At 37.6% G+C, this 72,089-nt stretch overlaps 2 protein-coding genes across 4 annotated transcripts in view; both read left to right on the top strand.

Annotated features, from left to right (window-relative positions):
- LOC146000274 (RNA-binding protein lark-like) overlaps nt 1-21,949 on the top strand; it is a 30,380-nt gene extending 8,431 nt beyond the window's left edge. The window contains exons 3-9 of one of the 3 annotated variants that reach the window (XM_083137749.1): nt 246-449; nt 2,415-2,692; nt 4,035-4,229; nt 5,560-5,607; nt 13,340-13,379; nt 18,644-18,708; nt 21,853-21,949. In XM_083137749.1, the coding sequence (XP_082993875.1) occupies nt 246-449; nt 2,415-2,692; nt 4,035-4,229; nt 5,560-5,607; nt 13,340-13,355 (741 nt within the window). In that variant the 3' untranslated portion in view covers nt 13,356-13,379; nt 18,644-18,708; nt 21,853-21,949. The other 2 variants (XM_083137748.1, XM_083137750.1) reach the window with 2 other exon arrangements.
- A 21,567-nt stretch (nt 21,950-43,516) lies between these two features.
- LOC145999935 (adipocyte plasma membrane-associated protein Hemomucin-like) lies at nt 43,517-71,761 on the top strand. The gene is made up of 8 exons (XM_083137220.1): nt 43,517-43,629; nt 46,204-46,310; nt 47,968-48,173; nt 51,700-51,816; nt 60,821-60,995; nt 65,161-65,295; nt 68,449-68,719; nt 71,441-71,761. The coding sequence occupies exons 2-8, from the start codon at nt 46,213-46,215 to the stop codon at nt 71,651-71,653; spliced, it is 1,215 nt and encodes a 404-aa protein (XP_082993346.1). The 5' UTR covers nt 43,517-43,629; nt 46,204-46,212; the 3' UTR covers nt 71,654-71,761.
- The last annotated feature ends 328 nt before the right edge of the window (nt 71,762-72,089 follow it).

Here is a 72,089-nt window from a genome sequence, read left to right as displayed (position 1 = left end):
AGCATGCCCTCTTTCACTGTTTTCCAAGATAGAAAATTGAGTGTCATAATCAGTTTAAATGTCAACACTTGACCAATTTCGAAATTTGTTCCAATTTCTGCCCCATTATATATACACACACATATCTTTGAACTCTACTGTTAAGATTTAAAAGTAGTTTTACGTACCTGCAAATAACCAAAGAAGTAACCACAAAAAAAGTTGTGCTTGATGTTATAATGTGTTCACATTTATTTGCCCTTCAGAAAACCAAAATCTTCGTTGGGAGGCTTCCAGAAAATGCAAAAGCTGAAGAACTCAGGAAGTTGTTTGTACAGTATGGTACAGTGACAGAATGTGACATCCTCAATAGATATGGCTTTGTGCACATGAAGACTGAAGACCAAGCTGCACGAGCCATTGAGGAACTGAACAATGCTAATTTCATGGGGGCTCAGATTAGTGTTGAGGTATGTTATTAGCAGCTTTATTTACTTATTTTTGTCTGTATTTTCGTCAATCTTGTCATAGCAATCAGTATTTAAATTTCTTGTGTGTGTCAATTTTATCTATTCTAAAGTCCTAGCTAGTTCACTGTTCTGGAGTGTTTTATGAGAAATGTATTATGTTGAAAACAAATAATTGGCAAAATCTGTTATTCTTTGTAAAAGTTTCAAGAGCTCTTCTTCGTGAATAGTCTGTGAAGGGAAAATTCAGTGTTGCATCATTGTGCTAAACATAGCACCAAAAAACTAGGTTAGTCTTGGTTGAGTCTGCCTGTTTGCTAAGTTTGACATTCGTAGCATATGAAAGTGGAACCTCAATTGTACATTTTCTCACATTATACGATAGAGATAAATGCTATAAAATTTCCCCACATTGTGAGTGCTTTCACCTTGCTCCCGAGAAAAACTTAAAGTTGAGTCCACTGTGTTTCTTTAAAAAACAATTGCGCACATTTTGGGTTTGAAAGCAGTATGTAAAGTGGCAGGAGTTATGGTGGTAATTCAGTCTTAATTTGGTTCAAAACTTATTACTCTATATGTTCCCCATAAAGTAATCATGCATTTTTTTTTGTTTTTAGTACATATCAAAATAACACAGCATCTTTGGTGTAAGTGGGTTTCATAATGTGCAAAAGTGTGTGCCAGGGTTCTAAATCAACTGAAGAGGAAATTAGAATTGCATATAAACATTAGAAAAATCTAGAGGTCAGGGGATTTTAAATGAGATTTTCACATATTTGCAAATGCTAATTTGATACAATAGACATTGGTAATAAAAGCCACATCACTAGAGCTACATATATATGGTGAATAAAAGACTTGATTTGAAACATGTACTTATTGTTATTACACGAAATTAACATTTCACTTCTAATAGCACATTTATATAGTTATAAGAGTATTACGTGTATTCCTGTGTAAAGGAGTTCATTTTTGTTTCTCAAATATTTACAGCAGGATTAATCCATTTTCCGTGATTTGCATAACTCAGGATAAATCAGACTTCCGAAGGTGTGTCTTCAGTAAATAAACTCTGAATTTAGGTTTAAGAAGTTTATTTTGCAGTTCATTTTGTGACTCATGAATAGAGGCATTCATATTTTGTTTTTGACGAAAACACGAAATGTGAAATAACACATTCTAATGTTAATTTTTCATGTTTCTGAAAGGTGTATGGTGCATTTTCCTACCCTGTTTTATCGCAAAATGATGCGAAATGAACTGCAAAATGCGAAATAGACTCTTAAACACGAAATTTACCGTTTATATACCGACTCGACACTTTCTGAAGTGAAGTATCCTGTGAGTTAGGCAATCACGGAAAATTGATTAATTCTGCTGTAAATGTTTGAGAAGCAAAAATGGACCACTTTATACAGGAATAAACTTAATATTCTGGTAATGTTTTAATGTGCTATTAGAAGGGATATGCTTATTTTCTGTAATTTTTAAATCAAATTTGGGATTATATTCACATTTTTAAAACCAAAATGTCGTTTTATATGCCGCTTTTTCACTGCTATAACAGTGAAATTTCATTTTATTTACCGCTTTAGAACCCGAAATTGACTGTTTTTATACCGAAATTTTGCTTTTTTATTTACCAAAAATATGTGCCACTACTCATGAATAATTAACATTGATGTGTGTTATTTTGTGTTTTCATCAAAAATGAAATATACATTCCCCTACTTATCATGAACTTGCTTCTAGAAGCTTTACTTTTATATTTTTACTGGAAACCTTCACTAAAAATTGTTGAAGTAAGATAAAACTATACAAAAAGGTCTGCAAATTATTTGAATATACCTCCATGGGAACCCTGAGTACAGTTGTATGAATACTAGTTTGCAGACTAAATCTTATTTAATTCCTGGTTTCTTTGAATGCCAATTTCTGAAAGACATGTATCTAATTTTCCCTCTGCAGCAATCAACAGGAAAGAAGAGTGGACGTGGCAGAGGTGGCTTCGGACCAATGAGAGGTCGCACTGGTATGAGAGGAATGGGGAGATCTTCTCCATACTCGCGGGACAGAGACTTCGACAGGAGAGGACCCATGAACGGCAGAGGCCCGGGACCTGACAGAATGGGCCCACCCCCACCCTCCATGAGGAATGGCTTTTATGACAGTTACGACAGAGGCTATGACAGCTACTATGCATCCCGAGGTCCACCACCACCACCGATTATGGGGTCACGAGACAGGTACGTCACCTACATAATAAATTAACTGAATTGTAATTCATGTGTACTATAATTGATGCTATCCTTACTTCTTTAGACATAATATATGTTGCTTAAATATTCATTCTAGAAGGTGGAGGTATGGCTCCACACATTCTTGTGTAAAATGTAGGTTTTATTATCACCACCATCCAGTGTCCTTTCTCCTTGTATGCCTGCCCAATGAGCGTGAATTTTTTGACGTGGGCTCAGGTTCTGTTAGGCATTTATGCATTACGTTTGCGACATTTTACACATAAAATGTGCGATTGGATTAAAATATTCATAGTGAACTGATATCATAGAATTATGAACTACTTTGTGGTCTTGCTAACAAATGAAAAACTTGAGTATGACTACGTAGCCTGGATACTTGAAAAGCATTAATGGAAACTTGTTACATGTGCGACTAAAAATGTAGCACAATTTTACTTCATTTGTCTGTAAAGCATATAGGCTACAGACACTGCTAATTTTTCTTGGTGAAATATGCTTTCACAAACATTTCAACCTTAATGCTATTAGAAACACTAACAAATTTTCTGGTTAATTGATTTCCTACTTACATGGTGTAGGACCACTTTTCATGGAATGCCTCAAAGTGACGACAATAAGCTGTTTGTGTTACTTGCGATTCGCACACTATACAGGACATCCAAAATTAGATAGTAATGATAATCACTGTTTATAACACCATTAAGCCTTGTTTCCATGATATGAAAAACTAAATATGCTGACCAAGGCAGTAATTTATTTTATTAAAAACATAAACTAAACGTAACGTTTCAACCTTCTAGCAAATTCTACAAATTTGTACTTGATACAGAGTCTGAAGAAGACCTTGCTGGAAGGTTGAAACGTTAAGTTTAGTTTGTTTTTAATAAAATAGATTACTACCTTGGTCAGCATATTTAGTTTTTATCACTGTTTATATTAGGGATGGAGGATATTAAATTTTTCTGCTGATAAAGTACAAATATAAAATTGACTAATTAAACCTCAAACAAAAATGGTTCAGCAACTTCCTTAATTATGTAACAGGTGACTACAAGCCTTTTTACCTTTGGAAAAAGAAATTCCGTGTGTAGACTTGGTATACAAAAGCAGACCATATATTTTGTGTATATTCATAAAGATAAAATGATATAATTTCATGGTAAATTACATTTTATTTACAGATATATTGGATATTTACCATTGTGTACACATCACAGAATACAGATTGGTCTGTTCCATCCGTAATTTGTATTGTTAAATTTTTTTAATTGTCTCTGAGCATAATTTTGTTTTGCTTGCTTGTGCATGGTGTGTTAAAATCTTGCAGAGAACCTGAACGCAGACCATACGCAGAACTTATGAGAAGTCCATATGAGCGAAGATCATTCTCCGACATGGCAAGGAGCCCATATGATTCGCGGCCAATGCCTCCCTCTCCAGGATATGATAGACGCACAGACTATGGTGCTAGAGTGAGCTCAGACATGTACAGTAGGAGATCCCCACCTCCACCAGCAGCAAGGTAAGTTTAATATTTGTTTGAATGAAGTACTCTGTTTATGAGAGTTTCATTGTTGAGATTGGGCAAACTATTAGAGCCTGCCTGCATTGTGCCTGTTCCAGCTGTAACTCCTTAAATTCAAGTATTCTGAACTAGTTATGTGAAAGTCAGCCTGGAAATGATTTTGAGTGAAAATATCATTGAAAAGAATAAAATCTTCAGTTTTTTCTCAAGTGGTTGAAAATGAATTTTTGTCATTTATATTATCAACCGGGGGTAGACAAATGCTGGGTGGCCAGTCACCATGGTGCCTGACAATTTCCACCTGATATATACCGTATTTACGCATGTATAATGCACACCCTAGTTTTTGATGGGGATATCTCATGTGAAGGGCAAGGGGAAAGAACAAGGAATGTCACAAAACCAGTTTTTGGAGAAAACTACATTTTAAAACTAATCTTTCCATGTTCTTTCCCAGTACCCCAAATATTCAATCGTCTCTTACATGCACATTTCTCATTCCAGTGGTTTTTGTACAGTTTTTTAGTACCAGTTCCAACCAACAGAATGAGCTGTAAACCTCAAAATCGAAAAAAATTGATGTTTCTTGTTTGTTTCCCTTACCCTTCGTATATAATGTGTAGAGGCAAGCATGCATATTTAGTTTTTGACGAAATGTGAAATAACACTTTCTAATGTTAATTTTTCATGTTTCTGAAAGGTGCGAGGTGCATTTTCCTACCCTGTTTTGTGACGATATTATTCGAAATGAACTGCAAAATGCGAAATACTCTTAAACACGAATTTACCGTTTATATACCGACGTGACACTTTCTGAAGTATTCTGTGAGGTATGCAATTCACGGAAAATTGATTAATTCTGCTGTAAATATTAGAGAAGCAAAAAGTGATGAGGAACTGAAAGAAGGGGTGACTACTTTTTTCTCAATGGACTGTCGGCAAAGGAATATGAAACTGGGTTACAAAAACTCGTCACACGTTATTACAAATGCTTAAATGTACATGGAGACTATGTAGGGAAGTGGTTTGTTGTTAACAATAACAAAGTTTTTTAAAAAAATATTTGTTTTTTAAAGTTCAAAAATGGGTACTACTTTCTGAATGGCCCTCGTAGTATTGGAGTGCATGGTCACAAAAATAATGATATAGGTGTCTTATTTCCAGAATTTTTATTTGGATTTCTAACATTCCCTCCTTTCTTTTCAAATATTAAAAGGAACATTTGAATATAGAGTAAGACTTAATTTTCACTATTTAGGTATACAATACTAGATCATTGTGTTAATGTTTTTTCTCCGCAATTTCTAAAGCTAACTGGTTATTTCAGGTATGAGAGGGAATCCCTGGACCCATATGGTGCCATTGGCGCTAGACGGTGAGTTGACTTATTACTGCCTGTTAATATTTTTTGTGATGTGATTGTAGTTAGTAGTTGGACCTCTTCATCTGATCATACGGTAACTACTTTTGAAATCCCTTCGAGAGAGACAGATAAAAGATTTAGAGTGATTAAACTGACACATTCTAGGGCAGGACATTAAATACACCCTCCTCCTCTGTCCCCAGAAAGGTGGATGAATCTGTCCAGTTAAGTTGAACACAATCAATTTGCTACTGCTGAGGTTTATTTAATAAGTACTGATTTTTAACTGTCATATGAGTATTACCTTTGTTCATAATTTGTTACATTTCAAGCAGGCGATCACTGTGCCAAAGTGGTTAGCACAGTGTGCTATGATCCCAGGGGCCTGAGTTGAATCCTAGCTTGGGCATTGGTGTTGTGTGTCTCTTCGTAGAGTTTCATCATGTCACCAACCATTCTCATAGTTTTGATTAGCCAAGTGGCAGTAGAGCGATGCTGAATATCAAAATATTTCAGTGTTGTTAATTTAATTTAGTTAGTCTTACAATGCATTTTCATTTTTGTAATTATAATCGATGCAATACTCCATCGCACACGCCAGTATATATATATATTTCTCAGAAGCGCAGTGAACTTTCATTGATAAAAGTGGTATACATATTCTGTTTGCCATGAATTGGCTTCCTTTCCCCATCCCTGATCTCATCTCTCAGTAGCCAGCCTTCCTGTTGGTATGGTTGCCCAACCGTGTATTCCTCCAATTCTGGAAACAGGGCGTTTAAGAAGATCTAGGACTATAGTGAGCTTATTTTAAATTTTTCTATTTCACCAACCCATATGGCAAAGTTCCAGAATTAGATTCACATCTTCAACAGTTATTATTTTTCAAAAACCCTCTTTTGCTGCATTCAATCACATTCTGCAGACAATAAGTGACATATTTCTTAATTTTAAATTATCTTCTTATTTTGCAAAAAAAAAAAAAAACCTGGTAGCGGAATATTGAAGTAAGAGCCATATGGAAAACAAGTTGGTAGCTCAATGCCAGAGTATTGACACAGAATGATATTTTTACCCCTTGAATACTGGCGTGTGTATTGTGGGTTCGAATCCCAGCCTGGGCATGAGTGTGTCTTCATCAATTTCATCATATCATCACTCTCCGTCATCGTTAGGATTATCCAAAAGTTACAGAAAATTGATGGCGCATTTAAAAATCAAACCCAATACAAATTACAGGTGCCGTCATTAGGTGAAGAGGTTCAGTGTATATTATGTAAAGTTGAGGCTGGTAATAGATTAATTTTAGTTGTCCTCTTAGATTGGCTGTTTTTGGGCATGCCTGGAGGGCCCGTGTACTTTTTCTACTTGGTATTTTTAATAGGCTCCCTAACCACTTAGATGTAAACAATGTAATTTTGTAGTACCTTCTGTATAACACCAAGCTAGTGAACCCTGAGATAATTACCATAGATACAATACCATAAAGATGCTTTGCATGCCTTCTTATACTAAGTAAATACTAGTTGTACAAGTAAGACCTCGTTAACTTTCTAATTTTTACTTTGTTATATCAGAGGTGTGATTTATTTTTAGTTTATTCTGTAAGCTTCTCTGATCATTTCATACAATACGAGGTTTCTATAACAAGAGGATTGGTTTTCCCGTCCATGTGGAACTGTGCTCAGTAATGCAACTGATTAGGAAAGCTTATTGGTTGTATGGTTTGAAGATTGTAAGTTGTTATATTTGAAAGTTAAAAAGCTGATTTACGGCTGGGTGGATTTTTAAAGAGAAATATACCATTTGTGTATTAGATCAGGGATTTCAATATGTACATAATTTTGAAAATTATCTGACTTATTTGGGTTGAAGTTCCTCACATTGATGCACTAGTTGCCATTAATGGTTCTGAATCTAATTTTTCCAAGTTTTGTAGGGGCATTAGTATGTTATGTAGAATAATTATCGAAATAAGTTTGAAAGTTTGAGAACTGACTCAGTTTAGTTTTGACAAAGTACTACTATTTAGAGGAGAAAATGCTTTCCAGTGAACAGCAATTCTTTGGCTGTCTTGGAGTACTCCAGATTGTCATGCAAGGCTCTAAAGGATTTCATGTTTGAGACTAGATGCTGTTTGATCGGCAGTTGAAAACATTTGAAAGTCTGTATCTATTCCACATATCTTCGAAGTCTGCAAACATTTTGACAATTTTTTATGGAAATGCACAACATGATGTAACAGGTCAATGCAGATGGCAGCATCAGTCCATATCCAAGATGACAGTAAACCAATGTCTGCTCGCAGAAAAATTTATACTTTATTGAATATGGAAGTAAAAAGTAATTTTTCACAAAACAGGTAGTAAGTGATTACAATGATTAGGCATGTGTGTACACACATTATAGTGAGCCATGTTAAAACAATTTTTAGTTTTTTTAAAAAAAAAACATCATCTAAACTTGGACTATAGTGTTTTACTAGTGGTGAAAATAAAAATAATGTGCAAAACTCGTGGTTTTCATTGTAATGTACATTTCCAGGATATTGCTATGAAGAGAATGAAGTCATGTGTGTAACTTCTTCAAACTTTTATATGCCAGGATTTGTTACAATTATACTGTTTTCAGTGGAATCGCTGGATATTCTTGCCATATTTATGGTGAGTCAGTCAAATGGGGAGATTTAAAAATTTAACAAAAATTAGAGAGCAAATATTAGTTAATTTTTGAACATGAATGTACTGTACATGAGTTGAAATTACTACTGTACCTGAAAAATGTTAATATGGTGACAGTAAGATGGCATCCTAGGTGTTGCACACATTGTTGGTGTCTCAGAGTAAATCCGCCCATGACGTTTCATAGCATCTCCAACGGAATGTTGTGGTTCTCTTGCCAAATTCGCCCCTTCAAATTATCCCTGGTTCTTGGAGGGTTGTCCTTGAATACTTTGGATTTGAGGTAACCCCAAAGGAAAATGTCAGGAGCCAGCAAATCGGGTGACGGAATATCGCTGAATGTGGTGATGAGACGACCATGAAATGAGAGTCTAAGCACTGCCACACTGGCAGTATGGATAGTTGCACCATCTTGCTGGAAGAGTGCTTCTTCATCTGGGTCATAGTCATCGAGGACAGGCAGGAAAAAGGTTACAAATATGTCAGCATAATGTCATGGGCGGATTTACTCGGAGAGTCCGACAATGTGTGCAAAACCAAGGATGCCATCTTACTGACACCATATTAAAAAGAAAATTAACATTTTTCAGGTACACTAGCAATTTCAACTCATGTACAGTACATTCATGTTCAAAAATGAACTAATATTTGCTCTCTATTTTTTGTGAATTTTTTTAATCTTCTCGTTTGACTGCCTCACCCGATATAATTCATAACAATTTTGTAATGTCTGTTACTAACTTTGCACATGAAAAAGTAAAAAAAAAAAAAAGGCTTTTGTCAACAATTGCTTGCAACTTAGGGTAGAATGTTCTCATGGTAAATTGGTGCATTGTTCCATGTTCCTGCTTAACATATTATTTCTGAGGTTCTTGCTGTGATATTTTTGTTTCTAATGGAGCTCCCCCCAAGTTAATTGTTGCTGATTTGTCTACGTTGTTATCTTATATTGTCTCCTTAAATAACACTGGCTCAATTGCTTGGTGCAATAGTGGAATAATAGAAAGTGGCCAAAGCCTGGAGATTGAAAGAGTACACCATATGAGCTTTGTGGAACACTATTCTGATCCATCCTTTACCATGACCAAGATTTTGGCAGGTGTCCTAAGATAGGGAAATTTGTCTGACTATTCAATGAATGGTGTAGCTCTCTGGGATTCACTCAGCCTTCAATCAGTGGATTCTTGCGAGAAAAGTTTTTAGATCACATCTGATGATATCTCCCACCTCCTATGCCTTCATGGTGTGGTGCAATACAAATTTCATCCAAGATGAATATTCTTTCCTTGTTATTTAATAGTTTGTGATTAATATGATTAAGAAGCATTGTAAATAGTAATTAAAGATTAATATAGTTTACTGACTGAAGATAGGACGATCATTCACGGTTAAGAACACACACATTTAATTGGGTCTACTAGGGGCCCCTAATACATTTAATTGTGTAACTAGAGAATATTAAATTGATTACAATAAGAAGAACACTACAAAATTTGACATTTTGTTTGTAATTATGGATTTAACTTTGCCTAAGTGGGGCTTGAACTTAACATGTGGGGATTCTGCTTTAATTAAGTAATTTATGAAGTTTCATGTTTTATTTCTGATCAACGATTAGTACTACTATTCTACATTTATAGAGTAAAATATTATTTTGGTTATGTTCGAAATAGCTAATACTTTTTTAATAAACTGCTTGTTTTTAACGAGGTTTTACTAAGCTGGTGAATTACTTCATTTAACTCAGCTAACAGGGCATTGTTGCATGTATATAAATAGATATATTATTAAAGGTGTAGAAGGTTGCATGTCTGTACTTTTGGTCTCTTCCAGATAGTGTGACCGTTAACATTGCTGTCGACTAATGCGCATGTTCACCATGTATCTGTGCTGCTTGCAGAAGCACCTGAATTTTGTTGCGTTTCAAGATGTGAAGCTAAAAATTTTGCGTCAGTGAAAATAGGTCTTCAACATTTATTGTGGAATGTATCTTTTTTCAAAAGAAAACAAAAAAAAGAGAAACGCTCATTGTGATTTATTTCACACGTTCATGTATAATTTTTTGTGTGTACGTAAATTTTGCGTAAAAAAACTCCAGTAGCAGTCGAGTGAAGGTGCTTTTTCAATAGTTGCTGTATCAGCTGAGTTAAAAAGAATAACACGAATGCGTCTTTCTTATTATATCGTAGCTATCCCGCTCCGTCTCCTCTTGATCGTGACATGCCACCGCCTCGTCGATTCTAGATGGAATGCCCCTTTATGTGTCTTCTGTGGAAGTTCAATGCGGCTCGCATATGTGTAGTATGCGTTGTATTTACATTTACTGGAAGAGCGAGATCCTAAGGAGTCGTCGGAAGGTGACAGCGGTACAAAAGAATTCTTGTCAAGACATTTAATCTCTTGCTACACGTTCACTATGTAACCTAGAATAGCGTTTGTTTCATAGCGTTAATTTGAAAAGAAGAAATTGGACATTTTTTTATGTTCCGTACTTGCATAATAGCCAGCATGATGGATCTTTAACGTCTTTAATGTGTGTGGCAGTAAATGGATGTCAGACCAATTCGTGTTCATTGTCCTCAGTGTTTATGTACTATCGATGATTGTTGCAAAGAATTCTTTTCAGAACATGTTGAGAAAGCTTCTTGTTGTCTCATTTGATTGTAAGTGAAAACAAAAGCTTAATAGTTGGCTTTGATTCTGCTCAAATCATATTCACTTTTAGAGTAATTTTAAGTCTTTAATTTTATTTAGCTAACATTTTTCATTCTTAGCATTAGTCTTCCATTTGCTGTTGAAGCTTTTCTCACGTACCATTAATGTATCAGTCATTAAATAAATATATAGGTTCTTTCATATATATAAATGTGTAAATGTTACGTTCCCTACAACTTGCCACGTAACTAGCGATGGGAAATATAAAAATATGCATGTATATGTTTATCTGCTATTGGAGAAACAGGAGAGGGAGTTTTTTTTTTATTTTGAACTTGGATGTGTAGCTTTCATTATTTTGATCAGAATATTCTTATATTCAGATAATGCTTCAGATTAGTTAATATCTGATCATTTGCTTTCCCATCGCTAGCTTCATTGTTCTAGGAAGTAAGACAGTATTTATTACTATATAGTATAAGAAGGCATCTCGTTTAGTTATACTTTAACTGACATACGAATTATTGCGACCAGAATTGGTTAGCTGTATACATTTTTAACATGCAGTTTCAAATTTTACGCATCAGTATGGAGGCCCATCACAAAGCTGAATATTCAAGCAGTTCATTATGACAATTAAGAATAGTGCTAAAGAAACTTAACGACATTTGTCTTCTGTAGAGCAAAATGCTTATAGGATGATGCATTGCTGTATACATGGTTCTACTAAATTGGTACATAGTTCTCCATAGTTAACTCACTACTCAATGTGGAAACTACAAGATCTTTGTGCAATGGAAATTTAAGACATTCACATAATTGATTTTTAACTACAGAACTGTCTACGTCGTCCCTACTTTCTACATATTAAAAAAAAAAATTCTCAAAGGATCATTTCATGTGGTAAACATTGTGGGATGGGTGGGTTTGTATTCATATTTTGTAATTTGCCTCGCATAAAATGTTACTTGCATTGGTCTTGACTGTGGCACCTAATAGTACTGCTTACAGAACTGGAAATCAACTTGCTTTAACAAAAAATAAAGTTTTAAATATTGGGCATGTGGTACAGTCAGATGATTTGCGTTCTCATCCAATCAAGCTGAAACAGGTTACATATTGCAAAACATTGACATTGCATATTGCGTTGTGGTGCATTATTCACATGTAAAATTGATCAAACTTTTATTTTTTCTAAAACTATCCAATATTTTGTTCATATTTTTCATCGTGATACCAGTGTGAATATTACAATTTTTTTGTCCATGATGATTAAATTAATTTTGTGGCATACACATAAGATTTGATAAATGGCAAGATATGCTATTTATTACCCATTTCTAAACAAGCGATGAATAGGTAATCATTATAAACATTTCACCAGGTCAAGCGGAAAATAGCAATTCATATTTTCTGTGTAGTAAAATGCAAAATCTAGCAGTTAATAGTTTGAAATTTTACATGCGAAATAATTCTTCCGATATTCCATACGTTGTAAGTACATATGTTGGTGTAATGGTTGTTATGATGAGATTAACTGTAAGAGAAATTGACTCCTCGTCATACGATTTATAGATTCATTGGGGGGGAGGGGGGGATGATACACATGTCACGTTTGAACAGAGAAATAGAATCCTGTGCTGTGTACTGTTACCACACATTTAGTTCATGATTGCAAAAGTTTCAGGTAAGATGACATTCTACAGTCGTTCCGCAACACTTGGGGCCAAAATTAAATATGGGGGCTGCATCAGAAAGTGTTATATTTAGGTCGAAATATGCTTTGCTTTCCTGTGAAGTTCTTTGACAGATTGCGAACTGTTACTGAAGAGCAGAACATCTGGACACCGTCAAAGCTGTCGCCGAGTTCCTTGACAATAATAATTGCGGTTCAACAGGCATATTACCGTTGCGTTCACATCAAAAGGATTGCGTGCGCTGCCGTCTCATAAAACATGAAGTCATGAGTAAGGTTAGTATGCGTTAGTGTTGAAATATCCTTGTAGTACATCTCGTAGCGTTGCATGGTTTTTACCCGTTCCCTTGCGTGTGGCCAGTAGGCTCATATTTTTCAGAACTTGCGATATATCATTCTCTTCAACCATGTAACATAAATTGAAATTTCGACATTTGAATGCCCCGTAAGTACCGTGATGCTTATTACCTGGATTTCTCTCAAAAACTAAAAAAATGCGTTTCCTGATAAATTTCGATCTCCTTTTGTTCCATGCGAATGTTAAATATTTTTCTTTTTTGTTTGCTTCTATATAAAGATGTATCGTTATCCAATTGTAAAGGGGCTTATTTTTATCCTTTGTTTTTTACTTTGTCTGTACTTAAAATTCCAGCTGTCATCTTGGACTGTCTTTTACTAAACAAGATACTAATGCTTGTCTTTTGTTTTTCAGCATTCATGCAAGATAGGCTGGACAGACTCCTTGGTTACAGGTAGGCATATTTTTTTTTTTTTTAATATTTTTTTTTATAGCATGTGTATATACTGTGTAGTAACCTTCAAAGAAATGCCATATGAATACCTGCGCAACCTGACACAGGTCAGTTACAGCCAGTGGGGTATGCTAACTCCTCCCATTCAGTAGTGTGTGAATTTAAAAAATGAAGTTTTTGGCCTGGGAGAGAGGGGATGGAAGGGTGCTCACATTCACATTTTTTAATATTTTTATTAGGGATGGGACCGATTAATCGGTATTCTATCAGTATCGGCCGAAATAGGCATATCAGTTTGTCAGTAAAATTACAGATTTTTTACTGATCTGATATATCGATAAATATCTGATAATTTAGTAGAGTAATTTTTATGGGTAATCTCCATGCCCAAATTTCTAAAAACGTAAATGTCTAAATATGCAATTTCTTTTTCACTGCAGTCACCTTGAAACACACTTTTATTAAGGAGGTCAGTGAACCTTTCAGGTTCTTCAAGGACAATTTCTAATTTTATATTGGAGCGGTAGAATATCTGTTATCGGTATCGGTAAATTTTATATAGTTACTTTCGGTATTGGCCAAAATTTCATATCGGCCCATCCCTAATTTTTATTGCTTCAAAAACTCATTAAAACAAAAATAGTAAGTGATGGACATAAAGTATTTTCAGGTTTACTTATGTAAAAAGCAGCCTGTTACATTCAATCTCATGGTGCAGCACTCAAGGCGACAAGTGTTTTTCTCAATACAAGGATGTTTGACTTTAATGCTATGGAAGACAGGTTCACAGCGACATAAAGTAAGGGGGTTCCCCATGGTTGGTTAGTAATCAAAGGAATAACAGTGTCAACCCTAACCCTGAGGGTCTAACTTATTCCACACCATATTTAACACCTTCGTCTATTGACGTCAGTGCAGATTGCTTTTGCTGCTAGGTTCAGCAGGTTTGCGTTCCAATTATGGGCAACACAATGATGTTCTAGGTTTGCAGGAAAAGACTGCTCTGCCCAGTGGAATTGTGAACAAGCCGGCTCTGTGTATCGTGGATAATGTAAAGGAAAAACACTCGTAAACTATAGTTTTTCCCTGTGGACTTTATCAGTGTGTGAAGCAGCATTCACACTTGCTAATCAATTTATTTCCTGTGTTTTAGTGTGGGCTTCGGAGTTTAGCTAGCCTAAAATATATGCAGCAGGTATAAGCAATCTACCTGATTGATATCTCCCATCCACCTGTTTACGGTAGTAATTCTCACGGGCGAAGATGAAAGATTTTGGGGACATAAAATAATGTAATGAGCAATAATCAGGGTAGTTGAGCAGGAATGATGCACTAGGTAGAGGGAAGCAAAGGCAGGGTGGTGGAGGCATGCTTCAAGGTCCTAATTGAGGAGGTTGACTGTCGTCAGATTGGGCATGTACATCATATCATTGTACCTGCAATGGCACAAGGTATCTGCCAAGTTTGTAATTGTTCGACCTTTCATATTTAACTAGTGACAGGAAATAGTAATTTCTGAACATGGCATGCTTTCAACATATTTTTATGTAGAAACATGCTTTCTTAGCTCTGCTTTCATTCACACTTGACCAGAAATTGCTTCTGGTAGTCCTCCAATGCAGCATATACATACATAAACTTGCACATATATACAGATAGTATAAAAGTAGGTCCTACAGATGGCTTTTTATCGCATACAACCTAACCTGGCACAGAGGTCTGTTGCATCAGATGTAAATATTCCACCTCATTCTGTGTTCTGTGGACATTGCGTGGTTATTTGCTTAAGGTAGTAATGGTGTATCTTTGTTTTATTGGCAACTTCAGTATTTGCATACATTCAGCTCTCTTAATGGAGTCTTAATAAAAAAAAAAGGAAAGCGCATCACCAAGCCAGGTTTTCCAGTAACCTGGATATCTTGGAAAAATCAACCTCCAAGTGAAAGAAAATGAGAATTTTGATAATGTGTAAAAATAACAAGTGTAAAAGTCAAGTATTTTTGTACTTGGCAAGTTTTGGGAACACAATTTCTACTATTTCCTGAACCAGCTTCCGATGGGAAGTATTCTATATGCATGGTTTTTTAGTGCATTTTTGTTAATTTGTTTTGAATAGTGTAGAATAAACTTTATTATTTGAATAAGTTTAACACAAAAAATATATATATATATTTTGTTACAGCACCAAGGTTGGTTTGTAATATTTCAAACTTGCCTGGGAAGGTCAGGTAATTGTTTTGTGAAAATGAGTAAAAACTCTGTACACATTCTGTTATTAGGTAGTGGGTGGTGTCTGGGGGAATAACCATGCACATGCAATGACCGATAACTTTTTTTTATTTTTTATTGGAGATATGCGACTACACTTTACTGCTAAGGAAATGAGATGAAGGTACGTCAGTCTGACTCAAAAAAGAGATCTTCAAAGTGAGTAGATATGTTAAAAACAACTGAACTTTTCATTTTTTTGAGTTATGTTACTTTGGTTCTCACACGGTAATTGGTGTTTGCTGTAAAGGAAGTCAGTCTGTAACATTTTCAACTCTTGAAGATATTTTTTTATTAGATGACATGTGATCTGCTGTCTTGCAACAGACATTGTTAAAGCAAGTTAGAACCTGCTACTTTTTCTTTGAAGTGGCTCCCTCCCAATCATCCGAGTATTGAACCTGGGAATACAATTTTTCTCCCACCACCATCTTTTTCTTTTAACAAACTGAAATTTATCTGTTGAAGACAGTCTAAAGACCACATGTAGCAGGGTGGTCATCACATCATGCTACGATGCGAGGTCCTGGGTTCAAATCCTGGCCTGATCGTGGATGTTCTTCACGAGTTTCCCTTCCACCAGTTTTATCATATCACTCATTCCCATATTCACGATTAGCCAAAAGTGATAAAGTAAACCCAATCAAAAGATATCCAGCAAAATAATGACTTTAAAATAGTGTGAATTGTGCATCTCTTTCAGATGAATATGTATTTGATTTTATATCCAATAGTTATAGCTGTTGCAAGGAATTTTCGTTGAGGTCAGGCCTAGTTTATCATTATAAACTAAATGTCATCTTCGGGGAAGATTATTTTACTTGAAACATTTTTTGCCCAAACTGTTTTTAATGTACTGGAATATAGGCATTCTATATTTAGCTCATGAAGGGATACCTTTGAATGTAAGGCAGCATTTAGACCAAAGTGACATGTGACTGGGCGAGGTTCACCAACAGATGGAGGTGACTATGCTACTGGGAAAACAGCCTGGTTCAACTGACACATGTGCAGCTTGTCATGTCATTTTTGTATGAAAGTGTGCATTTATTTCTGAAGGTTCACTCCCAAGTGACATCGTTTCTTTAATCTAAAAGCTGCCTTCAGGGGAATTTTAGTCCTGAAGGTTGTGGTGTCTCTCATAAAAATATTAGAATTTACAATATTCGCTTCCCATGGAACAATTTACTTTCTTGGTATTCAGTTGCTTGATACAAAAGTTCCGACTTCCAACTTTTTAAATTAGTAGCATGAATGTTGGTACTACCAATTAATACATGTTTATGATATTGCATTTTTCATTGAATTTTTTGGAAATTTCACTTTAAAATCCAGGAATTTTACTTGAATTTTGTTATGGAATAGCTATCCCGATGCATTTGTTTGTGAATATGTATTTCATAACATCTTGTTATGTTACCACTACAGTGCTGGTCCACAATCTGTTAAACCTTGGGTATGGCATGTGCCATAGGGGCCCTATACAAGGGATCCTTGATGTAATCCCATTGGAAGGAACCTTATGCTTCTTAAATTAGGTGACCTTGTTGGCAGGAAAGACTAGCACAATTAGATCAGGCACTTCAGAGAAAAGCACCTAATCCAACACTGGAAATTTGACATTTAGGTACACAAAGTGAGTGTCAAAATGTGATAGAGGCCTTCATCACATTGAAGTGATAAAGGGCCCCTTCGTGTTGAATCTAGTTGTAACTGTGCCATTAGTAGAGGCACATATTTTTGGTAAATAAAGAAGCAAAATTTCGGTACAAAAACAGTATTTCAGGTTCAAAAGCTGTAAATAAAATAAAGTTTCGGTGTTATAGCGGCGAATAATCACATCAAAAGTGCTATATAAAATGATATTTTGGTTTTAAAATTGTGAATATAATCCTAAAATTGATTTAAAAACTGCACTTACAGTAGAGCGTCGATTATCCGAAGTAATTGGGGGACATGGGTGTTCGGAAAACTGGTTTGTTCGGATAATCGAACTGTACATGTTTATTTGCCAAAAAGAAGTACTGTACAGTAAATTTATTCATAAAAACAGGCATCTCTTTAAGTATTACAAAGTAACGTACAAAGGCAACTTTAGTAGGAATATATAGTATGTGGTACAGTTTATTAAACAAAAATATGTACATATTACATACGCATTTTGCATGAACAATACATACACCGACAGAAGTGGGCTGATTGTTGAAACACAGCGACTGGCGGCTTGGCCGGTCAGCAGCACCTTATGAAGGCCCCATTAGAAGCAATGTTCCGCCAGCGGTGGCTCAGTGCGGCGACTACTGTGGGAAACTTGGTTTGGGAGTGAGGGGGATGATGGACGGTAGGGTGGGAGAGTAACAGGTGCCGAGCGAGTACACAGTTCGGTTAAGCGGTCGTTCGGTTGACCGACGTTCGGATAATCGACGCTCTACTGTATTACACAAAATAAACTTATCCCTTCTAATAGTACATTTATGTAGTTACCAGAGTATTAAGTTTATTCCTGTGTATTTGCTTCTCAAATATTTACCTCAGAATTAATCAATGTTCCATGAATTGCATAAGTCCCAGGATACTTCAGACTTCAGAAAGTGTCGCGTCTGTATATAAATGGTAAATATCATGTTTAAGAGTATATTTCGCATTTTGCAGTTCATTTCGCATTATTTTGTGACAAGACAGGTAGGAAAATTCACCTCACCTTTCAGAAACATAAAAATGAACGTTACAGGATGTTGTTTCATTGTTGTAGCATGTCCAGATAAATTACACCAGTAAAAGTGAGCTTGTCAAAGAGAAATGATCCATAGACTTTACTACAAGAAATGCCACAAAAGACAATTGCGGGTGTGTGTCATAATTTGATAGGAATTTGCTCTCCCCGAAATATATGTATCGTGACTGCATACTCGGAACGTTGCTCCTTTATTGCTCCATTTTCTGGTAATAAAATTATGTTTAGTTTAAGTTGTCGAATGGTTTGCTTACTGTTGCAGGTTTCTGTCATGATGGCTATTTCGTCCTGCAGTAGACCGGGAAAGATCAAAAGTGTATGAAAGAGGTATGATTTATACTTTTATCAATTCCTTACAAACCTTTTCAGGATAATACTGCTTTTTCCCAGGATAATATCTATGCCTGTACCATTTTGTGTAATTGTGTTTTGTAACAGGCTGGGTACAAAATAATTTTATGGGTTAAATTAAAGTGTGCCTTATTTGAGACACATATAAGCTAACAGTATTGACAGCCAAGAAATTTAATTGCCTAGTTGCAAATATCGAGAGTACTACGCCATAAATTTTAGGCACCGTTTTGCCATGCTTGGAGACAACTGTGTGATGCTGCCATCTTTAGAGGAAAAATTGGTTATCAATGTTTTTATAAGTGATTATAAACAACTTATAATGGCATTTTTTTGCATCACTTTTATATTCCTTGAGAAATTAAGCATGTCGCAGTTGACATTCGAAAACTTAGTTCTCTGCTGTCTTGCGTGAAATGGTCAATTTTACCAATCTACTAGAGTTGAGAACACCCAAGGAGCCTTGTTTTGTGCTGGTTCTTGTATCCCAAATTTGTTGCTTAGTATCATTCAGATAACTTGAAATTAAATTTAGGGAAATGCACCCACACTTGATTTGAAAATACAGAAGTGTCTAGCAAATTGTACACATCAGTATGACAAAGTAAGATACAGGGTGGCTACTCATTGGGAATTCTGCATGAATTATTGGCTCCGGGAATTTTACATGAATTTTTCTTCGTAGACATGAAAAATTGCAACTTCTATTCTATTCATCCAAATCCCATTGAATTTATACATTATTAGGGATTGGACCGATAATCGGTACTCTATCGGTATTGGTCGATATAGGCATATCGGTAAATTACAGATAATTTTACTGATCATATATATCGATAAATATGATAATTTAGTGCAAAATTCTGCCATTTTGTTGTAATTTGTATGGATAAATCTCCATGCCCTACTTTCTAAAAAAGTATATGTCTAAGTATGTAATTTCTTTTGCACTGCAGTCACCTTGAAACACACATTTATTAAGGATGTCAATGAACCTTTCAGGTTCTTCAAGGACCATTTCTAATTTTATATCGGATTAGTAGAATATTGGTATCGATAAATTTTATATCTACTTTATCTGCAGGGCTCGAAAAATCCCGGTCACCATGGTGACTAAAAAATTTCAGCCTGGCTACTGTGATCTTATGCTGTAATATGTACAAAATTTTGATGATTCTAAGTTCAAATTGCAGTACAGCGTAATTTAGCAATTTTTTTTTTTTAAATCAACGTTGTGAACATTTAAGTTTCTCAGTAATGATTTCTTTGTTCCCCAACACCCCATTTCATCTTTTCTCGAATCATTTAGCGATGTTTTGAATACAGTGATGCTCAGTGTTTCAAAAGTTGCCCAACCCAAACTTTGAAAATGTGTATCATGTGAAGGAAAGAAAACTCTCTCTCTCTCTCTCTCTCTCTCTCTCTCTCTCTCTCTCTCTCTCGATGATAAGAAAGTTTCCCGAGAGAGGAAGAATTTATCTCTTTTCTGCATCCTTCCTTCCTTCTTTATTTCTTTCTAGAGAGAGATAAACAAAGAAGGAAAGAGAGAGAAAACAATATCTACAGGAAGGAAAGGAGTTTTCTTTCTTTCTTCTTTCTTTCTTGAGAGACGAAAGGAAAAGGAGAGAGGACAAAGAAAGAAGGAAGGAAAGCAGAGAGAGATATTTTTCTGTCTTCTCCCTCCCTCCCTATATATATATATATATATATATATATATATATATATATATAAATCAAAGAAGGTAAAAGGAAACACTCACCGGACAGTAGAAAAATTCAAATTTTTTGCTAACTTTGTACCATCATCAATGTGGATCAAGAATAGGATCAGAAAAGGTGCCAGAAGGGCATATAAATACAAATGATGGAGACAGTAAACACTTACCACACGAAGAGAAATAATTCTATATATCGCGATATATGTCACATTTTCAAAGTAGGAGGTAGAAAGATCTGCGTCACATGGAGTAGAGGTACAGAATACTGACCGTAGTGTGTCTACGATCAGTGTTGCCACAAACAGTTGATAGATAAAGTACAAAAAGTACTTTAACCAGTGTTTACTGTAAGGTGGGTGGGTGGGTAGTTTCTGGGAGGAGAGGAAAGGGTTACTGGTTGAGTCGGGGGGGGGGGGATAGTGGCGTTCATGTCTGCTATATAGGCCATTTCCCTGCGGAAAGATGTCAGTGGGGGTTAAAAGATGGATGATGGCAACACTGAAACAGGTATGGAAGGTGGTGTTATGGCTGTTGGTGTGGATGGCAACTGTGAAATTGGGAGTTTTGGGTGGAGGGATGGTGATTATTGATTCTTAGGTTCAAGGGGGTGGAGGTTTTGCCTAAGTAAAAGTTGTCGCAGATTTGTCAGATGAGTGTGTAAATCAGGTTGGATGAGTGGCAGGTGCCCTTAGGGTGAAGGGTGAACTCACCTGCAACTGTGGGGATTAGCAGGGTGGGAGAGGTGATAAGTATGGCATCTGGGTTTGTTGCACCTTGAGCTGGAGAGAGTGGGGTGGAAGGGGTGGGAGCAAGATATTTCGGAGTTGGGGGGGGGGGGGGTGATGGAAGACTACCCTTGGTTTATCCCGAAAGATGTCCCTGGTGTCAGGATCACTGTGCAGGATGGGAGGAGGGAGTGGAGGGTATGTCTGATTTTCGTAATGTACGAACTGTGGCGTTGGTACAATGTTGCCAGAGAAAGACGATAGGAAACAAATATAAGGTACTTTTACCAGTGTTTCCTATCGTCCTATCACCAGTGTGAAAGTACCTTATATTTGTTTCCTATCATCTTTCTCTGGCAACATTGTACCAACGCCACAGTTAGTATTCTGTGCTCCTACTCTTCGTCATTCTGTGAACCGCTTTCTTCTCCGTTGAATATGTGGCCGAGGCTATGAAATATCAAACTTTTTTCTTTAATGTGGTAAGTGTTTACGGTCTCCTTCTTCATTTGTGTTTATCCGCCCTTCTGGCACCTTTTCTCATCCTATTCCTGTGTATAATGCTTCACATTATAGTGCCAGCCAGACTTGATAGAAATTAAAGGGTGAGGTTTAGCTAGGGCTAGGGACAGGAGGAACCAAAAACTAATTAAGGTTTTAATTTTCTATCATTTCAGGACCATTGTTTGCTGCGCATGAAAACAATTTTTTTTAATTCTGCAACATTCCATTTTTGTAAAGATGACATTTTAAAATAAAAGTTATGAATTTTTACATTTTTCTTTTAATCCTAACAACTACTTACGGTATGCTTTGCTATTTAGTCTAAATATGAAGGAAACTGCTTTTATTTAATGTTTGGAAATTTGTTCTTGTAGTATGCATTTGTTAGACTAGACACCTTCTGAATATTTTTTCTGGATTCCAGCAGACTAGCAATTTAACTACAGGAATGGGATATGTGAAAATTGACAATGCAGGTTTGTGTAGGAAACCTCATCTTAAACAGTTTTATAAAATGATCATAAACCTGTGAAATTGGTTCTGTGAATGATTTGAATTTGGCAGATCCCCCCTGTGGCCTGTAAAAATTTAATTGAGAGCCAATGGTGGTGTTACAAGTCAGAAGTGTGCATGACTGTACAAGCTATCTTGAATTCCAATGCAACTTCCTTGGTATTCAGCATCTTGACACCACACAATGCTGCATAGTGCCCCCAAATTTTCTGAAATTGCTCTTGCACACTGGAAAAAATCTGTATATAAAATACTTGTGATAGTATCAACTGAGAAGGCCATACCAGTAAAATTGCTGATAATTTTGAGTATGATGTTTCTATAAATAGCCTTTAATATCTGCAATTATATTATATCTACCAACACCAATAACCAATATTTTACCGATCATATATGGGTCTACTCAGTTTTTTTTAAAATTTTGTTAGTGAAGCCATAATTCATGAAACTTCTTTTTGGGAAGCAAATTTGTAAGTGATGTGTTTTCCCAGGCAAAGTTATATAGATGATGTGGTTTTGTTCATTGAGAAGAACAAGTCATATTTCAGATATATGCCTTGACCATAATTGTTTAATGTTGCCATAATGAGGATAGAACATTTTTCTGCATGATATCATTGTTAATTTATTGCTTAAACTAAATTTACAATATGTAAACAAAGTAATGGACTGTAAAAACACAAATCTGTTTATTGTAATAAAATAGTATCTTGGTTGTCATTATCAAGATCTATCTATGATGCTAAACATTGAGTGAGATTGTCCTATGAGGTTTCGACAGGATAGAGCACCAGTTCATTATGCTACATGTTAACTGCCATATCGGTATAGGATTTAATTTCAAAAGTACAAGGTCCATTCAATAAATAACTGGAAAAGTTGTATAAAAAGTCGAAAATACGACCATATTTGGTGTTTATTTTGTAGTGGCATCCTAGAACTATTAACAGATGGGCCTGGCACGCCTGCCTCGCGAACAGGGTGCTGGGAATCAGTGAAACAAGATGGCGGCACCCTTGCAGGTTTGCACCAACTTGGAGCAGCGAAGTGTCATTAGATTTCTGTTAGCTGAAGGGTTGGAACCAATCGAAATTCAGTTTGATGGCAAAGCTGTTTGAGTCAAACACGAGTGTTCAAGGTTCACCACGTCCAATTTTAGTCACAGAGAACATCGCGAGAGTTGACGAGTTGTTGTGGGAAAACAGGCATATTATGGTAAGATTGCATCAGAAATGAACGTTAGTGTCGGATCAGCCTGCCATATTGTTCATGACATACTGATGTTCAAGAAAGTGTGTGCAATGTGAAACGCCCTCCCTTGCCCGGGAAAACAAATGCTACCACTACCTAGATAGAGGCGGCAAAATCTCCCTCGGACAAGCGAAATAGCGTTACGGTCCAGGTTAAGTTCGTGTGTAGGAGCCGGTGACCGACAGTGCATAGTGATAAGCCATATTGAATAAAGACAAAGACATATGTACTTTCAAATTACCACCTCTTTACCTGTAGCCGGGAAGCGGCTAGCTGCATACCTGAAAATCACAGGTAGCGACATGGGTACGAAATGATATAGCCCAAAATTAACATGAAAAATAAAAAGTATATTCTATTCATAACCAACAAACAATGGAATTATTACAGGTCCCCACTCTTGCATTCCACACACATTCTCTCTATGGGGTCATCGACACAAAGAATGATACATGACATGTACAGGTGTTATGACGATAAGCCCTTATTATTGCATTCTCAATTAATTTTACCTTAATTTTTGTCTAATCAGGTCATTTGTGATTTTGCTCCAGTGCTACTCAAATCCTAGCCAGCCCTTACTTAAGTTCACCTTTTTTTAAAAAGAAACTAGTCGGCGCGGTGACTATACATTATTTGATCGGCATAAACAAAGGCGTCTCAACGGCAATTACATTCACGTGGGCGGACGTTTTCCTTTTACAAGACCTCACGTGGTTCAAACATATCAAATAACCTCCGTTGAGTGACGCAAACATATACTCTCTAGCAGGCGGGACTTAAACACTTTGCCGCGACGAGCAATTCATATTACCAGACAAATACTTTTACCAAATAATCACACATGCTGCCTGACATAGCTAGCACTGACACATAAAAATTAACACCTCAAGTAGATTAAACAATTAAGTGGGCGGCGCTTTACTCTAATAGTACGCACTTTAAACGAATACAAAGGAGCACAAACAACAATAAATTTAAGACCATTAAAAAAATATCACAAGGAATAAGAAAAATTGACCTGAGACGAATAAATTACAAATGACAAGCGCGACGGGAGTTTGATATAAAATTTCGAGTTGAGTGGGCGTTTTCAAAATGTTGACGAATTTCAAGGGCGTTCTCTAAATCAATCGGGCCGTCACGTGCTGACAATCACACAGATGAATACATTACCAACTCTCAGCTTCCGAGGTGCATCCTGGCGTCGTTATGGGCGATTGAAAAACACATAGTATTCACACGGAAGGTTTCCTTGGTCGCCATGAAGAAGATGCGAAAAGTGTTCATACTTCTGGTTCCTCGGTTTCTCTTCCCCTCGGGATCGGTGGTCTGGGCGTCGGGACGTCAACGTGGCAGATGGTAGGCATCATCGGCGTATCAATAGGGCGGCGTTCGACGTTCTCTCTCTCTCTCTCTCTCTCTCTCTCTCTCTCTCTCTCTCTCTCTCCATGGCGGCTGGTAGGCATCATCGGCGTATCAATGGGGCGGCGTTCGACGTGTTCTCTCTCTCTATGGCGGCGGATAGGCATCATCGGCGTAGTCTCTTCTGACATCGGGCGAATCAACGTAACGCCCTCATCTCTCTTCTTCCTCTAGCCCGCCATAGTTTCCGGTGTTCCTAGTTTCTCAAAGAATTATAAACGGCGTAAGGTAATCACAAAAACACGGTCTCGCTTCAACTTCTCCCAGCGGTTGAGGTAGGAGCACTCGTGTAGACTTACTTACTGTCTATCACACACACTGGTGTTCATAAAACACAACAAAGTCCACTGTACACGCAGAGGTAGCACGAAGGTGCTCTTGTTACAAGAATCGCGGCAAAACTGTATATGGAGAGATAGCACGGAGCTGCTCTCGCTACAAGGATCGCAGTAAGACTGTGTGTCGGAAAACCATGTCCTTCGTTTTATTTAGATTTTGAAAAGAGACGCTAGGTGTTCGTTGAAGTGACGCTTCCGAAGAGGTCATTTCACTTTGCTCTATTGTCTCCCAAGTGGGACGAGCCGTGCTCGAAGTTAAGTTTGTGCGGATTAAGCCTCAGTCTCGCTGTCGCCATAGCTCAATTGCAACCGGTGTCCACAAACTGATCAATTACAACCGATTTGATCTGGCGTCCGTAATTGTTGCTTGATCGCGACGAAACTCCACACATCCGTCCTTGCACACCTGCCGCTGCGCTGGTATAAGTTTCACGTGAATCTGACCGCTGGAAACAGAGATATTTAAATGTTTGTCACTACGGTCGAATTTCCTAAGCTTCAGACGCATAACGTGACCCTTCAGGTGCTCACCCTTAAGACACGTGAACGTCTCGTTCCTCTCGTCGGCTTGGCAAAAATCAAATATGTATTCTTACAACTTAAAACTCTCAACGCTTTGAATCAACACATTTTTACCGCTATGGACAATAATAATAATGACGTTGGTAAATCTGACTGTCACAGCGAGGTGGGTTCCAAAACATTTGACACCAGAAATGAAAGAAAGGCGCATGGATGTGTGCTTGGAGCTTTTGCGACAGTACAAGGCCGAAGGGGAGGCATTTCTTCACCATATTGTCACGGGAGATGAAAGTTGGGTACATTTTTACGAACCTGAATGAAAGCTGGCTTCAATGGAGTGGCGACATTCTTCATCTCCAAGACTCAAGAAGGTAGAGCTGAAAGAAGTGCTGGTAATGTCATGTTGACTTTGTTTTGGGATCATAAGGGAACAATTCTTGAACATTGCATGCCTAGAGGTCAAAATGTAAACTCTTAGTGGCTCAAAGTTCGAGGATGATGACGTCCAGGCAGCAGTGCATGACTGGTTACTCACACGCCCGGTGCATTGAACTTGAGGTGACTACATTCTAATAATAGATTCTGTACAAAAAAATATTTCCGGTTATTTATTGAATGGACCTTGTATATTACTGTGCCCAAAATGATTGAGGAAATGTTCTGCAAGAGTTAAACGCACCTGGAAATCTCATGAAAAATCTTACAATTGATCAATGATCCCATGAGGCTCACCTGCAGGACTAGAATATGCCCCTGCCTGCTGGTAATTGCAGCTAATAAGTACTATAATTACAACTTCAGTGAGTTACTAAAGGTATGTTTGTTGCGTCCATTTGTAAACGTATATCTGTCAAAAGTGTGAACATATTCTGTGTTGTGTTTTTTGATTTTTTTCCTTTTTTGTATGCTGTAAAACAGTTTGAAAAAGTTGAACTACTCCCAAAAACTGTACGCAGTCCTTAATTATATGCTCAAAGATGTAATTTGTTATCAGGAAGTGCACTGACATATTTTTTTTTTGGAAGGGGGGATAGCGATAAACTACTGATACAATTGCAGATACCAATATCGAATAATATACTGATGTAACAAAATTGCCTGGAACATGCATGAATGGTCCAGGAAAGATGGTCGGTCAGGTTTCTGTCCTTGTCTGTGCTTGCAGCCCATCTCTTCTGCATTTCCCACCCAATCCACTTGTAAGTTTATGCAGGGCTTTGGCCAGCCGAAATGAGAGGAAGTCTCTTTTCCTTCCCAACTGTAAGTGTTTGCAAGAGGTACAAACACTGCTTGGATTCATTTATCTTGTGCACATCGTGAAGGACTGAAGTCTCTCAAAAATATTTGAGTCTGTTTCATTTCACGTTGTCCCATAGAAATGTTAGTAGAATTTGCTATTTTTGGGATGCATAAGTATTACCAAGCAAATTTTCAATGTTTATTCTTAGTGTTATGCAATGAGAGATTCAAGGAAAACTCCAAACAAGCTGCTGACAAACTGCACAAACATCTAGGATGGAAGAGAAAAATATAGCGTGCAATTTGCCTAGAAATGCTTGTGCATCGCACTGTACATATTAAAAAAAAAACAATGGTTGTTTCGTGAAGGGGAATTGCACTATAGTAGGATAGGCAGGGGTGATTCCTCCATGTAGGAAGTGAGGAACTTCCTACAGTGAATTTATACTTGATTCCAGTTCTCTACTTTTTAGGAGTTAATAATAATACACATTATAAAATTATGAGCGCAGTGTATGTACAATTAATTAGGTTAGCTCCTGTAAAGAGTTGACTGGTGCCGCTTGTTCCAGCTGCAGCCCAAAGATGACTGAGAGACCAGTTTTGTTGCCCCACCCGAGGAACCTCGTGGGTAACTACAAACATGGGTGAGGAGTGGAAAAAGGGCAGGGGGAAGGTTGCGGTTTTTAAAGATCCAGTGAGGATGGATCGAAGGGTTCCTCAATCAGTGGTGCCAACCCCCATTAAAATGGTACGAAATGTAGCACAGTTTGATCTTCCTTAGCTTCTAGCATCCTGCTTTTGGCATAATGGTAAAATCTAGCATAATCTGCAAGCGTGAGTCCCTGGGAGATGGAAATTGAATTCAGAGGAATATGTTTTCAGGAAATAGAAATAAAATTACGTCCAAATCTTATTTATACTTCACCAGTGGACTAGTTTTTTAAAAAAAGAGTGCATACACAAACTTTTTTACAACTATGCCACGATCCATCCTCCATATTTTCTTTATCCTGTCAATTTTGTTTGTGGGGAGATTTTATGGCAGTAAATCTATAGAAGGTTGGGGGTGAACAGCCTTCTGAAACAGTTTCAAGTTCTATGCTGAACTAATTTCGTTTGGTGAGCCATTCTTCACAATTTTGTGGGAAAATTAACAATTTCACATAACTAGTGAATAATAAGTAACGCAAGTTCGAAACTCGAACAGTATATGCATAATTGAACTTAAAACTGTATTTATCGGGAAAAAATAATAAATCCTAGCACAATTTAGAAGCATTTGGCATACTTTCAGAGTTTAAGCAACACTTTTTACTATCCACAATCCATAGGGCAGGGAGAGGGGATAAAATAGAAATTCTTGCAAAATCTAAAATATCGTCGATTCTATTTTCGTAGGTTTTTATAGGTTCACATTAAAATATTTCATAATTCAAGGGGGCAAGTGCCCCTTGCCCTATCTTGTGCATGGGCCTGCACCTAACATGGAAATGCAATGAATAGTACATACAAGCGATATGTGTGACTGTAATTGAACACATTTTTCAAACCTTCCTCGGTATACCATATTTCTTCCTACACTCCAAAAAAAGCCATGAGTCGCCACTGAGGGTAGGGAATATCTGGAGTAAAATGGTGACCTTGGAAACCACCGCCCCCTCTTCCCACACAAAAACATGGTACATTTGGATGCACAAATTGTCGATGGCAATTTTCTACCTTATTGTCTTTTTAAGTACTGGATTTTTAGCAGTACTAGTGCAGAGGTTATCTTTGCGCTTTGTTTTCAATTCTGGTAAGACTCTAGTTTACGTCCTTTTCCTAAGGAATACGTGTCCTATATCGTTGGAAAGCTTTATTTTATAAGGAATTCAACAACGTAAATCCTAAAGCGAGGAAAAATTTCCTGGAGGAGTAAATCGAAAAAAAAAACCGATGTTCGGATATGCGTACTAAGGAATTTTTTCGATGATTAAGCACATATTTAGGGGTGAAATGAGTGCTAATGGAACCTAACCTAACAGGCTTAACCTAACCTCGTAGGCATACCTCGTCCCCGTGAATGGTTAGTGGGGCTATCGTGAACAGAAAGTTTAAAAAGAAAGATGTACTTACCGGAAGAGATGCCGGCTGCCGCACCACGAACGCGCGCCGCGAACGCAAAGAAGCAATCACCATGCAGATAAGGACGTAAAGTAGAGTCTAGCCTCAATTCTTGAAACCTCTGATTGCATCAAATAAAGAGTATAAATATGGTAATGGATAATTTGCTTGACAATACTTTTGCACCTCACTGTACAGCCTATGGAAAATAAACTCTATAAATATTGAAATGCAGAACTATGGGGCTGTTTATTGCCAAATTTTTCCGGTGGCGGCGCCACCCCCGTTGCGTCCCTAAATAATTTCGTTCGTCATTTGGTTGCCCTAAGCTTTACATTGGAGCTCGATGGGATGGCTATTCAAACGTTATTTTCAATGAAGGTAAGAATTTGTCGTGTAAATCGATAATAAAAATGGGTTTAGCAAAGCTTTAAGATAATGTAGCCAGTCATAAGTTTTCGAAAATTACATTCTCCTGAACCTAAGAATTAATATATTAAAGCGCAACGGAATGGTTGCGAAAACGAGCTAAATATACTACGTTTATGCACAAAGCACTAAACCTGACGTCATTTGTGTCCTCTCTAGCTGCCATGGGTCGATAATACAAAAATTTAGATTTTTACACTATGTTTTCCTTTTTTCTGGTTGCGAGCATGTGTAATTCAACAGCGGGTAGGAATCGAAGAAACTCCCAACATTATAAAGAAAAAATGTATTAAGTGCGTAAATACATAATATATATTATTATACACTATGAATGACATTATGCCCTATCCGATAATTTAATATTAACGTATGTTTTCATTGTATTAAACAGATATTGTTGATGAACAATTGATGGTCGTCTACAATTACTTTTGCCATTCATTGTACAACTTAGTGAATATAGTAGGTATATACTCGAATTACATTTAATGAATAATTATATTTATTCAATATGTAAACTTTGTGACACGGCAAAAGCCAGGTCTCGACATTCCTGTGAAGATCCTCTACCAATCTTACTCATAATTATCAGTCATTATTATAACACAAACAGCGGTGACTGAAATGACGTGTGAAATACGTATATAAATAAAATAACTTTAATTTTTCCAGTGAAGGACATCCAATAAATAATTATATTTTTCCGTCATATAATAGTGCAGATTCTTTTTCTTTTTAAATAGTGGCAATGAACTGATCGCTTCCATTTTCTCCTTAATTTTTTTTTCATAAAGAATATTAATCTAACAAAAACTACGAATAAAGTAGTAGTACATTGAAATTGAAAGCAAAGTAGAAAATTAAATTAGCATAAATTGTGTTCAAAACTGAAAGAAGGTAACCAACAGATGTCAGATCGATAGGTACTGGCGTACACAAGGTGAGCTGGGAGTTAGTCTCCTCCGAAATTTTGCCAGCCCCCGTGGAGGAGTGTTTAGCACATCTCGCTACAGCGCTAGGGGTCCTGGGTTCGAATCCCGATCTGGGCGTGGATGTTTGTAAGTGTCCATCAATTTCATGATATCATTTTCGCAATTAGCCAAAAGTGACACAAGAGCGAAGTAAAATATACCCAAATTGATCAATCAATCCTCCGAAATTTTGAGAAAATCGGTAGTAAAGAACTCTTAAGAAAAACCAAAGTGGTTAATCCAACCTTCGATTACCATTTTTTGCCTTCGAACAATTTTTGAAAACCATTGTTGAAAATGGTAATTACCAAAAATGTCATTGTTTCCTGCCCCAGATAGGCTATGTAATATCACAGACAACGAAGTGGGGTAATATTGACCTTTTCAATTGCCCCCTCCGAAAATAAAATCCTGTATACCCTAGAGGTGATTGATGAACAGAGATTATATGAACAGAATTTTAATTTTATATGTTTTTCCTACAATATTGCTTCGTAACATATTTACAAAAGTAATAGACCACTCATAGATGTGCGCAGACCCTCTGATTAAAGGGGGGGGGGGCAAAAGCCTTGAAAGTTCAGCCGGGAAAGAAAAACCTAATTTTTTCTCACTGTTTTAGTTTTATTGCATTGATGTGTGTGTGTGTGTACAGAAGATGTGTATATATATATATATATATATATATATATATATATATATATATATATAATTTAAATACATTACATAATTAATTCATCCTCCCCATAACAAACCAACAGCAAAAATGATATAAATTGTCTGAAATGTGCACGCTCCTTTACTTCCAAACGAGAAAGTGTTATAGAGCAGCAACTGCCTGAAGTAAATTATAGTTGTTCTTACTTCTCTCTCTGGTGATTTACAATGCATTACAGAAAATAAATTGCAAGCGAAGCGAGCAAGAAAATTTTTCGATCCAAATTTTTGCAAATTGAAAACACTATTGATTTAATAGGGTGCAAAAATAAATCATGGGACGCCATGGCATTCTCTCTTAGAATTTTTCTCATTCAGATTGTTCGGCGGTTAGAGACAACTCCCGCCGCCCCCTAGCTACGGCTCTGAACCTGGCACACCTTCCCCTTCGAAAACTGTGAACCTAAAAGTATATATTTCACGTATAATTTGATTTCAGTCGTAGTAATTTACATTAATTATTATGTAATGGGGATGCAGGAATGAGATAATTTCAAATTCAAGTGGAAATTTTGAGGGGGCAACACTATTATAGGCATGGACGTCCGCAGGATTTTTTCCAGGGAGGAGCAAGGAAGTATTTTTTTCCAGAGGGCAAACAAGGTACATTTTCTCCAAAAATAGTGTTGTTCCCTAAAAAAACATTGCTTAAATTTGAATTTATGATGTTCATGCAATAATTAACATGTTATTGTGGCTAAATTAAATTATATGTGTGAAATACATAATTTTTGGTTGACTTTAATTTTCCAGGGGGGCCACGGCCCCTCCTTGCCCCCCTTCCGGACGCCCATGATTATAGGGGTAATATGCCCCATGGAAAAATACCTTGCTTGTCCCTTCGTGGAAAAATCTGCGAATGTCCGGGATTAGGGATGCAATTGCCGCCCCCCCCCCCGTGCGCACGCCTATGAGACCGCTCCACCTAAAGATCAGTGTGGATTCCACTGAAACCACCAAAGGCAGCTTAAATGGGGTAAAATTACAGCGAAACGGATTAATTCCGAAACCAAAATTGAACACAAGAATAAGCGCGAGCGAGAGGAGTAACAGCGAAAAGGTTTAAGCGTGAAACCAATTATGGACACCGGGATAAGCGCGAAAACAAAATTGAATACCGAAATTAGGGCGAAAACAAAATTGAATACCGAAATAAGCGCGAAAGGATCAACTGTGAAACCAAAATTGAAAACCAGAATAAGCACGAAAGGCACAACCGAGAAAATTTCACTTTCGCGGCTGTTCTGGCTACCCTAACTTTGTCCTGGCCTAACTTTGAGGTGGAGGGGAGAGGCAGAACATGACCCTCAGTTTCCAGGAGGTTAAAAAAAAACCTATCGTAAATTTTGATAAATCTGGAAATGTGTCCCCGCCAATTTACGCATGCATTTGCATTTTATATTTCAATCAGTGTTGAGTAACGGAAAATTCCATGTCCATATTACAATGTTCCTAAGGCACAACGTAACATCAAAGGAATATATCTTAAGTTAAAAAAGAAACCCCGGATGCACATTCAAAGACCAGAACGAACATCCTATGTCAGGCTTCGATGTGCTTCAGTACGTTAATTTCAATTTCGTGGAGTAGATTTTCACAAGTGCAAAGTTCCCGCGTGCCCTTGACAGAGGTTAAAGTCTTTTTCATCTTGCTGTTCGTCGCATTTCCTTTGCTGAACGAAGGGTAATCATTAAATCTTCATTGTCTTGATCTTCACAAGGTCACCGCCACATGTAGAACTATTAAGGCTGGTTTACATTGGTCGAGTGAGCGGGAGTGTTACTGGGACGAGTTACTAACCTGTCTGCTCGGGGTCTCACTTATCGCACAACACTTTAGCAACCTTGTGTACTGACGTCATGAGAGAAGGTTTTTTTAATTTTAGGATACATGCCTACATTGTTAGGCTAGGCTAGCTAGGTTTAGTTCTCTTAGCATAAATAATAATTTTTCATTGTATTTATGCTAATGGAACCTAACCTAACCTCGTAGGCATTCCTCGTCTGACGTCAGAACACAAGGTAGCAGAAATTCGACTCCAGCAAAGTGGGATAGTAGCTGCAGCTGTTTGTTGCTCTTTTGACAGAATAAACCCATCGACGTCGTTGGCGATTAAAAGTTCTGAAACGGTTTACACACTTTTTACACGAGATATGAATACAATAATGCACGAGGACATACATGTCTGGAAAGAAAACTAATTTCCTTGATTTTTCTATTTTCGATCATTCTTGGTTGTTGTTCCTTATTTTTAATTTTACTTCTCCTACACCAAATACATCAAGTCACATCTCCTACACTTATAGCATCATACGCCCGTAGTTTATTTTGTTTGTTCCTATAATCGACACAAATTCCATAGACATTGGACACTCACACAACACAGACTCTATACTATCCTCAGAAAGCGTTTACATTGATCGAGTCGCTGTCCTCCGTGGACAGCCACTCGCTCCAGCTACTCTCCCGTTTACTCGACCAATGTGAACCAGGCTTAACAGGCAGTGGCGGCAACTAGGGGCAGTGCCCCCCTTCAATTTTGGCACCCAATCGCTGCTACTGATTGTACAGTCGGAATTTTTCGAACCCACTTTGTACTCCGACACCATCCCATCTCTTCCCACCCCACCAGCTCATCCCTCCCCTCTGGCATCTCTTTCTCTTGTCTCTCTCTCTCTCTCTCTCCCTCTCTCTTTCACCTCTCCCTCCCTCCCTCTCTTCCTAGAGAGAGAGAGAGAGAGAGACAGACAGACAGACAGAGACAGAGAGAGAAAGCCAGGGAGAGGGTGGGAGGTCTATCTCGATCTCTCTCTCTTCCCTTCCTCTTCCTCTTCTCTGTTTTGTAACTACTGGGGTCCTGAAAAAAAGAAATGGATACGGGCCTGGCTAAGAAAGAAGAAGGGAAAGGGGTGCTAGGGCCTTTGCCCCCCCCCTAATCGATGAAAGAGAAAAGATAGATCGAAAGGGGGGACGACACACACACACACACAGAGAGAGAGAGAGAGAGAGAGAGAGAGATATCTCTGCCCTTCCCCTCTGGATTACACGGCAATGTGGATAACTACAGTGCTGTCAGGGAGAACTTATTTAGGGGCGTAGCGATATTTTTTCCGGATCAGAATGGGGCTTCCTCTTCTTTCTCTTTCTCTCTTTCTCTCTCTCTAGTCAGGGCTGTAGAGGGAATTCTTTTACTTTCTCTCTGGGCAGGCCAGGGTGAAAGGGGAATGACTTTTTTTCTCACCTCTCTCCCCCCCTGAGAGAGAGAGAGAGAGAGGTTACTGCCCCCCTCCGAAAAAATCAAGAAGCACCGCCCGGCTGCTCGGGTTCGATTCCTCCTCTCACCTTCTCATCCTATCTTTCTCTCTCTATCTGAAAGAGAAAGAATGAAACGTTCCACCTCCTCGGCACCCAAAGTCTTTTCTCCGAGAGAGAGAGGCAGAGAGAAAGAAAGGGGAGAGAAAGTATAATGGAGGGAAGAAAAGATAGGACAGGAACTTCTCCAGCACATCGTCTTTCTCTCCCTCTCTCTGTCTCGAGAGAAAGGAGAAAGAAAGATGACAGACTCATTGAGATTGGAGTACAGCTTGCAGTGAAATCTGAGCCTCTACACCAGAAATTGATCTCGGGACCTCTGGATTACACGGCAATGTGGACAACTACAGAGCTGTCAGGGAGACCTTATTTAGGAGCGTAGCGATATTTTTTTCCGGATCAGACCCAACATTTGATCAGTGGTGGATACAGAAGTTACAGTTGGGAGGGGCGAATTTCAGTCGGGTACCTCACCTCATCGAGAATTAATTCTGACCTACACTTGCAGTGTTTTATGTAAACAATATATAGTACTGTAAACAGGAACCAAGCTGACTTGGAAATTAGCAAAAATAGGTGCTTGACTGGAATAGATGGTTATTATTGTGGAGCTGTCCTGTTAGCGGACAGTTCATGGAGTAAACAGGGCATGGAGCGGACACAACTTGCTTGACATGTTATTGTTATCCTAATCAGTTAGAAAATCTAAACCTCCCGCCCCGACGCGCTGCTGGCAGGCAGCAACCAGTTCATGGAGCGGACACATGTTCATCGACCTCCCCCGCCCCGATGGGAATTGTGTTACTAAAGGGTGGATGGATTTGTATTTACGTCCACTTTGTATCAAACAAAACTTGTACATATCCTTACACTGAAGTGCGAAAAGGTCTATACTTAATGCCAGCCGGGACTGCGTGCCTTCTTCACATTCTGGCACCTCATTATTCTGAAGGTGAGCCTGTCGTAATGCCTCGCACCAGCAACGCGACAGGGGTCCAAAGATCCACGGATGCGATAGACCCGTACGTACGATAACCGTACTCGGCCTTCAAATTGAAGGCCTAGTCCCATCAGCAGCATTAATCTGCTTTGTCAAACACGTACATTTTGTGCTACGTCAAAAGTTCTTTACATGGTTTCAATCCAGTTTCGGAAGGAGGACATCGTCTTCAGAAATTTAGGCCTAGTTCCATCAGCAGTGTGTATTAACGAGTATCCGTTAAACATTGCACACGGTTTCCCTTTCCTGGTCTCTACGATCTCCATATTCTTAAATTTCGGAACTTACTTAACAGGAGCGAACAGCTAGGTTAATCGCACAAGAATGAAATAAGCTCACAGGAGACAGGACAGGAAGTATGAAGCTTCTCAGTTGGCGGGGGAGGTCAATGAACACGTGTCCGCTCCATGAACTGGTTGCTACCTGCCAGCAGCGCGTGGGGGCGGGAGATTTATATCTTCTAACTGATTAGTTCACTACATAACATGTCAATGAAGTTGTGTCCGCTCCATGCCCTGTTTGCTCCATGAACTGTCCGCTAACAGGAGGACACGATTATTGTATGCCGTTATCATAATTCTTCCCATTGTCACGGTAAAGTGAACGATGAGACGAGGAGAAAAGTTAATAAACAAAGAGACGAAAACATATTCTCTCAAAGGGTCTCGGGTTCGATCCTCATTTGAGGCAATTACGCTGTGGCTCGGATCCAAATTTAAACTGTAGGTCCAATTCCGATCAGCCTATCATTAACATAAAGTGGACTTAATGAAACTTTAAAAAATATCCTTGAGCATGTTAAATTTGGTAATACAAGACAGAACATCTGAGTATCCAAAAATATTAGGCATAATAATATTTCCTAAAACGTGGCAGTTGGGAGAGACGATCACCCCTGCCTTCGATAACATGTGTTGGGAAATTCTATGGTGTTCGAGAAAATGCACACAAGTCACAAACTGAGATTTTCTATTGCTTTCATCTAAGTCTTACCCCCACACCCCCTATACGCCTTCATGGCGTGGTGCTATGCACAGGGGAGCACTTTTTTTTCTTTTTTAAGTCTAAGAATTCTTTAAACATTATATATATATATATATATATATATATATATATATAAAAGTGCCCGAAATGCGTGCCCTGATCTAAATTCGTCCCCCTCTATTACTTCCATGGAAAGTGTTGCCATTTTGCGAGAGCAACAGGAAAATCTTCAGAACCATTAGGTTGCCTACTGGCAGTGACGTAGTTGCTTTTTTCTGTTCATTCACGCTTTCATTTTTCAAAAATAGTTTGTCTGAAAGCTTGCTACAGTGTGAAATGAACTTGAAACAGTTATATTGACGCATCGCAGTAAGTTTTTAATCATTTAGTATTGATAATTATAGATTAGTACTTGAATATTGCGTTCCAGTTGTCACAGCTGTAGTCGTTTGGTCAGGAGCAGTCGCTATTGTTGTTATAACTGGAGTCCTAAATCCGTCCCCTTTGAAATTCTCAAATCCGTCCCGGGGACGGTTTTAGGACCCACATTATGTATCTATTGTCACGAGCCGGCATTGTGATATATTTTATTTTTTCCTGACCACTTAGACTAGTTTCGATTGATGTATGATCACTTGTCGACCTTTTTATAATGTGTTTAACACTATGCCTTATTTTTGAAAATAAAATTAATGCTAATTAATATAAAGTATATATTAAACTTAAAGCTCTATGAAGAAGGTGGCGCCAGCGGGGTCCAAGGGGGCACGTGCCTCCTCATTCACCAGACAAGCTACAACCTTTGGATGTAGCCTTTATGTTTCCTCTGAAAACTCTATACGCAAAGGCTATAGAGCAATGATTGGCCTCTAACTCAAACAGAATTGTGAGGAAACTACAAGTATCCAGTTTGTTCTGTGAAGCGTACCTTCGTGCTGCTACTCTTGAAACTGCCGTCAATGGATTTAGGAAAACTGGAATTCATCAGTTTGATCCCAATGTCTTTTAAAAGCATGACTTCATAGCCAGACAACTTGAAGAGCCAGAGGTGCCTGACAATGGAGGGAATGATGACAACCAGAATGCTCCAGCTCCACCTCAAGTAGTCAGTCCAAGAGACATCCAGGAAGTTCCGGTAATCCAGCCTTCCACATCTTCTAGAGCCGAAACCTCATTCTTGGTAACAGAAGTCCACATAAGATGTCTCTAAAAGCCTCTATGAAAAATAAACAAATGGCGGAATAGCGTCAGAGGAAACAGTCCCAATCAAAGGCAAAGAAACGTCTCATCATTGAAGATAAAGATCAGCTTGGAACATCATCGACAAAACCTCCCAAAAAAAAAACAGAGAAATATGACTCAAGTTCAAGCGACTCTGAGGATGAAACACAAGTTCCACCGGTGTCCACCGATGACGAGGATAGTTCAAGCGATGAAGATGTGTTATGTCCTATTTGTGGAAAGCGTTGTTTCCAAGACAAGCGAGGAGAGAAATGGACAAAGTTTTCGAAATACTTCCAGTGGTGCCACGAGATGTGTTCATCTTCAACAAAAGTCAAAACCTTTGTTTGCGATTTTTTCTGGAAGGTAAAAAGATGTAACTTAAGTATAAAAATGTATAAACATGTTTTCATCTCAATAAATTTATTACAAGAGATTTTATCACTGTTTTAATCAAATTTCCCATAAAATAAATGAGTAGATAAGAACTGGAAAGGGGGAACGGATTAGGACACCTTTTTTTAAAAATTAAAATTTGCGTTCCTTTGATTATTTACTCTTCTTGGTTAAGAAAGAATTATTTAGTAGAATCAGACCAGCAGCACTAGTAGGTATGGAGTTCAGTTGCTTCAATCAGTTGGTTTTAGCTTAGGGGGACGGTATTTGGGCACTTTACCCTATGTATATATATATATATATAGTAAATATAAAGAAAGGCTATACTACAAGGGCCTCAACGCCAAAGGAAGAAGAAGAAAAATATCAGCATAATTTTATATTTGGCATTTGTAATGATTGTGAACAGTGATGATACAAATGATACAACATGTAGGCTATATCATGTCTATATTTTCTATTTTCGATTTTATGGGGGACTTTTTATTTATTGTACATCATATGTTTATTACGTAATCCATTCCGATCATATCTTGTCTCAAGAGCAAGGTCTGTACATCACAATGTTCCTTCAAAATGTAACTTCAAGGTTTCAGGCTTTCGTGCATGTAACAATATGCGGAAACCGAGTTTGCCAGTAATTAATTGTCAAGCTATTATTACCATTCATTCGACTGTACAATACACGCACATCACACGCCATTTCTGTAATAGAAATTAAAGAGTTATAAGATTTTTCCTAACTCGTTGATTTCCTTAGTTAGATTTCCGAACATAAAGGGTTTTACAGAACGGGCCAAGACTACTAGTAGTCTTGAGAACGGGCCAATAATTCAGAATCAAGTTTTTTTACCCATTCAGGTTGTCAGTGGCAGCGATTAGGGAGATCGAGGGGGCAGTTGAACCATCTACAAAGGGAAATATATTGTCCTTGCCCCTCCAGTTTTGACACCTTGCCCCACCCCCCGGTTTTGGAACTAATCGCCGCCACTGTAGGCTGTATTTGTAAGCAGTGAAAACAAATTTAATGAACTTACATGATAAATTGGAGATGCCATTTTTTTTGTTATTACGTCATGAACTAAATTATTTAAAGTATATGCCCGTGAAAAATGTTACACTTCAGGCATTGCTATTCATATTCGTCAATGAAATGCAGCCCATGACACGTACATGCATATAGTAGTACGTATACGTATATATATAGTGGCACTTGTGTTATTGAAGTCAACATAAAGAACTAAAATCTTCAAATATATTTTCGCATTTCGACAAATTGTTTCGTAAACTTATACGTAGTTGGAACACACACACACACACACACACACACACACCACATATATATAGCTATGTACCTAGGTATATTTGTTTTCTACATTCTGAGACAAATGCAATAATAGGCAAATTTACCTTTGTTAGTTTGATTCTTTGCGAATATGTTCTGTTTGACAGTTCATGTGTAATATGTGCATCCGAGGATTACAATTTTGTTTAGTACCCCATTTTCTTAAGCGTTGGGGAAAGGAGCGTACAATATCTTACTCCAACCTCCTAGCATAGTCACCGAAATGATTTTCCTCAATATATTTAATTTAGTACGAGTTTAATATTCAGTATATTATTAAGGCCTCGTGGAAAATCTGAGGTGGTGATACAAGGTGGGAATTTCCCCCCACAATGTTCCTGCATGAAGCGACTGTGGGGTTCAAGCAGCCTCTAAAGGGAACCGGTGCGCATAGGGTTACCAAATCGCTGTAAGGGAAATGTAGGACATGATGTCCCAAAATGTAGGATATTAAGTCAAAATGTAGGACACAAAACATTCTCAATAAATAATACATAGTTCTATAGAACACGTTAGAAAGTAGTTGAGAAATGACACTTTTCAGTTTTAAAAAAATGAATTCTTAATGAATTTTTAAATGCAAAATTTCAAAACTTGCAATCATACTAATGAAAGCACCTCTTACTACATGATTTAAGTGGTACTTCTCACTGGAGACAATTTTTATCAAAATTTCAGGTTTAGTCAAACTATATTTATGTTAGAGTGGACAGTCAAACTCTTTGAAATTATAGGGACCAGTACAAAACATTTTACAGACTTTATGAAAAAAATAATTTCTCTCGTGAGTCTGTTGTGCTGATGGTAATGAAAGTACTCTCTCAACATTCGAATTATGACCTGTAATGGCAAAACAAATATTGAACAATTACAGTAATTTAAAATGGTTCCAGAAGTTTCATCTTGGGTAGTTTTTAGTTCAATAACAGGATGTCTACCAAAATAACACATCCAGAATTCTTCACTTTTTCTGGACTTTTCTAGACCTTTTTCCGTTTTTCTTGACGTTTATTTATTCGTCCCAGGTAAAGTTGGAAAGTAGTAATTATGAAAATAAATATTTATTTAATGAAAAACTCTACAAAAGGGCCAGTTAAGATAAAAACTGAAGCTGAATTTAAGCAGAGAATTAGATCTGCTTTCTCGTATTAATGCATCCTGAACTGTGTTTGGATGACAAGCGAGGCTTTGGCATCTGGACTCACAGCCAGGATAATCTTATGTGGGGCTTGTGTCGGTTGTCCCTATATGTTTGTGACTGTCCCTTCATCCATCTTATCTTATCACCATTGGGACGATAACACAAGAAATGCTCCAACTTTAGCCAAAATCGCCTCATCTTCGAGATTAACCAAAGGGACAGAAAAAAATGAAGTAAAATAAACTAAATCAACCAATCAGTCATTATGATAGCAAAAATTCTTGACCACAAGAATAATTTATTGCCTTTTTATTGACTTCTTGACCTACTTGTTGATTTCTTTACTTTTTTCTTGACTTCCATGACTTTCTTGACTGGCAGACTCCCTGAATAACTTTGTTCTCTATACCCCTGCTTTACAATCACATTATATTGAATATTGAATAAGAATTCCATCAGTATAAATCCTAAGGCAAGAAATTCTGCTCAAGCATTGAACAGTGACGTTATCAGAAAGTAGTCCCAAAACTTTGTTCATTAATTGCTCCCGTTTGTTAAATAGCAGGACAAACTTTTTTCTTTTTGAGCAATGACTGAATCAAAATAAATTTCACTATTGAGTTTGGAAGCGCAGTCCATAGACTTGTAACTTGCATGATTTTTTTCTGTTACGTATTTCCGTAATTAATATTATGTGACGCTCAAAATGTAGGACGTTCATGATATTTTTCTAATTCCTCCCGGATGCCGGACATACGGCTAAAATGTGGGACATGTCCGGGGAAACCCAGACGTCTGGTAAACCCTAGGTTCGCAGAAGGCATGCCGGAGGCATGGCCAGAAATTTCAAAAGGGGGAAAGGTGCGGGGGTATTTTGGGAACATAATTAAACAATTTGCCCCTTAATGCAATGGAATTTAAAATGAATTTAGACTCACCAAAGGTTATAAAACAAAATCCAGTCTCCGTCTTTGCAAAGAGAATCTGTTGAGAACCTGCACCGACCAGACACTAACCGCATTCTCTTGTCTTCAAATCCCCGTTTCCCCAACTTTCCAAACCCTGAAATAAGTAAGATTTCCTGTTAATGTAGTAAATACCGAGGCCAGCTGACCGTGGAATTCCAAGAGTACAGCTTAATTCTACCCACCTTCCTTTCATGCACTGCGACCACTCCATAAACAGGGATGCTATGACCAAGCATCCAACTGTCAACTCGCAATGTATTGATGCCCAAATTTCAGTTTAACTATGAGACTTAGTCCTCGGATAATTAACGGAATATAAAGAGAAAAAGCATATAATGTGTCGGACTCGTATTCGATCGTCTCTAATTTAAAATCGAAAATGTTATTGAAAATGGGGAGAGCTTGAGCAGGGTGAGCCCCCCCCCTGCCTACGCCACTGGTGATGCTTGCATGGTTTAACATGGTGTCAATGAGACTAACTTACTCTCTAGCCTTCTTAAACCCGAAGGTTTATGGCTGCAGCAGCACAAGCCTTCCATATGTCCCTATCCTGGGCAAGATCAATCCAATCTTTCCATCCTTATTTCCTTTAGGTCCATCTCAATATGACAATAAGACAGCTGGGGTATCCCAAAATTCGAGCACTGGTGCTGATCACATCACCTCCACAATGACCGAGATCGTGAACACGGCGTGCCCAAGAAAGGGGTTGGCCTAGTATTTCTAGGAAAAGAACGTCAAAAGCAGGAAATATGGCAAAATAAGGCAAATTAGTAAAAAAATGTTTACTTAACGCCCCCTTCAAACATGCTTCTTCCGTACTGCACAAAAACTATTTTCCCTTGTTCTGTTTTCCAGTGTGCACGTACTTTTATTCGAGGTTCTTCGTGACGTCCATGGTTTCTTGATGTCCTTGGATTTTATTCATTATGTGGTTATTAGTTTTCCACGTGTATCTGTTATATCACAAAAGTGACAATAATACATTTTGTTAATGGATCCCTTTTGACTTTTTATAAACATTTGATGGGCAGGCTCGAACAACAAGTCAGTGGTAATTTATTATATTCCTAAGAAAAAGTTACATATTAGTGAATACTTATGCTTCTATAAGCACCACTTTTACTACGTGGTCTCTATACGGAGGAAAAAAATTAAAGAGTTGACTCGGGAAATGGCAGATGACCGTTTTAAAAACTATTAAAGACTATCACATAGTTAACAGTAATTAACTGCAAATGCAATTTATAATCTTAATCTATCTTTACGCAAGATAAAATGTTCAAATTTAAATTTGATTTTTCTCTTATATTTCGTGCCGACCTCCCCGAGTAGCGGTGTGTGTGTAAGATGGTTTATTTTACTTCGCTTTTCTCTTTTCTGTCACTTTTGGTTAATCGCGAAGATGAGGATGGGTGATTGATAAAATTGATGACGGACACATCACAAACTCCACCACAGGTCGGCACATGTTTTACAAGCTGCTAGGATCGTAGTGCTGATTGTGTCATGACGTAATGACACTAAACAAAGCACGTGTAAAGTCTATTTTTCTATTTACCTTGAGAATTCATACATGGGTATATTCTAAGATTAGTCTTGCAATTAATTATTTTATGTAATCTTAAGTGATTAGGTTTAATAATAACCTCTTTAATGACACAAATGGTTATTAGTTACTTCCCCTTGGAACTGGCAAAAAAACAAGAAAATCTTTACTTTAGGAACTCTTAATGATACAAGAAATAAAGACTTTCATTACATGCACAAATGATAGGGATACGTGTGCATTTTTTGTTTACTAGGAACGTTGGAAGAAGGAGAAAAACATAGTTCCCTCCTCTTTTCTTTTGTTTAAAGGCTCATGCATGGACGTTGATCTTGGGGTCATTTAACAACCTTCAACACGAGGGAGGGTACGTACCTTCACGGAGGTTGACAAATAATCGTCGTGTCACGCAGATGCTGCCTTAAATGATATCCTCTGTAGCTTGTAGATCCATTCTAACTGATACTCAAGTGCTAGGCGGGCGTGTTCAACTATCACTACTCAGGATTAGGCAGTAAAATAGGTACGTAGGCTCTGTATAACTCTCAAATAACAAAAGCATAAAACAAGAGGGGAATATGAATTAGCTATTTCACTTTTCTTTGTCAGTTGAACTTTTATCGATTTGTACTAACATTTGAATTCGTCACAATCTAACTAACTAACTAACTCTCTAGCCTTCTTAAACCCGAAGGTTCATGGCTGCAGCAACACAGGCCTTCCATCTGTCTTGAGCAAGATCTATATACTCTTTTCCATCCCTACCGATTTCCTTTAGGTCCATCTCAACGTTGTCCCTCAATCTTCGTCTTGGCCTTCCTACAGGTCTCTTACCATCAGGTCTCCCAACAAGAATCCTGTGAACTCCTCTTTCCTCTCCCATTCGTGCCACATGGCCTGCCCACCTAAGTCTTCTTGATTTAATTATTCTAATAATATCTGGACATGAATGCAAATTATGTAGTTCTAAATTATGTAACCTTCTCCTAATGAAATTATAGGTGATTATCAATGTGGATTTAAATGTAGCTAACAGATCAACTACAGATCAAAATTTTCACATCAGACAGACACTTGAAAAAAAGTGGGAATATAATCAAAATGTCCATCAGCTATTCATTGATTTCAAAAAAGCATATGATTCGGTCAAAAGAGATAAATTATATAATATATTAGTCGAGTTTTGAATACCTAAGAAGTTTGTTAGTATGATAAAAATATGCACCAGTGAAACAGAAAGTAAAATTCGTGTGGGTATTAATGTGTGTGACAAATTTACAATTCATGATGGGTTAAAACAAGGAGATGCATTATCTCCATTGCTCTTTAATTTTGCCTTAGAATATGCTGTTAGGAAGATAAAAGAAAGTAACGAAGGACTAAAATTAAATGGTGTGACTCAGTTGTTAGCATATGCAGATGATGTAGACTTATTAGGAGATGATATAAATACAATTAAGAATAATGCTAAAATATTTTTCAAAACTGCTAAAGAGATAGGTTTGGAAGTAAACAAAGATAAAACCAAATATATTCTTACAGGCCGAAACCAAGTGTTAGGTAATAATCAAAATCTAATTATTGATAACAACTCATTTGAACCAGTTTCCAAATTCAAATACTTAGGAGTAATATTAACAAGTGAAAACTATATTAAAGAGGAAATAAAAAGTAGACTTAATTCAGGAAATGCATGTTACTTGTCTCTTCATAAACTTTTGTTTTTGTCTTCTCGTTTAATATCTAAGAAACTAATAGTTAAAATATACAAAACAGTAATTTTGCCTGTAGTATTATATGGTTGTGAAACGTGGTTCCTTACATTGAAAGAGGAACATAAATTGAGAGTATTTGAAAAGAAGCTCCTTAGGAAAATATTTGAACCTAAAAGGGATGAGGAGACTCACCTGCAAACAGTGCAAACCAGCTGGTCGAGAACACGTTGGCGCTATATTCACTCATGTATTTATGCACTGATGTACTGTTGCTCCCAACAATTTAAAGGCGATGTCACCTGTGAACTATATGCAGCGAAAACGCACTCAATTACTTCGCAGTTACAGAAAATCTTTCGTTATTATTTATTCTCTCAGGCAAGCAAATGTGAACTTGTCTTCTTGATATTATGGTTGGCTTTAACCATTGGCGACATTGGACATTGGGTTTCATGTAATGTCAGGATGCGTATAGCCACCATGCTTGCGGCCAACTTTATTTGTTGTTTTCACAAACTGCACGTTTGTTTTAAATCACGAATGACTGTGTTACTACTTCCTCCCGCTTGGATTCCGTATGATGGCTGTTCGAAGCCACAATTCAACAGTTTGTGACGTAGTTGAAACACACCTATGCTATTAATAAATAATACATACTAATCAGTGGCGTATACTGAGACCAAGATCGGGGCTATCTCAATATGTCACGTGGTCATGGGCTATGAATACATAGAAATAAGTTTACCAATTCCTAAGAAATCAGGTTGCTAACTCATAAGAAATCAGGTTGCCAACTCATAGAAAATCAGGTTACCAACTCATAGGAAATCAGGCTACCAACTCATAGGAAATCAAGCTACCAACTCATAGGAAATCAGGTAGCCAACTCATAAGAAATCAGGTTGCCAACTCATAAGAAATCAGGTTGCCAGCTCATAGGAAATCAGGCTACCAACTCACAAGAAATCAGATTGCCAACTCCAGAATCACCATCATCATTTCACTTATATGAATAATATTATTTACAATTTCTGATCAAGTTTCTTCCTGTATTTTATTCTCTAGACTTCAGGCTTCGCAGATAGCCTAACTAGACTAGAATATACGCTCCTGATACTAATACAGATATACCCAATACCAGTTCAGAAGTGATGTATTGAGAGTTGAAAGTGTGAATTAAGAGGCCATAAAGCTGGTGCAGAGGTTGTTAACTGCTTCGTTGGTGTTTTGTTTCAAACCTCTCATTCCGTAAAACAAAGTGAATGGACAAGACGACGAAACAATTCGCCTGCTAAAATGCATGCCGATTACAGATTATGAGCACTTTCGCTGCTTATTTGAAGTGGCCAAACGAAATAACTTTTTGTCACTTTCCTTTTCAGGCACAATCAATGGGCAGCTTCAAGAGATCACTCATGCAGAGTCTTATATTATTTATGACTTGTTTACATGGATTGCAAGCTCGTCGCATTTTGCCTGAAGCGTTTGAGTAAGTAAAGAACAAGTACCTTTAATCTTATATAATTCCTTTTACTTCCTCATCTATATTTCTCTCCTTTCACCTTTCGTCACCTGTTTCTCCTTTTTGCATTCTCTCCCTCTCTTGTTCCTCTTTAATTTCCTTCTATCCCCCCTCTTCCCCACCTCTTCTCTCTCATTTTCCCTTTGTGTCTCAATTCTCTTTGTTTCTCTCTGCTCTCCTTTTCTCATTCCTTTTCTCTTTCTCTCTCTTCTTTTCTCCTTCTTTCTCTCTCCCTTTCTCTCGAGAGAAAGATTTTCGACTCCATTGAAAATCAATGGGATTTTTACAGGCCTGGAGTGTCTGCGACTGTACAGTGGAATCCATGAGTATTACCGTGCAAATTGTCTATCTCCATGTTCGTCCACTTTATTTCACCCAATTAATAATTACAAGAAAACTCAAAACAAGCTGTTGACAACTTCTGCACCAGCATACATAAAAATCCATCGCTTAAAAACACATAGGATGTAAGAGCAGAATCAGTGAAAATAGTCATGGACAATTTGCCGAGCAATACTAGTGAATCCCACTGTACTAGTAGTTTATATTAAGTATGTAATACAAATTATATACATTGCCTGTTCTGTTGTGCTACTAACTTTACCTTCATGTTCTAATTGTTTGTTTGTATTTGAATATTTGTCGCCTTTCTACTTAGTCTTTGAAAGCATCGCTCAACTTGGGTCAGGATATATTCTAATAAATCAATGTACACGTTCATGTGCACTAATTATATTAACAATTACAATATCATTTTGTACATTTACTATATCAATGGAAGGGTTTAGAGTAGAGGTGTGCGGGATCTCGAAAAGTCGGGACCTGGTTCGGGGAAAAAAAAAATTCCCGTCCCGATCCCAACTTCGGGAAATGACTTCCCGACTTTTCGGGATCCTGAGCAGTCCAAAAATACCGAATGGTAATTTTAAAAAGTTATTAATTCTGGACGCTTTCTGCATTGTAAGTGCGTGGAACTTATCGTAAATTGTTAGTTTTTATTCCAGAAATGCAAAAACAATCACGTAAGGTGAAAATGACGTGTAGAATTCGAGATTTCAAGAGCTTCGGGAAATTTCGAACATTTCCCGTCCCGAAAATTTACCGACTTTGTCGGGAAATTGCGATTTTTTTCCGTCCGAATGTCGGGATTAAAAAAATTTTCCGTCCCGACCCAAAAAATTCTGTCCCGCACACCCCTAGTGGAGAGCAAAGGAAGAGGCCTTTAAAGTCTGATATGTTACATTTATTGGACCTTTGTCGCTATTGCGCTAAAGGTTTGTATAATTGGAAAGGCCTATATCTAGAAGCCTTTCTAAAAAAAAGTAGTTGTTTGGTTAAGTATATTATACTGTAATTATTGAAATATCAGAAAGAACATATGAACGGAATATTAACGTTGATTTGAAAGCGGCAGTGTTCTATCTGGTTAGAACCAAATTTTGTAGATGGCACTATGTATCAATATTGGTTGTATGTAGACGTCAGACAATGGCAGAGATGAAACAATTGCAACCTAAATAGACCACAGCCAAAATATCTCAATTTGTTTACAATTTGAATATAGAACATTTACTTTACATTCTCAATAGACGATATGTGTAAAGAACTTCCGACTTTTATACAGGGCGAAATCTCCTCAAAGTATGGAAGGACCACTGAGGAAAAACTACAATTTATGCATGGCGGATAGACTGTTTGAAGGACTCCTTTTGGGCCCCGTATCCCTGGCTGTGAAAGATGGCGCTATGTATACTGGACTTCAAGGTGGTCACATAGTCAAGATTGAAGGCAATAAAATAACTCCTGTGGCTAAAACTGGCAAGGAATGCGGTAATGTCGAGTTTTATTAATTACGAGTAATTGTCATCTTCTTTCAGTTCTATCTACTCTTGCTTGCCTTCTATTACAAAATTTGGAAAATATGTTACCTACTCAACATTAAATATACATATTTTATTTCAAATATTAATCCTTTATCCGACCATAATAATAGTTAAATTTCCTTGTTTATTTGTAGCAAAATTGTACACCTTTTCCACGTTTTTTGGATACCTGTTTGAAATTAGTAAGTTTTAATTATACACTATAAACATTTTCTCTCTTTTAATATTTATTGCACTTTAGCAGAATATGCTTAATATGCTCTTGTTGACCGTACTTGCATTTAGCTGAATTGACTATTTGAATTTTACGCAAATGTGTTGTTATTTAAACATGTACATCAATCTTGATTTGTTTATGTATAAAAGTTTATGTTTCATTTAACTATTACAAGGAGGCAGACCAGGCCCGTAGCTAGAGGGGGGCAGGGGGGGCAACTGCCCCCCCTGAGAGCCTGCTTTGCCCCCCTGTGAAAAATTATGGAACACATTCCTACCTGGAATTCTCACTAATCTTTACAATTAGGCTATATCATGTGTTACTCTAGCATCATAACAAAGACACTTATTGATTTTATTATTTATTAGGGTGTATGGGATTCCGTATAATGTCGTATCAGGATTGGGGGGGGGGATTCATGGGCGTCCGGAAGGGGGGCAAGGGGGCCGTGCCCCCCCTGGAAATGAAAATCAATCAAAAATTATGTATTTCACACATTGTTTCATTTTAGCCACAATAATATGTGTTAATTATTGGATGAACACCATAAATTCAAATTTAAGCAATTTTATTTTTAGGGAACAACACTATTTTTGGGGAAAATGTGCCTTGTTTGCCCCTCTGGAAAAAAAAATACCTTCCTTGCCCCTCCCTGGAAAAAAATCCTGCAGACGTCCATGTGGGGATTCCCTTCCAGATTAAGACTTCGGGAAATGATTTCGCAATTTTCAGCATCTAGAACAGTTGTGACATTTTGAGTAGTCTTGTATTAAAGGTGCCTAATGTGTTTGGATATTTTTCTTGGATGTGTTACTTGGAACTGCTTACATTTTTATTTCCCAAGTCTACCTTTTGGTAATAGTGATTCATGTGGTAGAGAGAGGGAATAGATATTTGATTTTTGGAACTTAGCGTTGCTTTTTTGCCACTTCTAGCTAATCGCAATAATGAGTGATGACGTGAAATTGATGAAGAGACACTCATAAACAGTGCTGCAACCACATGGGGGAAGGGAGCATTGTCCTCCACCTCCGACCTTGGCGGAAGTTGATTCTAGGGAAAGCAAACATTGAAGTAAAAGAACAAGACTAGGAGAATCTAAGAATAGCAGGTCGATTAGATACTCATGATGGAATTAGTTTTCACGTGTTCCTTGCATTTTTCTTCCAGACGGCCAAGGGCACTTGCAAGGGGCACAGAGGGGCAATTGCCCCTCTCCTCGATTACAAATTTTATACAAGAAAAAGTACATTTCGTAAAATTTTCTTGCTCGCTCCGCTCGCAATATCTGCTTTCTTATAGTCCAATTTCAGAGCCATAGCTATGGGGCTGCGGGTGTTGGCCATGGGAGCCAAAGGATCTATGAAAGCAAATTTTAAAGAGAATGCCATGGCGCCCCGTGAAATTATTTACGCCCTGTTAAAACAATTTCTTTCTATGAAACTTAATATGAAATATTAATGATGACAGTGTAATCCAAAAAGTCATTGATAAATCAAGGGATTCCTATTTGTTTGTCAGGTGTCAAACACATGTATTTCACCTATAATTCACACAATATTTTGCAAAATGGTTAACATAATCAGTAGGCAAACATTGTAATGATTCAAGAGTCTCCCCTTTGAAGGAAATAAGAGTCCGTGGTGTAGTAAGGGTCACATGTTTTAATGTTCTAGCAAGTACAAAAAATGTATTACAAATTTTTACACAATTCATCAAAGTGTAGATAATATGTAACCATTATTATTTAAGTAATTTGATTTTTCGTTAGATTCCTTTTTGCGTAAAAATCTTGTATACTGGAAACTAAGAGGGAACCATTATGAAGTATGATTTATAAAGGATTCCCTTAATCAGTTCTGCAGAAAGGTCCAAAGCTGTTGGCACATATTAATCGTCTATTAACATTAATGACCTGTAAATATCAAGTAGATACAGTCCCTATTAGCCTATATATGTTAAACTTTATATTCTTTGGCAATCTGGAAAGGTAATTATCGAACTATTGCTATTTGATGTTGCTCAAAGTTTCTTTTGTTCGTTGGAGTTTCAAGATATCATCTCTTTTGGGGGAGGGGGAAAGTTCCTGTGTACCCTGCTATATCTGCCAATGCGACACGGTATATTAAAAATTTGCCCCCTCTAGGATTGACTTCGCCCCCCACCCCCCTACAAACAATTCCTAGCTACCGGCCTGAGGCAGACTTTTAATTTTCCCAACTGTTTATCATCCCTGTTGGGAGATGAGACGACAGTGTTTTAACAATGTTTTTATCCTTTTGAAAAGAACTGGCCTCTTTCACTGTCTGGGGAAGTTTTTAGTGTATTCTGTATTCTTACCTTTTTAATGTATTGTGTTTATCCTGTTCTCTTTACCACCTTGTACTTTTAACTTTTCCCAAGGGGGATTTTTACACCCTTTTTTTATATTGTAATTCTTAGGTAAACATTTTAGATAAGGGGTTATTTTCCAGTTTACATTGAAGGGTGCAAAATGGCCATATGTGCCCAATCACCCAACAATTTTATTTCATTAATTTATTCATAATAGTTGTTTATAATTATACCAGGTGGTTATAATTAAAGTGACGGTGTTCAGAGTGGTACAGCACGGGCTGTAATGAGAGTAGCAGTCTGAAACTTCGTAGATATGCTAATGAAGCAATGCGCTCGCGAATTATGAAAAAAAAAAAAAAATAGTTCCAATTCTCGCCACCAGGGTAAAAAATGGCGCTGTAAGCAGTCAAAACGTGGAATTTTCCGTAACTCTGACGTCAAAGTCGGTGACATTGCCTAACCATTGTGTGAGCTCCCTGGTTGTTGTTGGTGACGCTTGTTGATTTTTAATTTAGTAATGTTCATGTAATTCTAATAGTGAAATTGTAGCGATATTTTATTACAAAGAGCATTGTTTTCTGCGATTTATAGCGTTTTTCCTGTAACTATACCAAGTTGTGACTGCTTACAGCGCCATTTGTTACCCTGGTGGCGAGAATTGGAACTTTTTTTGTTGCATAATTCGCGAGCGCATTGCTTCAATAGCATATCTACGAAGTTTCAGACTGCTACTCTCATTACAGCCCGTGCTGTACCACTCTGAACACCGTCACTTTAATTATAACCACCTGGTGCAAAGAATAATAGATGTATGAAATATATTTAAATTCTGAAATATGCACGTGTTCAATTTTATGAAGATATAGATGCTGAATAAGATATTTAATATTTATTTCTTATTGTTATTTTGTGTTTTCAGAAGGCCCATGGGAAGAAGAAAGGTGTGGAAGGCCTATTGGGATATGCTTCGATAAAGAAGGGAATTTGATAGTTGCTGATGCTTATTATGGATTATATAAGTTTGATCCAAACACGGGTAAGTATTTGTGATCTAATGGGAATTATGATAGGCGGCACAGGTGGCGTTGGCAGCGAATTTCATTCGTAAACATGAATCTCATAGGTTGAATTATCTTAATCGCTTCCCATGTTTGTGTATTATTTTTTTATTATGTATGTATTATTTTTTATTTACAGTATTATCTTTAATTACTATTATTCTACATGTAGATACTGACAAGGGTTAGGTGGTGGAGCAGCTAGCGGCTGAATTGATCAAGGGTTGGAGGGACATTCACAATTAACATCCATGCTCAGACCGGGATTTGAATCTGGGAAGTTCGGTGGCGAGTCCGAAAGGTGGGCATACATTTAAAATTAATATAATACTGACTTTTACCTGCACAACAAGCAATGGAAGCTCGTAGGGGGTGTGAAGGTAATCGTGGTCATTGTGGAGGTAATGTGATCAGCATCACGCTCCGGCGGCCATTATTATTATTTATTATTTGAAGTAGGGTTACACTTAAGCTTACAGTATTTTTAAACGGATTATCTTACTATAGAAACAGATTTTTGCCCTACATGGATTAATTTGTTAAGCTATACAATTCTGCTAAATGTTTATAGATGTATAAAATATGGAAAAATATAAGTGTGCCTATATAAGTGAAACATACAAGGAATAACAACACACAAGAAATAGAAATTTAGTAAGTATATGTGAAGGAGGCAATGAGGTAAATGAGGCACGGTGTGAGTATCCATCCAAATTTGTTGTTTAAATTTGGCCAAATTTCTCTCCATTCACCAGGCTACAGGCAGTTGGTTCCACGCCTTACTTGCCAGCGATGATATGGATTTTGATCCGTATCTTGCCTTGTTACATTTTGGTACTCGGATACTATTGGTGTTATTAGATCGCAGATTGGGATAATGCATGTTACTACATATAATTACCTTGCCGCTTAGTAAGTGGTTGTGTGTGTGAATTAGGGATGGCCAGATCCGGATCCTAAAATTTTTCGAATCCGGATCCGCGGATCCGGAATTTTCATATCCGGATCCGGATCCAGAACTGTCGGATCCGGATCCCGTACTTTTGGATCCGGATCCGGATCCGTTTTGCCATCCCACATGCGCTGCTTTGGAAAATAAGAATGTGCTTATAACATATTGTTACCTGCTAATATATATATATATATATATATATATATATATATATATATATATATAAATATATATAATATACGACTACATACACATATGAATGGCTTATTGCAGAAAGGGACCTGAGTCACATTTTTGAGGTATCGGAGTCACAACTTTTTCATCTCCTCTGTCTCTAGCAGCATACTGCAGGAGGGCGCATTGAGGGTTGCAAAATTAACTATTCATTATGCTAAAAATTTGAGCCAACAACAGCACATTTCTTTCTTACACTCTCAATATTATACGATTTTTCTTGTTTTTCTCAGAATTGTGCAAAAGTGACTCAGGCCCCTTTCTGCAATAAGCCATTCATATATATAATAGTGTGTGTGCGCGCGTGCGCGATTTGTAATTAATTAATACACTTACAAGGGAGGTCTAAGTCTCCCCCTCCGATTTCCATGAAACTTGGCAGGTGTATAGAGGACCCCCCTCAAATGTCAAGATGAGGAGAAATTGAAGTAGGGATCTGACCCCGAAACCACGTAAATATGGCATAGGAAGAAACAGGGAGCATAAGGCCTCTCTATACACGTGTCAAATTTCATGGGAATCGGAGGGGGACACAGGGGTAAGATGATCCCCACGTCAATTTGTCCTCATCTTGACATTTGAGGCGGGGTTAGCCCCTAAAACAGTTTTTTAGCCGAAACAAAAAAACACGTATTTCTTCCTTTGGGTCCCTCTATACACCTGCCACGTTTCATGGAAATCGGAGGGGAACACAGGGGTCAGATCCCCACTTCAATTTGTCCTCATCTTGACATTTGAGAGGAGGTTGCCCCCTAGAACAGATTTTTAGCCGAAAAAAAAAACAAAAAAACACGTATTTCTTCATTTGGGCCCGTTTACACACACACCTGCCAAGTTTCATGGAAATCGGAGGGGGACACATAAGTCAAATGCCCACTTAAATTTGACATTTGAGGGGGGGTTGTCCCCTAAAACAGTTTTTTAGCCGAAACAAAAAAACACACGTTTTCTTCATTTGGGCCCGTTTATACACACACCTGCCAAGTATCATGGAAATCGGAGGGGGACACAGGGGTCAGATCCTCACTTCAATTTGTCCTCATCTTGACATTTGAGGGGGTTTTGCCCCCTAAAACAGTTTTTTAGCTGAAACAAAGAAACACGTATTTCTTCCATTGGGCCCCACTATACACCTGCCAAGTTTTATGGAAATCGGAGGGACACAGGGGTCAGATCCTCACTTCAATTTGTCCTCATCTTGACATTTGAGGGGGTTTTGCCCCCTAAAACAGTTTTTTAGCTGAAACAAGAAAAACACGTATTTCTTCCATTGGGCTCCACTATACACCTGCCAAGTTTCATGAAAATCGGAGGGACACAGGGGTCAGATCCTCATTTCAATTTGTCCTCATCTTGACATTTGAGGGGTTTTTGCCCCCTAAAACAGTTTTTTAGCTGAAACAAAAAAACACGTAATTCTTCTTTTGGGCCCCACTATACTGCCAAGTTTCATGGAAATCTGAGGGGGACACTTAGATAACCTCCCTTGTTAGTCTTACACTTTGTAATTATATAACACTGCATATATTATAATGTTTTATTTTAATTTGTAAAACTGTAACTGTAGAACAATTGTATAATTTTTGTATAACATTTCTATCTTGTTATATGTGTCAAAGGTTTCATCCTGGAATGGAATGTCTCACATTTATGTGTGTTTTCATTTCCAATACATTCGAATTCGAATGCATTCGAATACATATTCGTTTCAATGCCATTTACAAAATCACCTCTGACATTTTATGTTAAACAAGTAAGATTATTTTTGTGCACGAGTGTGTTAGCCGATGCGTAGCAAAGTATGTTAGGAACAACACTTGAAAAAAATTCTTGTAGGACTAATGAAAAATTTATTTGTAATCGAAGATCATAATACCTTTTAAGATGTGGTAATATTATAATGGGATTGAGATACGAAACTCTCGGATCCGGATCCGAATTATCGGATCCGGATCCAGATCCGAAACTTTGAGACCCGGATCCGGATCCGGAATTTTCGGATCCGGATCCAGATCCGTAACTTTTGGATCCGGATTTTTAGGATCCGGATCCGTTTGGCCATCCCTAGTGTGAATTGCCTGATGAATTTTGAGTAGGAACGCATATTTTCGTCTGGATTCAAACGTGGGTAGTTGCAGTTCTTCTCTGCTCGATCGTGAAGTCGTGTGTGGTGTATTTCGTATAGTACGAATTGCCCAATTTTGCATTTTCTCTAATTTGTTAGTGTTATTTATGTTAATCCCATAGAGTACAGAGGAACAATATTCAAGTAACGGCCTAATAAATGCCTTGTAGAACGCTAATTTGAGAGCAAGGTGAACATATTTGCAGACATATTGAAACTGTTTGATTCTAGGTGCACACATAATCTTCACATGTTGTGAAAAGGATAAATTCTTATCTAGGTACACACCAAGATATTTTAGACTCTCACTTGGTTTTATACTCGAATTACCTATTATAATATTGTCAACTTGCGTGATGTTAACCCTACCCCTCAGAGTTGCCTCTTTCACACCAGAAGTCACCTGCTCCGGGAATTGAACCCGAGTGTCCCTCTTGGTACTTACACGCCCTACCATGGCGACACAATACTATTCGCGATTTAAATGACCACCTGAGCGCTAGTGTCGCTTCCAATATGGCCGCTCTATGTAGGATAAATCTTTGTTTACATTCAGTAGTAGTACGTAATAGCAGCGTGTTGGCATTGCTGGTATGGAAGAAACGTTTAAATTACGCGTTATATTTAAATATTGCGAATGCGATGTAAATTCCAGGGACTATAACGAAGGTCAGTGGCGTACACAAGGGGGGGTTACGGGATTTAACCCCCTCCTTGAGCTTGTGAAATATTATGAAAAATGCTGTGAAAAGCACTGCATTCCAAACACCCGCGTCTTTCAGAGTGAATGCCTTGAAAATAAAATATAAGAGTAACCATGATTTAAAAGAGAAAAAAAGTTGTTTTGTATCTTAGTTGCAACGTTGTTCAATACACTGGCGTACGCAGGATTTTTTTTCGGGAAGGTCTGGAATAGTAAATGTGGATAGTACATGACTTTGTTTTGGAGGGTAGGATGCATAATAAAATATTTCGTATTTTTGGAGCTTTTCAGTCTATTAAAATTGTATTCAAAGACAACAATGGTAATCGGGACTCACTTTAAAAGAGGTTTCGCATTTACACATTTTGATTTTTTAAAGTTCTTAACGGATTTTTATTTAAAAATTCTGATTTTCTCAAAATTTCGGTAGGGGCTATAACCCCATCAGCCACTCCTCTACGTACGCCAGTGTTCAGTGAACATGTATTCTCTTGCGTGAACAATGAGAATTAAATAAATAAAGTTCTTGGTTCGTTGTAAGAGGCTAATGTATGGACAAAGGCTAGGCGGACAAGAATACAGTCACCAGTCCACCTTCCCATTGTATTGTTTACCGCAGCACGTTTGAATGTCTACCTTTAAAATGTCTCACCTTGTTGACTAGACAATTATTCAAACGACAATTAGCTTAACTATTGCAAAATGTTTTGTTGGTAAAAACAGCGAGACAATCCAGATGTGAATTATCGGGGAAAGAAGCCTGAAAAATTCCAACCAATTCCGGGAATCGAACCCGGATCTCCCGCGTGGTTGTCAGACGCTCTACCGACCAGACCACCGCAGCTCCTTGGATGAGTTCCATACTTTGATTATTTTAATTTATTTTAATATATTTTCTTGTTTTTATGGATTTTCTTCACACTTAAAATATGTCACCTTGTTGACCAGACAATTATTTCGGAACAAAGAAACATAAAAATGCTCCCAGAATTTGATAAAAATCGAATGACTAGAAAGTAATTTCATTCTATTGCTTTCATAAATACTATATAATCTCTACTACTTAATAGTCGTAGTGGTATTAGTAGTAGCCTATTATTAGCCGTAATTCAGCTAATTAATAAAATTAATTATAAGTATTATGCATTAATTATGAGTATTATTATTTAATTAAAGTATAATAAAACAATGGTAGTGTGAATTTGGAGAAAGTTTTAGAACTTAACCCCCCTTGATAAAATCCTGCGTACGCTACTGATGAAGGTGAAGCTGTGCTGAGAACGAAGCATTTAATTATGATAGGCAAAAATAACACGGAAAACGCAGACGAAACTAATGTATACGCACTGGTTCTTCAAAGCAGCGCTGTTTCATCTGCACCTCGGTTGTAACTGGGGCTCTCAGAAATTACTTGAAAATAAAGCAATTCACCTGTATTGCAAAGCTCGAGCAGGAGAAAAATGTAAACATGCCGTTGCAGTTCTTTCCCCCAAAGAGGCAGGCTGGTTTAATAACAACACAGGATGATAATAATAATAACAATAATTTCATTGAAGCTATCTTCAGTCTTCACTGAAAATTGACTTACTGAATGAAACAGCAACATTAGCATGACAATTTCCTTTTTCTGACTTACCATTATGATTACAGACATAAATTAACTCTCAAACTATTTTCATCTTCGCACTTAATCGACTTGCACCTGTTCCACATTACATACATACTACATTGTTTTCGAAGAAAAAATGTTATATTCATAAAGAACAATTTAAAACTTACTTTCATGGTAATAAAATCATCTTTCGGAAAATAAAGTGAACAGACTCGTGCGTTCTTCGTAATTTCCTTGCCGCATTTCAGTTATGCCAATCTTGTCAATCAGTTCTGTTTTCCCTGATTTATTTAAACATTTCATTTTGTTGATTCCACTAGGTGGAAATACATGTAAGCTTTTCACTTGTCCTGACCCACAAAACAATTTAGAGCAAAAAAAACCTGAACAGTAGACGCAGTAGCGTACGCAGGATTTTATCAGGGGGGTTATTTCTAAAACTTTCTCCAAATTCACATTTACATTGTTTTATTATACTTTAATTAAATAATAATAATAATAATAATCACAATTAATTAATAATACTTATAATTAATTAATTAGCTGAATTACTACTAATAATACTACTAATACCACTACTACTATTAAGTACTACAGATCTACATAAATATAGTATTTACGAAAGCAATAGAACAATATCACTTTCTAGTCATTCGATTCTTATCAAATTCTGGAGCATTTTTTGTTTCTTTGTTACGAAATAATTGTCTGGTCAACGAGGTGAGACATTTTAAGTGTGAAGAAAAACCATAAAAACAAGAAAATATATTAAAATAAATTAAAATAATCAAGGTATGGAACTCATCCAAGGAGCTGCGTTGGTCTGGTCGGTAGAGCGTCTGACAACCACGTGGGAGATCCGGGTTCGATTTCCGGAATTGGTTGGAATTTTTCCGGCTTCTTCCCCGCATAAATGTCCCCGATAATTCACATCTGGATTATCTCTCTGTTCTTGCCAACAAAACATTTTACAATTGTTAAGCTTATTTTCGTTTGAATAATTGTCTAGTCAACAAGGTGAGACATTTTAAAGAGAGACATTCAAACGTGCTGAGGTAAACAATGGGAAGGCGGACAGGTGACTGTTCTTGTCCGCCTAGCCTTTGTCTATACATTAACCTCTTACAATGAACCAAGAACTTTCTTTAGTTAATTCTCATTGTTCACACAAAAAAAATTATATGTTCATTGAACACTGGCGTACGTGGAGGGGTAGCTGATGGGGTTACAGCCCCTACCGAAATTTGGAGAAAATCAGAATTTTCAAATAAAAATCCGTTAAGTACTTTAAAAAATCAAAATATGTAAATGAGAAACCTCTTTTAAAGTGAGTCCCGTTTAACATTTTTGTCTTTGAATACAATTTTAATAGACTGAAAAGCTCCAAAAATACGAAATATTTTATTATGCATCCTGCCCTCCAAAACGAAGGCATGTGCTAACCACATTTACTATTCCAGCCCATCCCGAAAAATAATCCTGCGTACGCCAGGGTATTGAATATTGTTGCAATTGAGATACAAAACAAGTTTTCTCTCTTTTAAATCATAGTTGCCCTCATATTTTATTTTCATGAATACTTGTTAATTTTCAAGGCTTTCTCTCTGAGAGACGCATGTGTTTGGAATGCTGTGCTTTTCTCCGTGCTGCATGGAAATAATAATTCAAATTATTATTATTTTTATTATTATTATTAGTAGTAGTAGTAATAGTATTGTCCCAGATCTTTGACTGTGGTACATTGGCCATTTAATTTTTTTCCCAGATCATTTTTCATAACATTTCACAAGCTCAAAGGGGGGGTTTAAACCCCGTAACCCCCTCCCTGCGTACGCCACTGATTAGACGTTACTTTCTCGCATGTTCCTCATACTTTGATTGAACGGCTTCAACACAGCGAAGCGCAGCGAAGTGTCCTACTTGGAGTGGTTCCTGAAAATCTCACCAGATGGCATATCGGATAATTTTAATCGCGATTGATTGATTGATTGATTGATTTGTTGTTTTAAGTCCACTTTATGCACAGTAAGGCTAATCGGGACTGGACCTACAGTTTAAAGTGGGATCCGAACCATTTGTGCCTCCACCGGGTATCGAACCCGGGACCCCTTGATTACAACAACGCTACCACTGCGCCATCGGGGAGGCCAATTTTAATCGCGAATAGTGCAACACTTATATTATGTAGGGTTAAACAGCTCTTCTATATACTTGGAAAATAGGAAACTAAAATTGTAAAATTAGATGTAATCATGTTTCAAGTAAATAATAATAGTAATAGTCAGTGGACGTATCACCTAAATTCATCGTCTGTTGCAATGGATACGACAGCGCTCCTAGCGGCATTGATGTCAATCATCGTTTTCCGGGGCACGTCGCAAAGGAAGTGAAGGTCACATGCTAGCAGAGAGAGGAGGGGAGGATGCAATGGATTTGAGCGCTGATTCGGGGCTAGTTCCGATGCATCGCGTTCGATCTCGCGTGTTGTTCTGTAGTGTTTTGGTGGCTTTCATTCGCTATGTTTGAGTGAGTTTGGCAGGGTTGATGTTCGAACACAAATTGATGAACGACATAGGCTGTCAATTACAAGACACAATGAATTTGTCCGGAAAAATAGGCATATATAATAAATATCGATTGCTTAAAATTCTGTGGTCGACATGAACTTGCTCTACGAGGACATAATGAAAGAGAACAATCTTTAAACAGAAACATCTTCCCAGATTTATTATCCCTTCATAGAAGAGGGAAAACTAAAGAGGGAACTTCGTGTTCTTTATTGTAGTGAAGTGTTGAAAAACATAAACTCTATCAGTAGATTGCATTCATTTTTTATTTAAAATTATTTAGTTAGAGGACACCTTTTCAGAAACAGTAAAAATGACAAACATAGTTTTAATAACTCCAGTGGCAACAGCTGAATCTGAACGATGTTTCAGCACATTGAAGCGTGTTAAAACCTGCTTAATAAATGCAATGGGACAAGACAGACCAAATGCCTTGGCACTTGCTTACAATAGAGATAGAATACATTTCAAACATAGAGTGCTTCAACGAAAAAGTAATAACAAAATTTGCTGAGCAGAAGAACAGGAGTCAACGTTCGTAGAAAGGTATGTTTCACAACAATACCTGTTTCTTTTGTAATTCATGTAATTTGTCATTACATTTTAAATTCTTTCAAAAAAGTAAGTCCAGTTTTGTAGTCTAGAAGAAAAAAATACCTATTTTTTTGTAATTCATGTGAATTGTCATTATATTTTAAATTCTTTAAAAAATAAGCCCCGGCTAAATTTGAGGCCACGAGACGCCACTGGTAATAATAATAATTAGTAGACTTTGGTTGTCCTTTCCAGGCAATGGGACCATATTGGTATCATCTGATGACCGCATTGGAAAAAGGAATATAAAACCTGGTCTTCTGAACGGGGTGACAGTGTCGAGTGATGACTACATCTACTACACCGACTCAACAACTGTTGGTAACTACCGCCACGCTGCACTGGAATTCATTGGGGATGCAAGTGGAAGGTATGCCTCTGCCCGTTAATGACTGTCAAATGTTTAAAAATATTTATACATATAACACCGACTATTTCCACAGCACATCAAGGCAAATAACTTTCCCTTAGTAATATCTTGATCTGAAGCCAGTTTGGATGTCACGAGCCCTTGGAAAGGAAATTATAGCCTGTATGTATGCAACTGCGTCACAGAAAATCATGGTCGTCCGCAGGAAGATCACTAGTCACTTCCTTGAATAAGGAAAATCTTCAGCCTTATTTTTCCCTTTTCTCTTTTGTTTGTGTTCGTTTCTTATATCTTCTATCTAGCTTTGGACCTTCTCTCAGTTTTAATTTATTCGTGATTGCTTCTTTTCTGCTTGATTATTTCTTTTTCTGTCTTCTCTCTCTTCAGATTTTTCTTGTTTTTCTCTCTTTTTCTGAGTGAGTTGTCTGACCCTTCTACAACATTATTTTTCTCTCTGTTACTTCTTCATTTCTCCCTAGTTCTTTATTTGCCTTCTCTTCATTTTACCCTCTGTTCCCTCTCTGTGATCGATTCATTATTTCTTTTTCTTCTCTATTTCTCGCTTTTTCTTTATCTTATTCTCTCCCTCTCTTTGTCGCTCCTCAGTTTCCCTTTCTTTCCATTTCTCGATTCCTTTTTTCTATTTCACTGTTTCTGACTTCTTTATTTCTCTTCCTTATGTCTTCTTAATTTCTCCTGGTTTCCTTATCTCTCGCTCCATTTTTCTTTCTATCTTTCATTCTTCATAATCTCCTTTCCCTTTATCTATTCTTTTCCTCTTTTTCTTCAGTCTCCCTTCTCTTTACATCTTCTTTAGCAATACCGTTAAGACGTTTATTTCTTGTAATGACATGTAAACACATCGATATGTCTTACTTAAGAACGCAACTTTTCGATTTTAATTAATGATTTTAATTAATTACTTTATTTTACTTCGCTTTTCTGCCACTTTTGGCACCTAACGAAACATTTTAATTTTAGAAAATCTTGAGACGCCTGTGCCACAGACATTTTGTTGTCCGTCGGAAATCGACACAATTTTTATTATTTTTATGACGTTATGGACAGACTATACTTATTTATAAGCAATCCCATAACAGAGCAATGCTCCAATTACAATGGGTTATCACAAACCCAATACTCACATTATGCAACAAAAAAAGAGATAAAAAAACACAATACAAAATACAATACAATATACCCACCGACAAACACAATACAATATACCCACCGACAAACACAATACAACTAATACAACAAAAGAAAAATTATAAAACCAGAATAATACTATAGTACCAATATACATGAAGCTAAAGCTTCAGACTTCAAACAGTATAACGAAACTCCATATTAAAACCCGCACTAAACAAAAGAGATAAACACCCAACTCTCATTTTGATATTTTTCAGATTATCGAACATATAAACATAAAAGATAATATACAAATCCATAACGTTAAGTGCAATTCAATACATACAATACTCAACATAAAAATAAGAAAATTAAATACCATTTATCGTTACATCTTAACTTTGTCTTGAGGAGTAGCCCTTTATTACTGATATGTACTTTGCGTAAGGGAATGCAAAATCTACATCAGTTTTATCCTTAACGATACTATTATGTAGTCTACACATATTAATGACCACAGAATTCTGATGGACCACATTTTTGGAAAAAGTGTATATAAACGGTTGACGAAATCTTAACGATTAAGGTTTAGTATAGAAGTTTAATCTTTGCAAAACTTCTTCTGTTGCGGTTAGACCATTAACAACTATGTAAGCAGTCAAGATAAGGGCCGCCCCTGTAGTGTAAATACTTATGAATGAAATTTATGAGGCCATACTTTAAATATAAGAGCATATAACAGCATATGTAATGCAGGTATGAATGGTGATACGTGCATAATTTTAGAGAGAAGAATTAAACCCGGCGACTTCACACTGCCAGCATGTGCTCTCGGTTTTTAGTAAATTGTCTGAAAGAAAAATGAATGACCGTGACAACTGAGCATCTGTCTGTACCGCGTGATTGCATACAGAGAGGATAAAAATTCCGTTTTCGAGAGCTATTACAATTGATTTTAAGTGTACTTTATGCCCAAATAGGCTGATCGAGACTGACCCTATATTTTAAACCGGGACCCCTTGATTACAATTCAACAACCTTAACACTACGCCATCGGCCAGGCCACTGAAACTAGGCCCCAACGAACAAAACATTCTCAAAACAAGCTGTTAATCTTAATGTAATCTATACCAGCCGAGAACTTTGCGGACATTGTGCGCGTCGACACCCTACATTGGTATATCGTGACATTTGCGATCGCGGGTAATTGCGATAACGGACAATTGCGACCACGTGGCCAACAAAGCAATTTATAAAGTGGAAGGTCCCCTACATACGGCAGGGAGTCGTTCCTTTTCATTTGTTTGTGGTTGCTCTATCGTATCGTACCCAAGGTATTGGGTAAGAAGTATAAAGTCTTAGCATAGCAGGAAGCAGAGAAAGGAATGCGGAATAAGCAATTAGGCAAACGTTAGGTGATTGACTTGAGAGACGAGGAGGCTTGGAGTGTTGGAATTGACAGGGAGTGAGATCAGTTGGCGAGAATACGAGAGAGAGTAATGACGGCAGATTGCGAGAGAGAAGTGAAGTGGAGAACGATTATTGGCCGATGGTGTGTGAGGCCAGACAAGTGATAGTTGAGAGGACAAGTGTAGGAGCAATCTCCATATATTTGTAAGGCAAGTAATATCCTTTTCTAAACCAATCCATATCGTTTCAGTCATGGAGAGTATAAAACCCATATCTAACTTAAGTTAATTTCTATCGCCCTTCCTTTAAATGTAACCTTTCACATACAATATAACTTTAGGCTAAGCGAGTGATAACCATCTGAAAGATGAATGAGAAATAACTACATCACCCAATTCAATCTAGAGGTTCTTGGTTCGATTCCAACGCAATTTTAGAGTTGCGTTACGTGGTGGAGGCTGCTTTGGGCTTCTCATCCATTTTTCGCAAATGCGATGAGAAAATATAGGTTTCCAAGAAAAGCTGCGAAATATGATGAAAATAATAGAACCTTCTAGCTTTTAAAATTACGTACGTGATATGGCGCCGGAATTTTCATTTGTTAGCGCTTCACGTTGTGCTAATAATCATTTGTTACCAAATATCAAGAAAAGAAAGCAAAAGGTAGGCCTAGCAATATGCTACGCGGTAAGGCACAAAAAAATAAGATTAAGTTATGGTTTCAACTAGATCATTTGGTGATTGATTGGTGGAATAATGAGAATTAACATTAGGATGTTGCATAAAGGTTTGTTAACTATTTCAAAGATGTGTTCGGTACATTCGTCAATCTGTTACGCGATTGTGGAACCTAGCTTATCAAATTTCCGGGAGAGTAAAACAATTGCTGATAGTGTCCTGTCAAAGCCACGGAGGATGGCTCAAAGTCCACGTTTTGAACCTTCCTCCACGCATGAATGATGGATCTCTGACTGTTCGGGGGTTCGGGTGGGAAATCGAGTCTGTTCTCTCACACATAGCCAATTAATCTGGTCTGTAACTAACTAACTAACTAACTAACTAACTAAATAATCTTGGTAGCAATTGTCCATGGTCGCAATTGCTCTAAATTAATTTATCATGCAATCAAGGACGTATTCAGAAATAAACATTTTAGGGGATCCAGTAAGGCAGTAAGGTACGTTTGTGTGTGTGTGTGTGTGTCTCTCTCTCTCTCTCTCTCTCTGTGTGTGTGTGTGTGTGTAAATATATATATATATATATATATATATATATATATATATATATATATATATATATATATAGACACACACACACACACACAGGATGTCTCATAAGTAATAGCGCAAACTGACACAGGTGAAATACACGATAATAGAAGCAGAAAAGTCTCATTAAACATTGGTCTGCAAACGAACAGTTTTCGAGATAATCGCGAATGTGTGGTTACAAGCCACCACTGACACTGTGTGTGTGTGTGTGTGTGTGTGTGTGTGTGTGTGTGTGTGTGCTACGGTCTCCTTGACGTAATCTTTCAAGGTCGAACATGTGCTATTATAGTAACTGCAATGTTTACTTTTTGTATTATTTAAAACTTCTCCAACTCAGAACTTATGATTTGCAGGCTTCTGCGATACAACATGAAGACGGGAGCCAATGAGGAACTACTTTCTGGACTACGATTCCCTGACGCCATTCAACTGTCACCCGACGAAGAGCACCTCTTGATTACCGAGACGGGCAAAAGCAGAATTATCAAGTAAGCAATTCAGAACTTAAAGGTGTATTTTTATAGTCAGGAACACTTTTTTCTTGCAAAAATCCCAATTAAAGTAAATGAGAATGTTAGCATCTCAGAAGTGCCTTTTCTCTGACTGTACAGTTATTATGTGATAAATGACTTTACTTTTGAGGTCATTGTCGTAGTGTTTAATTGATAGGAAACATTCCAATGATGCTCTAAGGTTCGTCTCAAGAGTATGAACTTCTGCATGGATAAATAAATTAATGACGTTATAAAATTTGAGCCAAACCAGTGATGTATGTGTCGCGCACCATGCTCGTGCGTTCTTATAAGGCGCAAGCTTTGATCTTCGGCTGTACGGTACGCGCGCAGGTTCTAGTCTCCCAGGGAAAGCATAACAACTTTTCTCCTGAGATTTCAGCCTGTGTACGGAACCGGTGGCCACCCACCATCGTGACGAAGTCGGGGAGCTACGAATGAGTAGCGTAACCCGGTCACGGAAACCTACAACCACGACTGGGGTTTCGTCGTGCTGACCGCACGTCACCCCGTAACTGGTTGGATGATGTCCCACCTCCTCAGATGGGAGTGAGGCCGGCAGTCGGAAGGCAGACCCAGTGTTGCCACATGAAGGGAAATTTCCCTTTTGCAGGGAAATTTGGACCGAAATTTTATCTAAAAGGGAAAATGGAATTTCGATTAAAAATACCACAATTTCAGGGAAATTTTAAGATATCTGACTCTACATTATAACATTATATGTTAAGTTCCAGTTTCATATCCACATTTTTATTTTTATCTCTACCTTCTTATTTCTGCTCCTTTGAATACAAGCCTGTATTTACTTATATTTCTTTTATGTTTATTGCACGTCGCTTTTCTGTATACAGAGTACCTTCGGATAATTGTAACGATGAGAATTATCGATTTAGTGGATTCTTGACCAGGATTCAAACCTGGGGCATCTGACCAGAAAGCGATGAAGCTGACATCTATGTGAAAATTTTGTTTAATTTTTTCTTCATACGAGCATGGACCAACGGAAATATTACTACTACTACCAGTGGCGTAGCATGAGCATTTCGGATGGGAACGCCAAGTCCGAAGGAAGTGTAGGCCTTTTTTTTTTTTTTGCTTAAGAGTTTACTTATGGAATTAACCGACATATGTATTGTCTATTTAAAATCACAATCTCATTGTGTTTATTACATGAAGTCAGCCGGGTTCCGATAAAACATGATCCATGCTTGTTCTATCTAGAAAATAAGATGCCTCAGTGTGCAACAAATGCTTGGAGCACTGGTGTTTTATACCATTTTTAATTAGATTGCTCAAGTCAGAAACACCGTACACCATTCGAAGTATTTTGCTCCGCACGTATAACACACGTGTAGCAAAACAGTATTTTATAATCAAGGAAACCTTTCGGCATGACGCAAGTCATTAAAAAAAACTACCTGAATCCCAAGAGCCTCTAGAACAACAGTACTATCATCACTCATATTCATATTTGCGATTAGCCAAAAGTGGTAGAAAGCGAAGTAAAATAAACCCAATCAATCAATAGTTGTATCATCCACAACAATGAAGTCTACTGTTACAGTAGACTTCATTGTTGTGGATGATACAACTATTGATTGATTGGGTTTATTTTACTTCGCTTTCTACCACTTTTGGCTAATCGCAAATATGAATATGAGTGATGATATTGATGAAGTTGATGAAGAGACACCCACAAAGAACCAACATGCGTAGGCCGGGATTCAAACCGGAAACCTCTGGCGTCTTAGCGCGCTGTGCAAAACACTCTGTACAATCGTACACTCTACTGACGTAACAGTGCCTATTAGTAGTTCAGAATTTCAGACCACTGTTTATTGCATCTTGAGAATGCTGATAAACATTTTAAAATAATTTTGTCAAGAGATCATACGATGTTAAGTTTTGAAACGAATGCTAAACATTTCCACTGGCACAATATTAGGCAGTAAGATACTAACGAAAAAATATTTTTTTTAAAATAAATAGTTTTGCGGGTTAGGTGGTAGAGCAGCCTCAGGCTGAACTTCTACCACGAGGACTTTATCAACTTGTTTGACAAAAACTTTTTTGTTCTTTTAGTTTTTAATGCACTTCACTGTTCTTGCGATAAATTACACAAAGCAGTGGTCATTAAAGAAAGATACGTCAGTCAATATTGCTTATTGTAGCATCACACAGCACGAGGTTTGTCTATGGGCACGAGCGCGAAAAACTGGGTATTCTACTTCTGTCGTCTGCATCGGAAGCACAGCGCCTTGAATCGGAAGGCAGGAAGGGTCACATGGCCCCTACAACCAATTAGGTGCTCCGTACGCCTGCGTATGGCGAGAGCATTTCGCCCGTGCTGTAGAGATCCAAGCGACAAGCTTTCCCTCCTCCTCTCTGCCTCCAGGAAGGCATGGTCCTGTACGCCAAACCTAGCCGGCGTCCGGCAAGCAGAGACATTAGAGAAATGCTATAACGAGAGATGTTAGTGGAGCGTTGTAGACGGATCGAGAAATTAGCTTTTATAATGCCATAATGCTCAAACATGTATATAATTAGTCACGTTTTACTTTATATTTACGCATTTTTAACATTTTAAATCAGGGAACGCCGGGCGTATGGGCGTACTAGGACGCTACGCTACTGACTACTACTACTGCTTCTGTTACTACAAATAATACCACTGCTAATAATAATAATAATAATAATAATTATTATTATTATTATTATTATTATTATTATTATTATTATTATTATTATTATTATTATTATTATTATTATTTGTTTAGGTGCAGGGGAAAATTGGTCGAAAAAGGGAAATTGTGCCCTCAGATTGTGGCAACATGGACAGACCCTGGCTCTCACAGGCTGTTGCGCCACGGGTTATTATTAGTGATGTATGTACGATTGTATTTATATTACTTACATTTTATGTGTGAATGTCACACACGTAACGCTGGAATGTCCCTAAAACGTCAAGATACCGGTAACTATATAATCAAAGTTTTCTCTAAAAGGAATTTCCAACACATCTAGATTTCCTACAATTCAGAATGCCAGTGTGGTTCTTTCACGTCCATACATCAGCCAGTCTTGACTTTCCCTAAATTCACCGGTTGTTTTTATTTTGCATTTATATAGATATTTCATCCGTGGCACACACCAAGGAGAATACACGACTTTTGCCGACCGTCTACCAGGTGTCCCGGCCGGCATCAAATCGAATGGCGAGGGAGGGTATTTCGTGAGCCTAATGTCTCCGAGGAACCCGTCCTACAATATATTGTCACAGAGACTCGGCCAGCACCGCCTCATAAGAGGGTTACTGTACTTCCTGACGAGGATGTTCCAAGGATCCCACGATCTGCAGAGAAGATATGGTCCTACTGTTGTCAAGAAAATTGTCCATGAGGTGAGTGGAAGAGTTAGTTCTTTGTCAAAGATTGTTCTGCATTCGAAACTCAGTTTCTTCGAATTTCTCTCTCTCTCTCTCTCTTGTTATTTCTCTCTATCTCTATGCATGCATATGAGGGTGTAACGGCACGCCTGTGGCTAAAATCTCTCCAGATTTTTTCTTGGCACTCCATTGGAAAATGGTGATGGACAATTTGCGTATTCCTATCTTTATGCGCGATATTGCACAATCGCCTCCCTTACTCCTGCCGTAATTGGCTTCCTTATATGGCATTTTTGTTCAAGGTGCAGTTAAATCCAACATTATTCTACATTTTTTTTATTGCTTCGTATAATTGGCGCATCAAAACTGTCCTGTATAAATGGCACATTTGTTGACTGCACGCTTCACAGTGTTTCGATAATTTCCCTCGCTAATCTGACATCTGTATGTCAAATCTAGGATTGACGTTCATAAAATTCTGTTCTTACCTATTTCTTGCTAATCCATCTTTATCACACCCTGGAAATGATGATGTATTACCGATAAAAGGAAATGAAAAAAACATGGCGAAACGTCTGGTATCTGCTATAATGACATGATAACATAATTTATTGTGATGTATACTAGCTGTCGCCATATAACAGCAATAAACTTTCACAGCGTGTAAAGAACATCAAGGAAAAATACTTTTCTTGGTAACTTTTTGCTAGTTCAGGCCTAGTTTCCAAGCTATGAGTTCTCAAAGAAACTACATTTTGCATATGCAATCATGCAATACAGATTCATGATTGCCTGTCGTTTATTTTTTTTGTCGGGTAACACTGAAAGCGACAATATGCAACGGAGCTTGTGCCAGCAGAGGCACCCCTGAAACTTTTCCGTACAAGAATGCATTCTATTGGTCGGTCTTCAAATGACACACGACACTTGTCGATTGTCACTTCGGTATGAAATCTTCCTTAATCTACGTCTTTTCTGCTGATGTTATTGCGTCATATTTCATTATTCAGAAATTACGTATTTTACTAAAAGAAACGGGGTTGCGTTTCTGTCGTGAACGAAAATGTATCCCTCTAATGGGATATGTAAAATATATGGGTAGGGGTCAAGTGCCCATATTTCGGATACTTAATTTCATATTAGATTTTCAGTACCTAAATGTAAACAAAATAAGCCATAAATGTGTTGATAAACATTGAACATATATTTATTAATGTTTCTGAAAGTTATATTAACATTTATAAGAAATACTTGGTATATTTTATGAAACAAAGAATTGTATGCATATTTTTAGTCTGACAAAAAGGTTGCCTAATGTCGGATAGGGTATTTCCTAATTTCGGATAGGGTTACTAATGAGTATTTGGAAAGGGTGCACAATTTCGGATAGTCGAAATTAGGTATCCGTGTAGCATCCGAAATTAAGAAACCCAGTCGCATATTCAATATGGCGATTATGTGAGTTCCCCCTCTGAAATAATGTGACTGAAACTACGTAATAATGTTTGCTGAATCTCTCAAGATTATACAAAATTTAGACAGAAGTGAGTAAATACTAATCTTCTAGTTGTAGGACTTAAGTTTGGATGGTGAAATATTACATCAAAACTCCGGAAAAGTCAGAAATATCAGCCACACACTAAAGAAACATTGCTCAAGGTCACGCACAAGGGTGAAACTTTGGGACGAAGTAGCGTGTTAGTTGTCACTATCTGCACTTCGGCGCTGCTGTTCTAAGGTGGAAATTTCTTGGTATCCGAAATTAGGAACCTATCCGGAATATGGGCACTTGACCCCTATTATGCAATTCAATTCAATAGTCTTTATTCTTGGTCGAGGTTCAGCAAATGCTGATCTACCACCTAACCCCACAAGAGAGAGAATGATATAGCAGAGTAATTGATTAATGAAAAAAAGAAAATACATAAAAGAGCTACTACTACACAAAGAAATGATAAAACAGATAAACATACTGCAGTGCGTGTGTGCAAATAAATGACAGAAGTAATAATAAATCAGTGAATCATGTCTTAAGAAAGTCAGTATTCAATCCAACCACTTTCCTCCGAGGCAATGGCGGCGAATGGGTTCTAAAACTGGGGCGGGGGGAACAAGGACAGTTTAAGTTTCCCTTAATACATAAGGTTTAACATAGTGCGGGAGCAAGAGTGGCAGAAAGAGGATGGCAACTGCCCCCCACGGCCCCCCCTAATCGCCGACACTTCTCCGGGGGATGTCATAGGAACCAATTCATAACACTAATAAAAATAATACTAATGTTATTAAATTGCCAATTAATTAAATTGAATTAAATTGATTATAAATTTCGATATGACTTCACTAGCACGTCACCACCATTGCACAGACAACTTTTGAGTGACTAACCTTTAAAATAGCTGCAAGAAGTTGAAATTTGTTACTTCAATTGAAGCTTACATTACACCAGATCTTCCACTCTGTGGAAGTTGAGTTTTAATGACAGACAATTATATTTGTTGTTTTATTATTTTGACTTTTAATTATAAACAGGATTTAATCAATGCTTATTATTACGAAAAAGCCAAAAAAATGTACGTTCTACGTTAAATTAATGCCAATGAAAGAAACCCAAAGTGAACGTAGCTGCCATTATTGAAATTTTCGGAGGGGTGGAGGTGACTTTTCTATTTCCGGAGGGAATTTTTGCCTCCGTACCATTCCCCAAATGATAATTGTATGCCATCCTTTTTCTTCCAGATAGACAATACTGAAATGGTATCGAGAATTGCTGTTGCCAGGAGCGTCATCGTTGAACTGGACGAGAAAGGCGAAATCACCAGAAGTTTCCAGTGTCCGCCAGGTGACATTCGCTACATCTCAGAAATGATTCGTTTTGGCGATTACTACTACTTGGCGTCGCCTTTCAACAACTTCATAGGGCGCATCAAAGTGTCGTCCCTGACGCAGTAACTGTGGCGGGAGAAGAACGTTCCTCTTATGATAAGACTGTTTTGTGTTGGCAATATTATGCATGTAGATTTCCCTGAAATGTTCAAATAAAATTATTATTTCATGGTGTTCCCTTTTCCTGATTTCATTTACGAGTTTATTTTGGCCTCCCTGTTCGCGTACTGGTAACGTCGTCGCCTTGTAATCAATGGGTGCCAGGTTCGAGTTCCGGTGGTTCGGATCCAGTAGCGTGGCGGCGCTATTATTTCTCTATGTGATACTGAAGTTCTTAATAATCCCAGAAATTAAACAGATAGTGTCGCTTGTATGCAGAAACTCCATTTAAGAAACAGCTGTTTGTGGGTCAGGGACGTAGCTAGGTTGATCAGTTTGGGGGGGCCCAAACGTAAGATATTTTCTATCAAACTATTATAAATTAACAAACTATTTCTACACC

The sequence above is a fragment of the Lepisma saccharinum genome, chromosome 16 (genome assembly GCF_977018435.1).
Source record: "Lepisma saccharinum chromosome 16, izLepSacc3.1, whole genome shotgun sequence".
NCBI classification, from domain to species: Eukaryota; Metazoa; Arthropoda; class Insecta; order Zygentoma; family Lepismatidae; genus Lepisma; species Lepisma saccharinum.
Note: the sequence above shows the minus strand (reverse complement) of the source record. Positions and strands in the feature narration are given on the sequence as shown.

What these genes read in the sequence shown, in the direction of transcription:
- LOC145999935 (XM_083137220.1), top strand. Translation starts at nt 46,213, where the DNA reads ATGGGCAGCTTCAAGAGATCACTCATGCAGAGTCTTATATTATTTATG. An exon ending in TAAGTTTGATCCAAACACGG is followed by an intron (nt 51,817 to 60,820) that starts GTAAGTATTTGT and finishes TGTCCTTTCCAG; the next exon opens with GCAATGGGACCATATTGGTA. An exon ending in GGCAAAAGCAGAATTATCAA is followed by an intron (nt 65,296 to 68,448) that starts GTAAGCAATTCA and finishes GCATTTATATAG; the next exon opens with ATATTTCATCCGTGGCACAC.